Here is a 70798-nt window from a genome sequence, read left to right on the forward strand (position 1 = left end):
TTGATCCCCAAACCCAGAACCTGAGAAGAGATCTTATAATCGTCCGTCACTGCGTTGCGTTTTATATCCAGTTTGGGATAAGTGGGCATGGAGAAGTGTGTCGGCTCCGCGTCCTTCTTGTCAGCGGCTGGAGGCGCGCACTGCTGCGGCTGTGCGGGGTTGACAGCCGTCGGCGAGTCCGTCTCTTCCTCCTCAGCCTTTGGCGCTTTCTCCTTTCCGTTTCCATTTTGTAGCATGATCACACCGACTTGTTGTCAGCAGCTCAGGAGGGGAAAGCGTGAGTAAGTCACCGAAATTAACCGCGATGACTCCTGCTGCCCTCCGGTCACTGCGTAAAGCGGAGAGGTTGGAGACCACCCCGCCTGTCCTGGACACCACACCTTCTGTCAGGACTCAAATGACAAGAGTACTTAAACTAAACAATCTACTTAAAATATTGCTTCTTTTTCAAAAAATTCTCTGTCAACTTTTCTGGCCAGGACTTCAGAAAAAAGAAATCCAAATAATTTAGCGTGTAAAAATAAAAACATAAAAACATAAAATAAAATCCAGTCAGACGTCTCTCAGCCGGTTCTCTGTTGACTCCGGTGATCTCTGTGAGTCCTTTAGTTGCGTTCACATGTCCAGTCTCTGTCGGTGTTTGTTTAAGCACCACCCTCCTTCAGTCAAGTCACACGGAGCCGGTCCTTAAAGGAGCAGGGCGGAGATTCAAGCTCCTGTGGAGGGCAAGTGGAGCCCAGACAGCCGAGGCAAATGCTCATAATCGTATTATTTTCTGTGCAGAAAATAAGTAAAGCTCTTGAGAGGTTACAGGGTAGGCCAGGGTAAGAAGTCCACCTCCCATAATACCCCTCCTGACCACTAGATACACGCAGCTTTCAATCCAGGTCTTTCCTTTGGATGATAGTGACCATATAAACAACATTAAATCAGTTTATTGGTGGGAGGAAATCTAAAGAAGAGGTACTGAGGCAAGTTGGTGTAACATTTTGACAGAACCAAATTATTTTTTTCTTTACAAAACCCCCCAAAAATTCCCTTTTGAGAAATTGTCCAAAACAAATGACCTTTTTTTGTAATATTGAAAGTGTAAGAGTAGGACTTTTGACTGAGAGGGTGGGGGAATGGAAAAAAAAAATTACAATATATGATGAAAACCTTCCCACTTGTGGATCTATAAATACACAGGCTATAAATTGTTATTATAATTTGTTAAGAGCCAATAATAAATCAGCTCAAATAAGACAAATGTTGAAATCCTAAATTTATAAAGAAAAAATATATAAATAGATAAATATTTTAAAATTTCAAATCAAAAATTACAAAAAAATATTACAAAACAAAAACACACACACAAAAAATTCACGCTGGACGAAGTTGGATAATAGACACAAAAATGTCAGGACCAACTCACAGCACCAGAACCAACATAACTAACATTTAATACACTAAAGCAGTTAAAAGAACATACTTGAGGAAACACTGCTAAGAATTAAAATAAGATAAAATATGAACAGATGTAGCTTAGATGTTTATGGTTTTTAACACTGAGCCTTGCTAATGTTAGATTTCCAATAAATATAGTACGCTAATATCTAATACAACAACACGGCAAACAATGGAATATTTGGGGAACATTCTGCAAACATGAAATGACTGTTCGGAAATGTTTGCTACCCTTTTTCAATTTCACTTTCAAATCGTCATTTGTCTTCTTAACTTCTCAACATCTGCTTTAGGAAAAAATATGGTTCCACTCACTTCAAGGTTCTTGATTGTTCCCCAAATGTTCACTGAATGTTCCCTGAACCTACAGTCTTAGACTTATGGTCCCCTCACCCCATCCAGTTTCAAGAACCTATGGGACCTGTCTACTGTATGTTCCTGAACATTCCCTGAAGGTCCTCTAATGGTTTTAAAACATAATTTTTGAGTGTTTTGTGAAATTTCTGAAAAGTGTCACCTTAAGGCAACCTTTGAAGGTTCCACAATAGACATTCAAGGGAACATTCCCACAAGATTCCTTGAAAGTTTCAGAAATGGACCTTCAAATAACCTTCAGGTAACCTTCAGGGGATGTTATTTAAATAGCGAGCAGTATCGGTTTGCTACAAGCTACCCAGCTGGCTTGAATTCCTGACTACTGTTGGTGATTTTCCAGTATTTTTATATCAAGAATTCAAATTCAGTGATGATAAAGTTGTAGTAAAGTTAAAGTTATATCCATCAACTGTAAATTAATTGATACAAATCAAACTGTTGAAAAATATCTTGGGAGGTGTCTTACCCTGGTGTACCTTACTGTCTGTTCCTAACCAAACCAAGTGATTTAGTCAAAGCAAATCATTTTGAAAAACCCATTTTAGTAATATTTCATTGTAGAAAAACAATTTATTCCACAGACGAAGGCAGAGTTTCAGAGGACTGATCTGTAGTGTGATGGGATGCAGACAGAAATCTGACTTTGATTTGATTTCGTTTCACAACTGCAGTCATCAGCGCTGTAGGCTGTGAGTGGTTTCGCGTGTAAATGGAAAACTGTGTTCAATAGTTTAGCACACTGACGACGGGAACTTTGCATTTGATCCATTCAGATTCTGATCTGTGTGCAGCTCCACTGCAGTTGGTCGGAAGTAGAGTCCCCGCATAAGCATACAGAGCAGTTCAGTGACATAAAGCATACATTAAACTGGTATTTTTCAACCCCTGCGCCGAGTTCGGCGTGTGTGAGAAGTGTAGCGTGCCAGCACAACGTGTTGGCATCGTGCTGTGGGTGGAAAATACAGAGCTGCACTTTCAGACGCTTCGTGAAACAGGACACTAACTGGAGTCTATTTTTGGTGAGTAATAAAACCACCAGGAGATACACAAACACTTGAGAGAGAGAGAGAACACCTCAGCACCTATAGTCACAACACCTTGTGGCAGATTTCATAACAGCTTTAGGCATGGGGCAAGTCAACTGAGTTTCAAAAACTGAATTTTAACAAAGCACCAACCAACTAAAATTGTTGTGCTACATAGAAAAGCCGTCCCACCCAAAGAGTGTATGTGCTGACCAGCTCATGTCTTGTAAATCCGGCCCATGAAGACCCTGGAGGTTTGCAGTTATGTTTGGGGATCAGCCAGACGACGGCCATGTAGAGTTCTTTGACCTGCCTTGTTATCACAGCAAGCTCTTATGCTGACTTCACTGTCACCTGAGAATCAAGGCATAATAATAAAGTTAAAAGAGTCAGAAAGTGGAAACCCTTAAAACCCTATGTTTCAAAGCCCATTAAAGGACAGCATACAGAGTTAATCAATCCTCTGCTGGTACGCTAAAGGAATAAAAATTAAAATGTTTTGAGTAAGTGAGGCAGAAATAGTCACAGGGTCATTCCGCCTCATTTCACCAAATGCCCGTGACATTCTTCAATTTGATTTTTTTTTGGTTAAAAGTGGTTAATATTGATTGAGTTGACCACGTGTAAAATCCAGATCCAGAGGTAGCGGCGTCACATCGATATTTGCGTCAGTTTCTGTGAAAGCAGTTTTTGAAGTGCCGTAACTTAAGAAGAAATGTAGCTAGAGTCTTGAGGCTCATTGATATGTGCATACACTGCTTTGATAGAACAAGACAAACCAGTTATAAATCGTCATGACCGCACCCTCTGTGGGATTTTTTTAAACTCAAAAAGTAGTCTGAACCCAGAGTTTACACGTTTTACTGAATAACATACATATGAAAAAAAAACAAAGGTGAGTTCAGGTGGAATGACCTTATAGTGACACAGTCTGTCTGACTTCAAAATCCAATCCAGTTGTGTTGTAATTCTGCAGAGGTCCAGTGAGAAAAGCCTGTGAGACAAAGAACAGCTAATCCAGAGGACAGGTGGAATGGCATTAGAGATCCATCTATGCAGGGAATTGATCCCCTGAGGCCGATCTGACACCAAAGAGGCCCGAGGCTTGCAGAAAGATATTTTATTTATTTTATGCATTTATTGGAGACAGAAGCGTCACTAAAAGTCTGATTTGATGTCCTGAAATTCATTGAACACCTTCTGCTCACTGTCCACAATTCAGCTACTTTGAATTGCTGACATGTTTTTAAAAATGATTCAGTGATTGCTTAAAAGTGTCACATTTAGTTTTTTAAAATCAAAATCAGGCGATAATGGATGCCAACATGCATCTCATTCAAATCAGGCAATAATTAAAAATAAAACTAGGGAGGTTTGTGCAACATGTGGTGCAGCTTCATGAATAAACAAACCGTGTGTGTGTTGCCTTTGCTTTCCACGTATCAGGCGAGCCATAAACTCCAGTTCTGATGAGATCACTGCTAAACCCGTCTGAGCCTTCACATTATCACCGAGACCCTGACAGACGACCACCAGCAAAAGGTACAATTACTGGTTATTTAAGCACTAATAGGTGTGCGGTAACAGTTTGAGTACTACTCAGTCTGTTGTCACTCATGAGGCCTTGTGTTTTCCTTGCATTAAATAACCACAAGGACACATGCGATGATCGTGTTTATTCGCTTGACCAAGCTGTGCAAAGACAAATACAGTTCATAAGCAATCAGTGAAGAATTTTAGTGATAACTGAGGGCGATGAAATCATTTTTGCTTCAGCCAGAGATCCCATATATATGGTTATCTTGGTTTTGATTTAGGAAACCACTAATTAATGACAAGAAGATGGTAAATGTATGACATATACTTAATGCATCTTTCCAAAGTTATTGCTGGCAGATGCATGAACCAAACAAAGAAGGGTTAATATAATGATTCTGTATGTTTCATTTCTCCTTCCTGGTCTTGTACATAACATTAACATTCCTTATTAGCCCATAGTGGGGGGAAAAGTAACATCCAATATTTGCAGGAGGCTGATAGGACTGTTTAACAACACCAATGACTCAACAAATGCTGTGTCAGATTCTGAGATTTCTGGCCTCCAAAGTCACTAAACCCTCAAGTTACATCAGTTCACACAAATGAAAAAGCTGTTAGTACTGTATGATTTCAAAGCCTTATAATTATGGTTAGTGGCTGTGACTTTTGAAGGCTGCAATTTCACATCATACTCTTAAATAGAGATATTACATTAGTGGTTAGCCGTTTAAATATTATTTTTAGTTTTGTTATATTTATTCCGAGCAGAATCATTGATCCATTCTGGCAACAAAGCTTCGCTGTGGATGCTGGTGTAAACATTGTGAGTTTCTTTTTATGATTTCTCTTGCTAGAGGAGTGTTTCACTTACTAGACTAAGAAATTCAGAAGGTAAAAGCTCATCATTTGGTGCATATATGATATACATAAGATGTAAATAATTTCAGAACAAAAAACACATTTTTACAATAAATGATAATTATTTGAATTTGCTTCCTTGTGGTCATATCTTTACAGCAGCAGCAGAATGGGATGACATTATTATTATTACTATTGTTATTATTACAGCAAGCAGACCTGTAGTGTGGTTTATTACTATGTACTTTCTACATCTCAACCTCCTCCTGACTCTTGCCCCCAGCAGATGCAGCTCTGAGACGACCCACAGCTCCCAACAGGGCGAAGGTCTCATTCTGGGCAAAGCTGATGCTGCCGTTGCCATGGAGACCAACGATCTCAGGTGTATCCTTGATGGGCAAACTGCAGAGTATGCCGAATAACCCCTGGGTCAGAGTTGCCATGACAACAGGCCACTTAGGTTCAGAGTTTGATCTGATTTTAAAATTAAAGAACATGTTGGCAAGTATCACGACTGGACTGGATTTTAAAGTGGCGAGTTTTTACACACACATCGTGGCTCAGCATGTACAGTGTCTACACCTGTGAAAATGACAATCTCAACTCTTACGTTTCTTCATTCGTGAAAGACAGCAAGAACATAGAAAACAAAAATGGCAGAAAGTCTTGTAATAGATATGCTAACTACTCTGATCTCTGGCAGCTTTGCATCACATTGCAGTTTATTTATATTTGAATGATAGTGATGCTGTGTTTCAGCAAATGTTTTGTCACTCAGTCTTGTTGAATTGGCCATTAAATGCAATGAAAAAATATTGTATATGAAATTAACGATACTGTGATGTTTCTTAGGTACCTCTCTTACAACGGATCGACTATTACAGACTCATTCTTATGTACTGAACAGCAAGATATCCTTTTATTCCCATCTCTAGAAAACATATGCAGTTTTGCATAGCGACGGATACAGACAAGGTCAAGGCTCATGCCCACAGCCTCCTAAATGATCCTGTGTTTATCTAACCTTGATATCCTGATTTATGTCTATTTGCTGGCAGACTGCAGATGAAGACTCGACATGATCACCAATAAGAACAGCAGGACAATAGAAGTCCTTCAGCACACCGAGCAGACATCATCTGTCCCAGTCATCTGTCACATGGCCTCCATGATGAATCTTCCCTGCAGTGTATTTTAGAACTTGGACAGGTGGAGGACAAAACTGGGAGACAGATAAACAAGCTCAACACACATATACATATATTTCCTGTCTGAGAGCAAAAGTTAGGTTTGCTCAGTAAAGATGCTACTTTTTTGCTTTTAGTTGTACCTCAACCAACCACAATGATAAGAACCGTCTCACAATAGCGGTAGCCTGTGCACAATGGAGATGTGTAATGTTAGGAGTAGACTGTTCTTATGACAGGTAATTAACTACAGACAGAAGCCTTCGCTCCACCACCTCGTACAAGATGTCCTGGTTCTCGTCCAGGAACATTTTTAAGTTGGCTGATGCAGATGTTCAGGTCGCCATGAACCTACAGGGAATGTTGAAACCCAACAAGCCAAAGTTTCTTCGCTCCAAAGAAATTCCAGACAGAGAGGTAGACTTAAAGTCTTTTCAAGAGAGGAAAGAAGAGGATGAGATGTTAGACCAACAATAACAACAGCAGAAATTCTGGGCAACTGATATGGGTTGGTTTTTGTTGTTTGTTTTTTAGGGTCAATACCGATGGTAAATATTGGTAATCAAGATAGGCTGATAACCAATGTTTGGAACTGATATGTATTAAATGCACTGTAATAACATCATGTGATAGCAAAGAACCTGCCATTAAACAAAATACAAATAGGAGTGATTAAATTAGGACTGTCTCCTCTGTTTACACATGCTCGACTGAGATTAATCCGTTTGTCTGCTGCAGTTACAGCCGCTGGTCTTCACTGTTTTCCTAATCTTCCACTGTTCTATCACTTTTATTGCCCACTTAGGTCCATATTTTAAAGCATTATTCTTTTCCAGACTCTGTTTCAAGGTAATCTGTGACTGCCTTCTAACTTGGCCACTAGCTGTTAGCATAGCTGTTAGCATAGCCTTAGCCACTGTGAGAGTTGCGAATTTCCTGGTTTGTGACAACGGCTTGTGTATCTTGTTCAGCTTTTGCAGTCTCTGCTTGAGAAACATTTCTGAGATCACAGCGTGACTACAGACGAAGAAGCGTGGCTGCATCAGACCTAAACTAGCACATTTAATTTATCAATAATCAGTCAATAGAAATACAGATGCTGACAATCTACGATAATCGGCCAGGCCAATAATCAGTCTATCCCCAGTAGAAACTACACAACAGTACTTCTAGGTGTCCATAAGAGTAGTTATCCAAAGATGTGCATTTTTTAATGTAAATCTAAGTGATAAGGAGGTAAATATAAGGAGCACAGGTGACTTATTGGGAGGGTCACTGAGGTAGAGGTCGGCCTTTGTGAAAGAATAAAATCCCTGGTGATCCTGAGGCAGGTCTTTTTTTTATATTGGCCTTGATGCCCCTTCAAAGCATAATGGTCACCTTGGAACCATTTTGTAGAATGGACACTGGGAATGTTTTACTGGAAAGAACTTGTGAGCCACAGGCAGAAGTCCTTATCCACATGTGGTTCCAATGGACAGTAAAGGAAGTATTTAACATTGTAAAAGTGACTCCAAAGCTCCCTCGTCTGTTTTTCATACACAGTGTAAGTCAACTTTGTTTTTTGTACCTGCAGTTGTTGTGTATCTGTTCTCTTTTGTATATGCATACACTTTTACTTGTACTGGCCTGATGTTTTCAGCGGTAAACATCCAGCTGGGTGCCAGGTGGCATTTCTGTTAAAAGACCCACTGATCACTTTGCATCATCCCGACGGCCCTGAATCACACAACGGCAGGAGAAAAGCAGATGCGAAGACAACAACAGCTGTGCCCCAAACAGTAAGCCAGACGTTTAAATAAAAGATATCCACATTTCCAATTTTTTAAAATTTCATTCAAGGAGTATAGGGAATATTTGACTATGGGACTTGGCACATCTTCCAACAGCAAATTCAATCCTTCATTAAGGTTTAGGAGCCTTCAGTTGAATGCAGACAGATATGGAGAACTGGGAGATACAGGAGCCCATCATGAGCCAGGACTCTACCTCACAAAATTGCAAGTAATGCAATAAACACATGCTAACGCCTATTGAACAGCCATTGGGAAAGTGTGTTCATGGAAAATGTTGCCAGCAAGGTTTTGAATCAGCATTTATCTCAAAACCTGCACAAGGGTTTTATGGCTTAAAAAAAAAAAACTCATTTATGGCCTCTGGATTCCAGCATCTGTTCAAGTAGAATGGCACATTATCCAGGCTGTTGGTCGGAAATAGAGAAAACAATTAGAGTCTAGGTGCCCATTCTTAACTAGACAAATGAAAATAGCCTGGTTCAGTGACACAGTGATTTACAGTTTTGTGTCCCTCTGAGTCAGAGAGTGTGTAGGACAGAGGGGGAGAGAGTTCCCAGGCTTCCCCCATGACACTGACCTGGTCTCGGCACACAGAAATTTAGTGACACATTTAGTGAGCGAACTGCATGACATCAGCAAACATGGAGGTCAACAGCAGGGTCAGTGACTGAGGAAAAAATAAATATCAGGGGAGTGGAGGGTGACACCGAGATCACAAACAGATCTGGTGTCTGTAGAAATGTGGAAAAAAGAAAAACAAGTCGTAATTATTGCTGCGATTTAATGCCCAAAAAACATTTTTAGATATAGTTAACAGAGGTGCTTCTGCAACACAATCATCAGCCAATACCAGCACTTCTGCAGACCCAGCTGAAACAAAACAAACCATTTTTAGCCTGTGAATATTACCGCAGTGAAACTAACTTTTTATATCAGCAGTAACTTTGGTTTTAACATGATCTTGAAAGCAGAGCAGGGAGGAGAGGGGCTCTATCCGAAGGCTCTTTGAACGCTGGGGAAAAAGTCCTGCAGATCTTGGATTAGTCAGTAATCAGGACCAACAGCTTCTGGAATAAGTCCAGCATGGCGTCCCACTCTCTTGGGAGTTGCTCCCTGTAGGCAAACAAGGACACACAAAAACACACCCTGTAAGATATCGGCAGCTTCAGCAAAGTACAAATGAAAGAAAGATGTATGTGTTGCCATAGTGGTTATCAACTCTCTTTTCTCTCATTTGTTCCATCTCTACTGCTGCTCACTGTGTCATTTTAAATATTATGATGCTGACACACAAAGTAAGACAAGGATGAGTTTTTGTTTCTCTAACAAAAAACAGACTGCAGTATACGTTGCTGGAGAGGCTAAAGATGACAAACGCAGCAATGTTGTTGATTCTCTTCTCCAGTGTGTCACTGTGAAACATGTTGATATGTTTTTTCATTTGGTTTTATTACATGCACATCATAAATCAGTTCGTGTGGGGTTTTTCTCTCCATCTACAGACACATAATTCTTTGATATTTCTTTCTACCTGCTCTCCTTTAGACTTGGCAGTGGCAGTCATCAGGATGCCAAGGAGCTATCCTAGAAGGTACATTGGATCAGTGCTGGTCCAGTCTGATACACAGAAGAAGAGGATCTGTGTGTTTGCAGCCACAAGCACAAACTGAAGACATGGGATATGAATGTCCTGCCCTGGACGTTACTTTTTTCTGCCGCTACCACCTCAGTGGTAGGCTATGAGTTCAATATATCACCAAAGTATCGTGTATGAGGTTGTGGAAGGAGTACGAGCACACATACCATATATTGTATCTGCTATGTTGTCACTTTTTCATCATTTGTTTGGATATACGTTTCATGTAAGCACAGTTGTTCATCGTTTCTATCTGTAATTTACCTGCTATCTATATATTTTTTCTACTTATTTGTTCAGCTACTTTGCTTGTGTGCTGCAGCTGTAACGCAACATTTTCTTCCTGGAGGTCAATGACGTTTTGTCTTATATAATCTTGTGTCTCTTTTTGACCTTGTCTACTTGGAGGAAGCAGATATTTCTTGTCCAGCTCATCGTTCTTAGCCAGACAGTCCCGATACTTGGCATGAAAAGTGGCAATGGCACCCTCTACTGTTGCCATGTTTTTCCTTGGCATAATCCAAGATGATTATGAATGAGGCCACTAACTGCCCATCAGAAACATTTAGCTCTGCAGCCACGGATTCCTGCAGAGAAAACAAAAAGCAAACTACAGGAGAGAGAAGACACACAGTTAATAACATGAAGTGGTGACATATAAAGGTATGTAGAGAGAAGGACAGGGGAGGACGGGAAGGGTCCTCAGTGCATCATAGGAATTACCCTAAAGCAGTGTGAGCCTAGAGCAGTACAACTGGGAGCAGTTTTCACAGGAGAAGAGTCTGATAGCTGAAAGGTGCATCTCCTATTTTACTTTTTGAAACTCTAGGTAATACTAGTAAGCCTGCAGTCAGACAGCAAATAGTTCTGTTGATTGATTGTGGTAAGAAACTGTAGCTACAGGCCTTTGTGCCTACAAAGACAAAAATAATCTACTGGTCCTGAAGCCAACCTTGAGCATAATGCTTTTAAATATCCATCCTGTTTGACTGTATTTTTTTAGACAGTGAGAAATATAATAGAAAACTGTGGTTAAAAAGTGATGGCTATTTAAGTGTAAAGTCATCCAGCACACTAAAGAAGAAAAAACAGATTAGTGAGGGGTGCAGGAAAATGAAAAACTGTCGATAGGATGTGAGCTGTTTGCTTTACAAAAACCTGCCTTGACATGCCTAAAATACTTAAAGTATATCAGGACAGGATGGCAGGGTACAACCTCTTCAAAACAGCAGTCAAGCATGTGAATGCAATCCTTCAGGAGCCTGTTGAATCAGTTTCTATCCACAGCACACTCCACATAATCCTGAAAAACGTGGCAGCTTTCATGGCACCACAGCTGCAGCAGCTGTAATTTATCCTAAGAACAACCAAAGCAATGCTGCGTTTACTCCGCGGATTTTAAGATGTACAAACACACTTTTAATCTTGTCCCTTCAGTTTGAATTCCTTCATGCAATATTAGTCTAGAGACCCAAGAATATCCCTCGCACCTGTTTTGGTTTTGCATACCTATGCCGTATAGTACACTGTTTATATTGGTCGCCCCTAAAGGCCTTTACAGGGAACTTCAATGTCACTCCATGTGGGACACAGTTTAAGTCTGTAATGGATCAAGTCAGTAGCCTGATTTGAGGATTTTACTGTGATCCACTTCATATTAGTGACGTAAATATTCTTTAATATTTTGCTTATATTGGATCTGACTACCTGAATCACTGTTTGAATCACTTTTCGCCTGAAGCCTGTGACAATGTTCCATCCAAATGTGTTTTTGACACTTAACATCACAATTTTATGAACCAACTCTTACATTGTCAAGTGTTTTCATTACTTATTCATCTTTTCTATACTTATGCACCAAATAAAGGTTTTTGCATTGGCTTAATTTCTAAATAAAAGTGTGTTCCACTAGTTTCAGCCTCAACAGCTCAAAACATATAAAAGCTTGGCTTGAACATTGAACAACAAAGTGCAGCCTGTGAGATTCATAAATTACCATCAGACCACTTAAAACTGTGCTGCTGACCTCTGGTGGCTGAAGTCGCTTTGACACAGCTATCACATTTAATATGCTGAATGTTCTAAATAATACATCGGGTCATATTTTGACATTATTAATGTAAGCTCTGGTGAAACATGGGGGAATAGTAGAACACATTTTTAGCATTTTAGCCATTAAACTGACAAATGAATTGTTGGGGAGGAAAAAAACAGCTGGAATAGTATATGGTCAGTAGATCCTCCTAAAGCTTATTCCCTCTATCATAAAGTTCTTGAAAACTGGGATTTTTTTTTTCTTAGAGGAAATGTTTTGCCTTAGCATGTAAACAAAAATCCTGTAAAATTGTTAAAGACAAATAAGCTTGTAGCTGAGGTTGATTTTTTATAAATTTTTTTTCTTTTTTCATCTCAGGTGAAACCCCTACATGGGTCATTTGATCTCAAATCATCAAATTTCTACAACAATTCTTGCTCGACCATCTCTGGTTTACCTTTTTTTTGTGTGTGTGTTATAAATCATAAACTATGGATATGTTTAATAATATTTGTGAAATTTAGTCTCTACAACTTCCCCACGGACCACTATGACAATAAGGGCTGACAGCACAGCTTGTTGCATCTTAGATAGACGTCCTCTCAGCAGCTGCACCGAGTCACCAGCTTTACAAACGAAAGGCAAAATGTCAGTATATAATCAGAATCAGAATCCTTTTTATTGTCATTATGCGTCCGCTTCCATACACACAATGAAATTACAGTTGGACATCTCGGCTTTCAGCAAAAAGAAAAATGGAATAAATAAACCATCCATCCATCCATCCATCCATCCATCCATCCATCATCTATACACCGCTTAATCCTCACTAGGGTCACGTGGGGCTGGAGTCCATCCCAGCTGACTCAGGGCGAAGGCAGGGGACACCCTGGACAGGTCACCAGTCTATCACAGGGCCACACTTAGAGACAGACAACTAAGCACACTCACATTCACAGCCACGTACAGTCCAGAATCACCAGTGAGCCTCAGCATGTTTTTGGACTGTGTGGGAGGAAGCCGGAGAACCCGGAGAGAACCCACGCTACACGGGGAGAACATGCAAACTCCACACAGAAAGATTCTGGTGCCCCCACCAGGACGCGAACCGGAAACCTTCTTGCTGCGAGGCAACAGTGCTACCAACTGCACCACCCTGCAGCCCCATAAATAAACCTTCGAGAAAATAGAAACACAAATATGCTGGATTATAACTTTAAGTCCACAAAGTAACACTATGAACATAAACAAACACATAAAAAGACAGAAAGAAAGCCGAGAGCTCCGAGCCACCGCCATCTTAACAAAGACTCAGTACCTTGCAGTGTGCACAATGTTCAGTACAAATGTGGGCAATTAATAATAGAATATGTACATTTTTGCACATAATTAAAGAGTCATTTAGTTTGCGTATGAGTCATCCAATACCAAATCTCCCTGAAAGGTCAAGAGGGCACACAAGCATCTTACTAAAATGCCTCGACTTGATATTGTAAAAGAAAGTTTCCCAGGAGTATAAAACATATTAAAAACATTAAAAGTCAGGCTCACTTACCTAAGAGTCAATGTCAATGAGTGAGCAGTCAATGTTAGGCCTCAAAGTGGCTTTAATAGATTCTCCACATCCCTCAAAGTACATTTGTGTGATCTATAGGTCTGACTGAAATTGAAGCTAAGAATCAGCAGACGTCTCAGTCATGCGATATGCGCGTCCTGTAATATATAGGTAGCATAATAAAAAAACAAACAAACAAGCAGCCAAAGCAAACCTGTGCAATGTTCTTGAAGGATTTACGCAGGTGTTGTTGAACAGCGGTGGGATCTGTTGTCTGGAACAGAATCTCCAGGAGCTTATCATCTGAAAACAAACTGAAACCACAAACAAATATTAACCTTGTAGAGCATTATACACAGTGTGTGTGTGTCTGTTTCAAGATTTGGATTTGCTTTGTCTCTTGGTATCAAAGCTATGTCCATTTGTTGCAGCCAAAGGCCATGTGCTTGGTCACTCGCTTTATAAGTCATGTGAAAAAGTAAAAGTGAAATTGACACGGAATCAAAAGATTAAAAAAAAAAAAAAAAAACAAGCTGAATGCAAAACATGTTTTTGGGAAACTTTCAGTTTGTTGTATCTGAAGAAGAAGCCTTGTTTATTTTTCTATTCTTCCCTGAAACCATTCTGCTAGTTTTCTGTTTAAGAGATATGTTGCACCTCTTGAGCTTGTCTGGTAGGCAAGCATCAGGACACAGCTCAACTCAACCACCTAGAAATAAACACACATTCACGGTGTTCAAGAAGCACATGAGCATCATCAAGTCCTAAGATAGTAGACAATTGTCTAAATTATTAGTCTAATCCATAACATGCTGAGATAACTGAACGTCTGGCTGTTAAGGGCACTTTTCATGATGCTCCTCCACATTTTGGTTGATATCATCAGACCTTCAGGTATAGTCACATCAGCCACTCCTCCAGCACGTACTGCATGTACCAGAAGAGGGCAGTAGTACAATATAAGACACTACACAACGTTACTACAAGACTTTTGGTGTGTGTATGTGTGTGTCTATGTGTGTGTGCCTGAGTCCTCCTGATCTTACTCTCCCAGGTGTTCATGCAGGCCTCAAAAGCCTTTTTTAAAGGGTAAGAAAGACACACTCTGCAGTCTAACAATGTGCTCATTCAGCCATTGGGACACTTTACATATGTTTATATACAACTACACCTCTTACATCCTATTGAACTACCTTAAGCCACACTTATTTGTATGTGTTCAGCAATGTGCGATATTCAAAAGTGCAATATCAGCTAATCTACCGTTCTTGTAGTTCTTTATATACCAAATAAGCTATCTTCAAAAGAATACGCTGTCCCATTGTTTTCATACATACACTTGCACATGCTATTTTTTTGTACTAGATGTTTGTATTTTATATTTGTACAATTCTACTACACTTCTAAAAATGTTGTGCGATTGTGTGTATTCACGGACAGGACTGCTGCTTAATTTTGTTGTATACTGCAATACCAAAAAAGTAATTCTATTTTATTCATCTGGGCTCTGGTCCCTTTGTAGGGTAACACATCAAGGACTGTTGACCACTCTTGTTCCATCTTTTCTGAGAAGGTGTGAAAAAAAACAAACGAGCACTAGTTTTAGTGAAGATATTCGCACGCTGACATTATGTAAACAAAGCAAACAAAGTGAGTGCGGTTGCTGTTGCTTTTCTTCTAACAGGAACTTAATGCCCTGTAACCTGTAGCGTCTGTTGCGGAGGCTACAACATAATAAACACACTCGGTCAGGATTGTTGCTTCTTGGTCTTCCTTTATTGTGCCCAAGAGAAATCACTTTACAGGAGAACTGCAGGGTGAGGTCTGATGTGCAGTCCTATGTAGGCATAGATGGGATAACATAGCATGAGGGAGTGTGTAGAGATATCTGACTGACACAAACAAAGACCGTTATTCGATCCTAGAAAAGGGAGGAAGAGGAGAAGTCAAGGTGCAATACATCCTGCAGCTGCCAGTTATCAGAAATACCTTACTGCCGAGCAGGGAAGTAGAAGGTCACAGCACCTTCACTGTTGGGAACCTTGTGGCCTAAGAATGACCTCTTGAGCTAAAACATCAGGTTACACAAGGACACTATAGGCACATGTATAAGTTCTTGCAAAACAAGTCAATACAATAAATTCCCGTGACACATCCCACAGCCTGAACCTCTGAGTATATTTCATCATCAGTTTGTCGGAGTGACACATCCCTCATGTGCTCCTCATGTATTTGAACTGACATGACTGTCTATGAATCCCTAAGAAACAAGTTTATCTGGAAGAAAAGGGAAAAGGTTTATGCTTATTTATTAATGTGAAACCCTGATTACTTCTTTGTCAGCATGGTTTGTGTTTCTGGTCACTCTCAATGCAGTTAAATTCAAATTAAGTCAGATGTGTACAGGCCTTTCCTCAGTACCATTAAAAATAAAAGAAAAGTTGTTGCTGTCAATCTTCTGGAATGAGTTTGACCACAAATAAGCCAAATATGCCCCAAATGACGTTTCATTATGATGACAATGGCAAACTATGCATTCATTCTTATTTAAAGAAATGAATGGTTATTTTTAATATTTCAAAAATATATAAAGCAGTTACCTCTGTGCCACAATGTTTTTGTTTTTTCTCTGTAAAAAGAAACTATTTCTCAGTTTCTTATATTGGTTTTAGAATAATCAAATGCCCACTCTTATCTGACATGATTACAACATGTGTGCCTGTTTGGTCCCTTAAATCATCTAATTACGTTTCTAAAGTCAGAACTAAAAACGACAGAGATGCAGCACTCGTTAATTAAACACTAAACTCTAAATCGGCTGACACTGGTTATCAAAATATTTGCTTACATCTAACAGTTATTTAATCTCGTCTTATCCTGTGTTTTTAATTACATTTGATTTTATTGTGTTTATCTTTGGGGTTTTTTTCTATTGTACATTCATGAGTGAGTGACCTAAGCTATCAAAGTGAAATTTATTATTATTAGTGTTACTTCATTAGCAAAACAAAAGGTACTTAATTACTGTGACACTGCTCCTGTACCTGAGAATGAATTTGAGACTGGATGTTTTCAAAGTCGTCCAGTCGAAGTGGTTTGACTGAGGTGACATTGAGCAGCCTCGTGGCTACTACTTTGTTGCAAAGTTCACGATGTTTTGCCTCACATTAAAGTTGCTGTAGCAGTCAGTGTTGAAGAGAAACAACTGCGTGATACGATAAGAAGGTACAATATAAGCCTAATGGTAAGAGAGGATCCTCAGAATTGATGCTGGCGCTGTTTGCATGAACTGCTATGCTGTTGGTGTCACTTCTCCTGATATCAGTAAACCTTATCACAACATAAGTCATCTGAGTCTCCAGCATGTCTCTCTGTGTCCGCCTCCTCTTCCTCCAACAACCTCTCTGATTTCCACCACATTCGGCTCTTCTTGTCGTCAAAGTGAGGAGCTGGAAGACAGCCTGCACAGGTACATCAAACCACAGTTTAGATTCTGTAAATTCACACCACATACTGGATGACAGTTCTTTAATCTTGGGACAAATATAAACAATTGTTTACAGGGAGAACAGTCCTCCCAGTTTGTGGCACATACGCAGGGTTCTATGGCAGGGTGATGTGTGGAAACTCCTCAGAGTGACTCACTACCACTTTATCACAGATCATGCCATTTATAGTACAATCATATCTCAGTTTGATTTCCTTCAAGTCCTCAACTAACCTGTCCTAACTGCACACATACTATTCCTTTCATTTACCCAATTAAATAACATTTCATCCCAGAAGGCCCGATCATAAAAGCTGATTATTCCAAAGAAGGAGAAAATTACAGCTGTAATAAGACATTAATAAGATGTGAATTAAAATTCATGAGTAAAATGTGAGTCATCGCCTGTAGAGACTGACTGTTTCCCCCGCTGAGTGGACCATTTGTCATTCAAAGCTTTTATCCCAATCTCAAAATCCTGCTCTAAACGGCTGATCTGCCGTATTCTATAAATACTGGATAAAAGCAGTTGAATCTAAAAGCAGTAGCAGAAACAGAGAGTCGAAATTCAAAAAAATTATACAAGAAAAGTTAAGACACCTACCTCTCAAGGGTGAACCTTACCTTATGAGTCACTTTGATGTGTGCAGACCGGTTACTCATGTGGAAGATAGACTTTGTTTTGAAATGATGATGTTGCTCTGACGTCAACTGCAACATACATGTTATTTAACACAGACAGAAATTACTTATTGATTCTTTTAATATGGTTTGATTATTGCCGGTTAGAGCTGCAGCAGTAAATCAATTCCCTGATTCGCTGTCAGCTAATAAATTAATTGGGAACTATTTTCTTAATTGATTAATTGGTTTAAGCAATTCTTCAACTAGTTTAAATTCTCTGATTCCAACTTCTAAAATGAGAATATTTCCTGTTTTCCTCACTCGTTTTGACAGTACCCTGAGCGTTACTGGGTTGTGGACCAGACATTTGACAACAAGACATTTGAGGGCTTTGGGAAGTTCTACCGGAAAGCTTTGTGTCTGTCTGTGGTATAGATTACGTGATCTACGTTACTGTACTCAGCTTTGACAGGTGGTAACGAACAAAAGGCTTTATCCTCGGGCCAAAGAGCAGCACCTCAATATGTATTCGGATCTCTGCGTGGGCCTGAGGAGCAGCACGTTTTGAAAGGAGGAGGAGCCACGCTGCCATTTAAATTGACACGCATGCGTATTGATGAACATTTGGGACTTCGAATATCGCTTACACAACCGAGTCTTTTCTTCATTCTGCCTGCATCTGTTCGCCGGTGTGTGGTCACCTACACGCTTCTCATTTTTGATTTCACAGTCCAACAACGCTTAGGAAATGAGTGGGGACCATTCCCACAGCGAGGACCAGGTGACGTTAAATGTATTTTGTAATGTCATCCCTGGTGGGTACCGGGTGCCGTTTCTTGCTGCCGTTTGATTTGCTTGGTCTGGTAGGGTAACTCAGCTAACAGTCAATACTACCTGCTAGCGCGCGTTAGCCGACTGTGTTTGAAAGCCAACTCATTTTGTTTGTTACCAGCGTCTTGACAAGTTTCGTGACATTATCAGTTGGGAGACTGAGAAAACTTGCTTCCTGGTTGGTATTTAGGTTTATGTAGGTTGACATGAACTCACAGGCAAAGTGGGGCAACGCTACATTTGTGTTAGCATTAGCTGTAACCTACGTTAGCAGTAGCGGCTTCGGACGTAGCCGCTAAGCCATATTACCAGCCAGCGTAGCAGGCTAGTCTAGCTAGCGGGGAAGCTAACAAACTGTCGCTTTGCCATCAAGCAAGTTCAAAGTTAGTTAGCCGGCTAGTTAGCTAACCTACTACGAAATTTAACACTGATTTGTGTTTGGTTTTTCAGATTGACTGTGGCTCTCGGGTCAATGGTAAGTTTATTACCTTAAGCCAACAAATAAAAACGAGGATTTTCCTGTAATTCTGACATGTCTTAACTGATCAAATGCAAATGCTACGTTAGTTGTCAGTAGAGGACAGAAATGGCGTCCAGAGACTAAGTCCTCTGTCTCACTCACAAGCGCCTATTGTTCAAAAGGGAGGTCTTGTTAAAGCTTTTCCTTACATTATTTTCGCGATTGGAGTCATTATTGCCACACAGCTCGAGGTGTTTTGTCAGTTTATCGTATTAGAATTTCTTGTTGGTGCGCTTTTAATAGCACATTTCCCACCTGAAAGTGAGGGTTTGGGGGTTGAGGACTTAGTCTCTGCGCCATTTTCTTTTTCGGTGTAGCGGCCTGACTGTACTGCAAGCTGAACCCAGGCTGTGAAGTGGAGATGGCTGTATGAAGGAGAAATGCGAAGGCACAGTGCTTCATTAATATCTCAAGTGGGGACCAGGAAGGCTATAGTTTTTCATACGCAGTGTTATTAGCTTAAGTTATTTTTTTATTGTGGCTACAGAGACTTCTCATTCCCACATGCTGGGAGAAAGTAGATCGTTTTAAGTTGGATTCAAATTTCAGCAGTCAACACATCAAGTCAGTAACTTTGATTGAATATGCAATTGCAATGTAAAAAACGTATTCGGTATTAGGTGGTTTTTATAATGTCTTAGAGTAAAAAAGTGAGTTTTAGACCCTTTTTAAAATGTTAGAACTTGTTTAGGTTTTAGGAAGACTGCAGCAGATTCAATGGAAAACATACTGATAATTAGGAACAGGCTTTTTTTTTTTTTTTTTAAATTAAGTTTTTTTTGTGACACTGATTAAAACCCTGAATAATCTCACTCTCTAGATTGTTTTGCTTGTTTACATTAGAGTCTAGCTTGGAGCATTATTGGTCTTATCTAGAATTTTATTACTTTTAAATGCTGTTTGGCCTGTTGTGACACTCCACGTTTTAGGTTTTGATTAAACCACTGTAAGAATATATTTGTCTGTGGTAGCTTAAGGGCCATACCTTTTGCTTTTAATTGTCCGTGCTGGATGCCTTCCTCTCAGGTTGGGCTATATTGTCTGAACTACATAACATTTCAAACAAGGTTAATTTTTAAGCATTTAGCTATTGACTTGGTAAAAAAAAAAAAAATCATTTAGATTTTTAAAGATTAAATGCTTATCTGTTTACTGGCACATTATGTACTTTATTACGTTATTTTTTTTGTCAGTGCCAACAAGCACCTACATTAGATGGAATCACACAGTAATTTGGCATGAATCTGTCTAGATGCAAGTCTGTTTGGGATTTAATGATTCCTTTGAGACTAAATCAGTCCTCAAAGTTTTCGGCTTGGTACACGTGAGCTGTTTGTCCTATACTGGCATACCAGAGGAACATAAACAACTTCCACCAGGCTGTAGCTGTCAGCTCTTCCCCTGTCTGGGTCTGAAGCTTTGAGTCCCCTAAAATATGTAGGCTTGATTTTGTGTTTGTTGGTGGCAATGTTAGGGTGTCAGCTCTTTAATTTTGACAATTGCCTCTTTTCATTACACTAGGGTGAGTTTCCCCCCCCCCCCTGCCTCGGCATAGACATTAAAGATAGGTGAAAGCCTATTTTGTTCTCCTGCATGTTTCAACTTGTCAACCTGTTTCATATTGTCTAAAAACATAAGGCTTATTCAGGCAGTAGGAGGTGCTGTGCTATTGTCTAATAAACGTTCTGATTGCAGCCTGTGTGACATACAGATTATGGTGCACATACAGACCTTTATGTGTAATTATTTAATTAATGTTTTGAAGACTTACATGTGTGGACTTTAAAGTGCTTTGTAGGCTGTCAGTTGATAAGAGTATTTTCTTTCTTGATTTGTCTACCTTAGCCCCGGGTTGAGGGGAATGCTTTCTTTGCCACTTGTGTATACAGTCTTAATGTAGGTTGACAAGTTAAATCTTTTTTCAGCTAATTGTTGATTCATTGTCGTGTTCAGTTTTCAATAAATCCCTATTTTCTTCTCAGACTCTCACAAGCATAGAGACAAGTATAAGGAGAAGGAACACAAACATAAGGACCACAAGAAGGATAAGGAACGGGAGAAATCTAAGCATGGCAACAGGTATTGTGTGGGTGCTTCCAGACTCTTTGTAAATGCATGTTTCTGGAGAATTCTGTTTAGAGTAGACAAGACATGGTTGATTACTGCAGTATTTTCAGGATTGAATAGTGGATGCTGAAACCACCCAAATTAATAGTTGTGCATTTCTCCAACTCTAGCGATCACAAGGACTCCTCTGACAAAAAACACAGAGACAAGGAGAAGGAAAAGATGAAGCACAAAGATGGCACAGACAAATACAAAGATAAGCACAAGGAGAAGAGGAAAGAGGAGAAGGTGAATTACCATGCAAATAACTCATGGAAGAATGGATGAGTGTGTGTGTGTTTGTATGTAATGTTTATGACTTCTACAGCATTAAGCTCTGTCATATATAGGAGTCATGTTCATGGACTCAGCATTTCAAATCACAATCAGTGTTTGGATCTGTGACATTATGCTAGATTTGACACGTGTCAAATTCTAAATCAGGACATGGAAATCACTGTTTGTGGATGTTTTTGTAGGAATATTGGTTTGGTTGTGTCGTACAAAAATCAACATATTGGTTGGGCAATACAATTTGCATATTTTTGGAAAAAAAATACAGAAATGTGCTGACATTAAGACCAAAGAAGCATAGCATTAAACTGTGGTGACTGAGAACTGACTACAGTATCTAAATGGTTCAGATGTTGTACTTGCTACCATGTTTTATGCAGGAAGTTCAGAAAAGTTAGTTCACAAGTTCTGTGTTTTTAAAAACAGACAATTGATCAGCAGGCCTAAATACAAGTTCCAGTTTGTAGTATAGCTTTTATGTGGACAAGCTTTTCACTTCCGGTTACACGTCAAGGTTTTCCCTGTAAACAACATTGTGTAAACATTTCAGATGAAGTCCCTCGATGGTAAAGTCAAAAAGGAAAAAGAGAACGGCTTTGCCAGGTATCTCGCAACTTCACATCGCTCTTGAGTGCTATATCGAGGCTACAGCATTTTCAGATGAAGCTGTGCCTGAATTTTATCCATTTTCTTTTACAGCCCTCCATATGTGAAGTCTGAGCCTGAGGAAGATTTTTACCACTCTCCTAAACACGAGAAGTCTCTAAAACGGGAACGAGATAATGACAATGAGTAAGCGGTTTATGTCATTAGACTTGAGTCTGTTTCCTAGAGTTGAAGCATCTGAGTAGTCACCTGTAGCCAAAGTTTAATCTGTCAGACTTGTAACATCAGGTGTTTCTTTCAGCTTTGATTTCAAGCCTAAGAAAATAAAGACTGAAAATGACAAGAAGGCCAAGAAAAGGAAACAGGATGATGAGGTAAGCTAAGGCCGTAAGCGGAGAGCAAGTTCGGACTTGGATTTCTAATTTTCGCTAAACAATTGGCAACATTTTTTTATTTTTTTATTCGTGCTCCTCTCCTGTGTATTTGTAAAGTTAAAAATGAGGGAGCACCTGAATAACTGGGAGTTTCATCCTGATGTAGATACTGAACATTATTCTCCTGCCAGTGTGGGTGTAAAAGAACTTAAATACTTTCTCTTCCTTTTTTAGGACATTAAGTCCAAAAAGACAAAAAACAAAAAAGGAGAAGTCACTGATGGAAAAAAGAAAGGAAAGAAAGAGCCAGAGGAGAAGTGGAAATGGTGAGTGAATCATGTCAGGCAGCTGTACCATACCTACAGTACATAGTGTTCACAGTGTGGGGATGAGACTAGTGTCAATAAATAGCACGTTGTTAGTGGATCTTAAGATGTTTCTTCTGGTATGTTCAGTCTCTTAATGGAATTGCATTATTTGCTTGATTCCAGGTGGGAAGAAGAGAGATACACAGATGGTGTCAAATGGAAGTTCCTGGAACACAAAGGACCTGTGTTTGCACCACCATATGAGCCTGTTCCTAGCAATGTCAAATTTTACTATGATGGTAAGATGGTATTTTGCACAGAAATGCTCACCTTTTACATTGTCATAGGCTCTGTCATGGCAGGTGTAAATGTAAGTGGCTGACATTGTGTATTTTGGTTCTTCCCCCCTCCCCCATATTTCAGGTAAACATATGAAACTCAGCCCAGAAGCAGAAGAGGTGGCCACGTTCTTTGCCAAAATGCTGGAGCATGAATACACAACCAAGGATATCTTCCGTAAAAATTTCTTTAAAGATTGGAGGAAGGTAAGAAAAATGTCGTCTGAATGAAACATAAGTTTCCTATTTTTTGAAAATAACTAAGATTTATGTATGTGAATGTACTTTATTTTGTTAATACAGGAAATGACTTCTGAGGAAAAGTCTAAGATCACAGACCTGAAGAAGTGTGACTTCACTGAGATGGCCGAATACTTCAAGGCACAGTCTGAAGCCAGGAAAGCCATGACAAAAGAGGAGAAACTGGTCAGTGGACCACACAGTGTACTAATCTTAATGAGGGCTTCACTGCTCAGACATGACCATTTCAGAAGCACTTGGCTACATAAGGCTTAACAGTAGGCCCTTGTCTTTCAAGAGCATTGGCAATTGTAGATAATGATTGTGACCAGTATCACAATTTTAAATTTTTCATGTTTGAGTGACAGTGAATGCATTTGGGTGTTTTTGACACTATTTAAATTATTGACGCCAACAAGATGGACTGATGTATTCTTTCTTACCCTTTGCAGAAAATAAAGGAAGAGAACGAGCGCATCTTGCAGGAGTACGGTTTCTGTATCATGGACAACCACAGGGAGCGTATTGCTAACTTCCGCATTGAGCCTCCAGGCCTGTTCCGTGGTCGTGGAGACCACCCTAAGATGGGCATGCTCAAACGTCGCATCAGGCCTCAAGACATCATCGTCAACTGCAGCAAGTGAGTGACTTTTGTTTTTTGTTTTTTTGCCAGTGCTAATTAACTTGTACCTGAGTTAAATGAGTGAATCTGCTCCTCACAGGGACTCAAAGCACCCCCCGCCTCCTCCAGGCACCAAATGGAAAGAAGTTCGTCATGACAACAAGGTGACTTGGCTGGTGTCATGGACGGAGAACATTCAAGGCTCCATCAAGTACATTATGCTGAACCCCAGCTCTCGAATCAAGGTAGGCTGATGGGTGTGAATGTTTGGACATTGTTTAAATTGGGTCTGTGGGTTTTGTTAGCACCTTTTTATAGTGTGATTGTTTGCTTCACTAGAATGTAAAATCTGAGACATTGCAACAGCGTGCTTCGTCATTTCCCAATGCTTCTATAAAAAGTTACCTACAGCATGCTGCTCTTTTGTGCAACATCCGTCTGATTACATGTGACTTCACAAAACTCAAATTGTGCCATGTTTGTGTATGTTTGACACACAAATATGGGCCCCTCTAATTCATTAGTTACTCCTGCCTCATTTGTCGACGCTGTTTGTCTGCAGGGAGAGAAGGATTGGCAGAAGTATGAAACAGCCCGTCGACTGAAGAAATGCGTGGACCGTATCAGAGCCCAGTATCGTGAAGACTGGAAGTCCAAAGAGATGAGAATCAGACAGAGGGCTGTTGCACTCTATTTCATTGACAAGGTGCGGATCCATGATTACTATTGACATTGCCCTCAGTGTGGGTAGAGCTTGAGGGACTTTAATGTAGTGTAACTGCTTTTTAATGACTGTAACTTGGATGTTGGGTTTAGCGGGTGCTTAAACACTGGCTTCAGTGGTGGTAATGTCTTTATAAGCCGTCTTTAATCCAACTGTTCTGATGTGCTCTAGCTGGCTCTGAGAGCGGGTAATGAGAAGGAAGAAGGAGAAACTGCGGACACAGTGGGCTGCTGCTCCCTGAGAGTTGAACACATCAAACTCTATCCAGAGAATGATGGTCAAGAGTACGTGGTGGAGTTTGACTTCCTGGGTAAAGACTCGATTCGCTACTACAACAAAGTCCCTGTGGAGAAAAGGGTAAGGACAGTCATCTTCCTGCAATGTGGTATTTAAGTGTGTAAGGTCTGCCTTTGTATTCATGTGATCTTTCTTTTCCAGGTATTTAAAAATCTTCAGTTATTCATGGAGAACAAAGAGCCTGATGATGACCTGTTTGATCGCCTGAATGTAAGCAGAATATAACCTTTGAAAGGAAGCTAGAAAATCCTGATGTAGTTTAGACATTTATTTTGGCAGAAAGTTCAGTATTAAGTAGAGGCTTATTTGAAATAATGGTTTTTAGAACGATGGCCTTAGCACAGCGTCTACTTTTTGATACTTGACTATATTTTTTTGGTGTACTAATTACACCCTGTGCTCCTTCAGACTTCTATCCTGAACAAGCACCTTCAGGAGCTGATGGACGGTCTGACAGCCAAAGTTTTCCGTACATACAACGCCTCAATCACCCTGCAGCAGCAGTTGAAGGAGCTCACAAACTGTACGTCTCTACCCAAGTTCACCATTTGCTGTAGAAACCCCTAAAACCAAATTTTACACTGAAATCCTCATTGATTATTCCGATCTTAAAAAAACAGGCAGGCTAACCTGTGCTGCCTCTGATACGGTTGTTTTGAATTGCTAATAAGCTTTTCATGTGGGTTTTGTCTTGACTACTGTTTGGAGTTTTTCTGCATACAGAAAACTGATTATGTTCACTGTCTGTTTAGCGGAGGAGAACATTCCAGCCAAGATCTTGTCCTATAACAGGGCCAACAGGGCTGTGGCCATCCTGTGCAACCATCAGAGGGCTCCACCGAAGACATTTGAGAAGTCTATGCAGAACCTGCAGACTAAGGTGAAGATTTGTTTTTGTTTTTTTTAATGCTCTGGGCAGAAGTTAGTCTTACTTTTTGGCTCATCCTGACTTTGACCTTAGCTTATATCCCACACTTTGTTTGTAGGTTTTATTACAATTCCGTCTTCTAGTGAAACGTGTATCCTTGACCTTGAACTGGTCGGATTTTATTCCTCCAAATGCCTGAGTCATGTACATTATGACACTGTGCAGCAAAAGAGCTTGTCAATAACCTGATTAACAACAAAGTATAGAAGGTGTGCTACAATGTGTTACTGAAATAACACTCAAACACAAAATATGCTGTGTTATGGAAATGTGGGAAGAGGATGGATAGTGTTTTTGTTGCGTAAGGATTTGATGGATTGATGTAGCTGCAGTTTGGCATGAATTGTACAGACTCCTCTAAATTTGTAGCTGTCATCTCCTGCCTTGTCATTTTTCATTTCTTAAATTTGACTAGAAATGCTATTGGCATAATTGAAAAATGGGGGGAAAAAGAACATCACTTCACATAAACGAATGAATGAATGAATGCACACTTCTCTTCAGAGCTGCTCGTACGTCACAGCCTGCAAACTGCGACCATCTACACTGCAGCACATTGTGACATCACTTCACCCAGTTCTGATCACTTTGTCCATCGTCTATTTTGTTTCACGTCGGATTTCCCCTATGCGGTTTACATCATTTTTTACCATTACAGTATTTATCAAAACAAAACACCACCTGTTGTGGTTTGAAGTGCAGTTTTTTTTTTTCCCATCCCACCATATCCATTCGAATATGTGCGTTTGGCTACTTCACAAAATTTCTGTTGTGTTGGACGTCTGTTTCTCAGTGGGTGTAGTCACTAGCCAGCTGACTGATTTTTACTGTAGCGAGTTGGTTCCTCTCACTCTCATTCCTCTCTGGGAATCATTTTTTGTGATATTTAGTATTTGCCATCTCGTCCAACACTCTGCACAAGACACTGTTAGACTGGTGCTGTCTCCTTTCAAGATTATCTTGCGTCGTGACTTTTCTAGAACTGTTGGGTCCCAAACTGAGAGGACTCTAATTTTCTTTTTCTTTTTTTTTTAAACCTAATTTCCAGTTAAAAATGTGTCATTATCATATATTCTGGACAATCTCTGAAACTATCGCCTGTCATTCTTAGATTGATGCTAAAAGGGACCAGCTTTCTGATGCCAAGAGAGAGCTGAAGAGCGCCAAGGCTGATGCCAAAGTACGGAAAGATGAAAAATCCAAAAAGTAAGTATTTAGAAGTTTAGCACAGGTGTGTTGTTTCTCCACTGGTCTGTTCACCACACGTTTAACCATTTGCATTCCTTGTTTCCTTGGTAGGGCAGTAGAGACGAAGAAGAAGGCTGTTCAGAGAATAGAGGAGCAACTGATGAAGCTGGAAGTGCAAGCAACTGATCGTGAAGAGAACAAGCAGATCGCCCTCGGCACATCCAAACTCAACTATCTGGACCCTCGCATTTCTGTGGCTTGGTAAGATGAAATTCTGTGTTTTTAAAAATAGTGGTGCTGCTTAAGAATCACTCCCCTGTTTTTTTTTTTTCTTTCTAGCTGGACATAATGAAGGAGTATTGTGCTGCACTAAAACTTTGTCCTCCGTCTGGTTTTGTCTTGTAGGTGTAAGAAGTGGGGCATTCCCGTTGAGAAGATCTACAACAAAACCCAGCGTGAGAAGTTTGCCTGGGCCATCGACATGGCAGACGACGACTTTGAATTTTAAATCCCAGTTTGTGGTTTTAACTATGATACACATTTTTTATTGGATACTTGTTTTTTTAGCTTAACTGAATTTTGCGCGATGGCCAGACGTGGCAAAGGAATTTTAAAAAAAAGGTTTGAGATGGAAAACAGCGGCAACACGGTAAGACAAGATGAGGCCATTATGAAGTGACAGGAGAGGGGGTTGTGGATAGTCTAAACATCTGATCCGAGATCAGGAAAAAGGCTGAACTATACCCACAACCGAGAATCAAGGCATAGTCCCTGTAATTTGAAGACCCTTTTACCTTTTATCTCTGTCCCTCCTCAGGGACACAAACCTTGACAATGCCTGAACTTTGAACTCTGTGGTCCTATAGCTACTGTATTAAGCAAAAACAAAAAATGCTTTGTATCATTTTATTTTCTTTGTTCACTCACTCTGTATTTTAGCCCTCTCATGTATTATTAATGAATTCTATATTTTGATAGACAGAGTAAAATCAAATGAATTCCTTAACTACACCCACGCGCCTTTCGGGGAAATGGAAATGTGAGCGTTTGTGTGTATGCGCGTGCATGTGTGTGTGAGGGGCTCGACCACGATAGCTGTCTGTTTGGGGAATATTTTAAACTGGACTATGTTGAATTGTTGAGCATGAAAGAGGATGTCTGGGCAGGCAAAGGGGGGAAAATACTGCAACCATGTCAATATTTACTTAAGCAAGCAGAATGTGAATATTTTGTTTTACATCCTCTATCAGGGACTTCTTTTTCAGTGTAAATGTGAACCAATCATTTTTATCCTCTTGAGTTGCTAAGCATCCTCTGAATCTCTCTGCATAGCCCTGTCTACATCTGATTTTAACTTAATTTAAGAATTGTTTCAAGGACAAAAAATAATAATAAAACAACTCCCATATCTGTTACTTGAAGATAATGCTATGATAATGTATTTAAAGTCAGTAAATGGATGGTGTTTTTCCTCCCAGTGGGGTGTGAGGGATATCAACTTTGCCAAAAAAAAATTCACCAAACTGTTACAATTTAGGCAGGTTTTTAATTGTGTATTGATTGAGGATAAAGTAATGTAACATTTAATGTGAATTATCAGCTCATTTTATTCCACTCTGTTCCACTTTTATGATAGGAAAGTTGATGTAAGTAGCTGTAAAGTCAACATCCTATTCCTGTTTTACCTTTTTGTCATAGCCTTTGATCATGTTTTTGAGTTTTAAGCTCATTGTAGGTTGGAAAAATGAATAAAACCCTACAGGTAAATATACAGTGTACGTGTCATTTATTTTTTTTTGCCCAGTCATGTCAATTTCTCTTTAACATTTTCAGGAATGGTATTCTAAACACCAGGGTTCCTTTTGGCTGAACTGTCCAAACAGACGTTCTCCCTGAGCCGAGGGCCCCCAAGTGGCACAGCTGCCTGTTGGTTTTGGATGAGGATTGGTGTTGGAGGTTTTGCCAGAGTTACACTCCTCATATGTGCATCATCAAACACATATTTGATCTCTTGTAATGACAAGATGGGCTTGGACCTGCTGTAAAAACAAATCATCCTGTGGCGCATTATCCGCAAGGTTTAACAAAATGCAAAGACAAACGGACGCTTCCAAGAACTGAATAATCCTTAAAATTAAACCGCTCTCCAAGAAACACTTTGTCTTAAGTTGGAAAAACAAACTGTGGTGTGACTGGACATAATGCAGCCAAGTGCATTCCTGAGAAGTAGCGCTCCTTTCTTTGGAAACATCTGGAAGGCCCCTGACTTTGCCCACAGTGCACATCCTTCATTAAATCCACCATCTGCATACCTAAGTCTGCATACTCCTCACACACAAAATGAATAGGTTGCTCTGCCTTTGCAACAGTTGCCTGCCATGGAAACACCGGCGTGTTTTTACATCCCTTCTAACTGCACTGTCATTTTCTCACCAGCAGGTGAGGCTGTGTGCTTTCCTCCAGTTGCCGGCATTGTTTTGCATGCTGCTTACACATTCATCACACTGAATAATTTGACTGGTAGAATTCACATTCAATCCTCGTGTGAGGTGCAGAACAAATAATGAGATTTGACTGCTTGGTGAGTATTCAGTTTATTCTGTAAAGATTCAGAAGTGTAGAAAGGATGATACAACAGTGCTTTATGATCAGACTATTTCATAAAAGTTTTTAAGTGATCATAACACCGTAAGTCCAGATTCCATTTATCTCAAACCAAAATAAATTTGTAACATTCGACACAAGTGCATACACTGCTGGTAGGAGATCAACCTCCAATTTCACTTTGGATGGTATAGCACCGTTCTTAGCTATTAGCAGCTTAACAAAGATGCAGCTTAGTAGGATTCATGTAGTGACTGTATGTTTATATAAACACAAGAAAATTCAGAGGAGAGCAAAGATCTCCTCATTTGGCTCTCTAGCTAGCACAATATCTCACTCTGTCAGTGTCTAGGGATCAAATTGATAATTTTGCTTTTATCAACATTTTGCCAGTAACAATATTTCATACAATTACAGCTTAAAGTTAAACATCTCCAAGTGTACAGAAAGCAGCACAAGATTTTTTTTTTTTTCACAGATATAGACCAACAGTGACCATCAATGCACTGGCGTGTTTTTTGTTTTTTTTGTCTTTCCTTTTTTTTTTTTTCGTCTTTTTTTTTTCTGGACAGCACGGTAGCTGGAAAGCAAGGTGATGGACAGACAGGTCATATAAACACATGGACAGAGCTGAGTAAGGCAACGTTAGCGTGACAGGCTTCTCTCTGTTCAGTTTGCAGGGCAGTGTAGTGTATTGATCTTGACAGAGCTGTCAATACCTTTAACTGTGGAGCAGTGTGATTTTTTTTTTTTAGCATTGCTGTCTTCATTAGTGCATTGTATATAGTCTCTTGCGTGTAGCTGAACTGCAAAGTGATCACCAACATTTATACAGATCTAAATAAAAACATGTTTGATTGCATCTGGACTTACAGTGACTATAGAAGAGTAAGTAGAATTGAAAAAACCGAATAACGGAAAAAGTAAAATTCAAGGCAGTGCTGAAGTACTGGTTGCTAAAAAAGTAAAAAATATCACAAAGCCAACAATAACATTTCCTTGACACATCTTTTTGTTTGTCCCAGTCAGTACAAACCCTCTTTTATAGTGCAGTTTCAATCATATATATATATTTCTCCCTCTGACCCAAAAACAATATCTCTCGGCCCATATCCTACCCTATCTTCGCTCATTCAAGTCAGTTTTCCAGTCAGTGTGCGTCTTTTCTCTTTCTTTTCTTTGATCCCTCGTACTGACCTCATTGTGCACCCTCCCCACACAACCACAAAGAAGCATGAAAGGCTTAAACATCACAGGACTCAAAGGTGAGAAGTTCTTTTCTTTTGACGATGGCAGGAAGTGATGGCAGATGGAAGAAGAGGAGGAGGCGGCGGAGGAGGAGGAGGAGGAGGAGGAGGAGGAGGGGTGGGGGGTATTCACAGTTACAGTCAGAGTCCAACGGTCCAGCTACAATCACATCTGCTGTCATTATGAACACTCTTTTTTTTTTTTTTTTTTTCTTTTTTTTCTGTATTTTCAGACTACGGCAAGGGGAGCAAGCCAGCCTTTAAACATCATGTTCCTCTGGTGAGACTGGGGCCTGCTTCGTCACACCTCCAGCAGCTCCATCCTCAGGCGATCCCTATCAGCGACACACGCACACAAACAGGCAAACACAACATGCACAAATTTGTGAGGACGCCATTGGAAAGTTCCAGTTGTACTGCATTTAACTGTTGTATTGCAAGCAAGGTCCGTTTTTTTTTTTTTTTGGTAATAAAAAGGGGCCCGTGTACGGGTTAACTTGCCTCTCGGAAATCCATCTCACCAAAGACAATTGTCATGATTTATTCACATATATTAGCATGCGCTCTCAATCTATAATTCAGCAACCGGGACTCCTACTTATCTAAAAATAGCTTCTTAAACACAGACCTTTGATTGCCTGAATAAGCTACTCAGCATGAGTACCTGTACACACTTCTCCTGCTTCCTTTCTACTGTACATCACGCAGCAGCCGCTACAAACAACAAGCTGTCATGCTTTCATCATTCCATCTGTCTTACATTGTTTTCACTTTCTTGACTGATAAATAGCACTAAGCTGGTAAAATATCACAAGGCACCGTGAAAGAAAAGTCTATCTGACTTCAGTAGTTTGTAAATGGATTGTTATGATTCAAGTACCTTGCCTGACTGGCATCAGTCTGTTGTTCAATGAGTGACTGACTGGCCACTGGCTGCTGGTGGTCCTCTGCTCTCTCTGACCAGGGATCCTGCAGGTCTCCCGGCTGCGCTGACTCCTCAGCTTGGCCTTGCTCGTTGCTCCCCTCGGATCCCATCAGACCCAGCAGCGGTGAGTATGAATCCTGCCACACAACCCGCTGCCCTGAGTTCAGTCCTGCTTCTCCTTCAAGGTGCTTGTTCATGTCTTGCTCAACAAGTTTCTTTTGGGTCACTGGAGGCTCCTTCGGTGACTCGGCCCCTGCGTCTCCGGGGCCCCTCGCATCCTCTGACTCTGCGGGTGGTCGCTGGTAGGTTTCCAACCACTTCAGCTGCCCGTTCTTGTGGCTGTACCGGCTGTCGCTGAACCAGCGCACCACCTCTGATTTAGGAAGGCCTGTCTGGACGCTCAAGTCCTCGTACTGCTGACTGCTGGGCCAGCGGGTGTTGGAGAAAACCTGCCGGAGGATGTGCAGCTGCTGCGGGGTCTTGTTGCCCCACGGGGGTGAGAAAGACGGCTGACAAGCCGACACCTCGGCAATCTCAGACCTGTGTTCGTGATGTACAATCTCAGATGTAGTCTCTGCTTCATTCATCTTCAGCCTCTTGAAGTTGATCTTGATAGGGTCAACTCTGAGCTCTGGGCAGCTTCTGTCCCCGGCAAACGGGTCCTCCTCCTTAATGAGCTGCTGTAGGATTGACATGCCTTTTATGGGAAAGTCTTTGTTGCATTTACCCTCATCTAAAATGGATGAGCCGCTTTTTGTAATGACAGTGGTGCTGGTGCTTTCAGTTGGGGATTTGCTGGCATGATTCAGGTTAGGGACACTGTCATTACAGGTAGTACTGGGGTATTCACTGCTAATACTGCTGTCATTGGTCTTGTGAACGTAACTGTTGTGTTCATTGTCGGGCTTCGCGGTGTGGGCCGGCTCTTGTGCACTGATGATGCTGCTGTTGTGATTGTTACAGGTGATGTTGGATTTGCTGGTGTTGTCGATGATGACTTGACTGTTGGTACTGTTGGAACCTTCCAATCCGATTGGTGAACTGTTGCTTTCGACATTTGGTTTGTCGTTGGTGTCAGTAACACAGTGCTCATCATTATTGCTAATGTTGGTAGAGCATGCAGCAATGCTGTTGATGCTGTTGGTTGGGCTGCTGCTGTGCACCGACTTCCTGGTGACAGTCTCAACACCATTACTGCTGCTGGAATAGCTGCTGATGCTGCTGCTACTACTGCAACTGCTGCTGCTACTGCTGCTATGACTGCTGCTGGTGCTACTGACACAACCGCTGCTTCCAGCCATGTCCAGGCCATTGCTCTTGTCTGGCTCCACAGTGGGTTCAGTATTCTTGGTCAGTACCTGTGTTGTTCTGACTACAGATGGAAACTTTGGGGGGACGATTGGAGTCGAATACGAGACCCTGGTGACATGAGGGTTGGTTGACATGTTGGCCTGTGTGGCTATGACTCCGAGAGGCCTGGACTTTATACTGCCGTATGGAACTTTGGCCATGTGAAAGTTTGGTCCTTTTGAGCCTGGATGGGCAGTGACAGTGTGGTGGGTTACAAAGTGATTGACATGCCGTGGTGTAGTTGGTTGCTTTTGGGGTGCTCCGCCTTGGAACACGGTGTTGAACATTTTCCTTCTGGCCTCTTCGATCTCTTCAGGAGACCAGCTGATGCCCTGCTTGAGCCTTTGGGCAGTAAACCACAGTTTAATCTGCTCTTCGGGGAACTCTGACACCACCGTTAGGTAGCAGAGCTCGGCTTTGGTCGGGTAGGGGAACTTGCCAAAGGATGTCTTGAGAAAGCTGCTGGTGTCCATGGCGGCATCGTAGGTGGGGATGCTGCTGAGGGGGATCATCACCTTTGGAAGGTCTTTATTGGAATCGGAGGAAGGGGGGGAGTAAAGGGAGGGAGTGTGCTGGTGAAAGACTTGGTTGGACACTGTCGTCGTAATCACATGAGTGACAGTGGTCCTCGGCATAGCTGGGGCAGCAGAAACACTGAGAGCCCCGTTTTGGAGTTCAGGCACATTTGTCAGCATGCTGGGGTCTATATCCTTTCCAGTGTCTATCTTACGTACCTCCACGGTGTGAGAAACCACAATCTTTTTGTGCTCCCCCTTGGCTTTCATCATCTTTGCGATCGGTGTTTTGGTGAGGGAGATCCCAGATTCCCTGGAGTCTTCTCTGCTGTCCGTGAAGAGGCTTTGCTCCACAGTTGTTACTCCATCCCTCTTGTTGACGGCTAGAGAGGCAGTAGCCAAGCCCTCCATTATCTTCGGGTGGGCCTTGGCGTTATGCAGTGCGAGAGCCTCGAAGCGGACGACAGACACCCCACAGTTCAGGCAGTAGAAGGTGGGCTGGGCCCTGAAGTCTAAGTGGCAGTTGTGCATGTGATCCAAAAAGTAGTTGAGATCTCTGGACTCGAAACAGCAAGTCAGACAGCTGTACGTGCCTCCTTTCTGCATCTCGCTGCCACTTTCAGATTTGGAGGAGCTGTGAGAGAAATGGCCAGACTCCTCTCCAGAGATGCTGAGTATGCTATCTTCTGGGATTGTTGGTAGGAGTTCTGGTAGCGAGCCCAGTATGATTTCCTCACGCACATGTTTGGATTTGGATGGTATCATGCAGGGTACAGTGGATTTCCTCTTGCTGGCCATAGTGCAGCTTTGTGTAAATGGGAGAGTGAGTGATTGGTTGTCCGGTGTGATGAGAACAGAGGGCGGGTGGATAGTGGAGAGGGTTGAATGGAGTTTAGTGTCATGGACCAGCCACTATAATATCACAGTGTTGCTTCATGCCTTCTGCCACTTTAGGACTGCTGTCACATGGACAAGTTTAACAGCTCCCCGGGAACCTGCGAGGAAAGAGGACAAAAGAGAGAGAGACATGTGACTCTTTCAGCCCGTCTTTAATATAGCAGTTACAGAAAAAGAAATGGCAGTCAGGCACAGCGAGAAGATAGGAAACAGAGGAGTGTAATGTGAGAACGGGGAATTTGATCATTCGCTGTGAACACGATGCAAATGAGAAATAAAAACCTGACAAACATGAAAAGTAGATTTGTAGCCTGAAATATTTATACATGACATATTACAGTGAGCTGGATGCAGAGGAAGCTGGTAGCTCCACGCAGGGTAATACGTGTAGGTGGAAATACAGTGTGATTAGTGTAGGTAGTATTTATCAACAATTACAGCACCAAAGTAAAAAGAGACGGGCTTTCTTTAAAAATGCTATCTCGCATTATGCTCATAATCAAAAGGGAAGGTCACATTAAATGACAGTACAGAAAGAGGCAGCGCGAATCTCGCTCACTTGACATTGTGCAAAAAAAAATAAAAAATAAAAAACGGCATCAGAGTTGGTGCACAAGATAATTTAGTCACATTTTAAAATTACAATCGGGCTGATTTCCGAAATACCGAGAAAAATGTTTACTATTAAGTATATCAAGGGAATCTAAATAGGAAAAGGCTTTGTAATGATAAAAATAATTTAGCGCTCAACTTGCGCACACACACACACACACACACTCCTTCGAACAATGCAGCCTGTCAGTGTGTTCTGGTTATTTACTTGGATTTACAGACTTCTGTCTAGCTGTCACTTTTTATGAATTCAGAAAAAAGGCCGTAACAATCGACAAAGCCAGAAATGACAGTCTAATCTCACTGATATTTGTTGTTTTTTTCTTTTTTTTTCTCCCCCTGCTGCCATAGGATTGGCTCCTTTAGTTACTGATGCTATGTGACCTCAGAATTATCTTCAGCGGAGCTTTATGATATTAACAAAACATGTCGTAAAAAAATGCAGCTCGGCACTAAATACCGAAGCTAATATCATGTACATGAATATGATGAGCTGGATTTGCCAGGGAAGGGTTAATCTCAGTGAATAAATATCGTCCACAGACCACCCTGGGGATTTTGCACCTATTGAGTGGGATGCACTTCACTACAAATTGATAGTGTCGAATGTGTCTAACCTTAGCAACAGTTTCACATTGTCTCAGCCATCGCAAATATGCAAAATATGCACACAGGCTTGTATCTGCCAGTTTGCATTGTGTAAGTATAAATATGATTATTTTAAATGAAGGGGGATTTTTTTAATTTTATTTCCTATGTTCCACATTTGTCACATGCACGCGGTCGTCCTTTGCTTTGAAATTGTAAAGGAGACATGTGAAGGTTAAATGACTTTAGCTGTGAGCATTTCACTGCCACACTTGGAGATGAGCCATATGTTTTACACTGCATCTTGCAATGTACCTTAGAGGCATAATGTAGTGTCAAGATGGAAAAAAGGTGACTAGCGTGTCTGATGTGTGTGTGTGTGTCGCAGCAGCCAGCCAACAGCAGCACAGTTGAGCACTTGGAATATTTTCCTAAGGTTACTACAAATACATCTGGAGCCACGTTACAAGCTGCCGGCTCGATCGGTCTCACCCTACATTTGTTGTTCAGCCGGCAGCGTGGCGACGCACGCACACAATACAAACACAATACACACATCACCGCGTGCACGGACCCATTAGCAAACCACTTCCACAGACCTTCCCTTCCTGTAATGCTCCGGTCATAAGGATGGATATGGATTGTCAATGCAGTCTTCAACATTGCTCCTCTGCGTTATTGTAAAAACATTCCTCTGTTCCGTCACAAATATTCAACAGCATGTGTCGGACAAGACAATGGATACGTCAGTGTTTCATCAGTGGTGCGGGCTGGATATAGCAGTCATTTTGACACCGTTAAGTACAAAGCATGCGAGATAAATGAGAGAAAATATCAAAGTAGAGACGCAGCTCTGCAGCCTCTGCCCTCTGCGTGAACTTTTGACACACACACACACACACACAGTGTCTGTATACACTCTCATCTTCATATCCGACGCCGGAGAGGTGTTGATGTGTGACATGCTGCTGAAAAACTGGTCTCATCCTATCATCATCTATCCATATCACTCAGGCTTTACCGTCTCCTGCAAGCTCATTACTCTGGGAGAAAAACAAAAACTCAAGAACCGCACCGCCCAAAAATCTGCTTTCTGTCCAAACCCAGCATACCTCAACACCTTGCACTGCAGCTTGCTGGTTACAAAGAAAATCATTTCACATACTTTGAGCAGATTTTTGTGTCGCACCGTGTTTGTACACAGTCAAAAGCACTTTCACAGACTTTCATTTCACTGCATCCGCGCGCGCGTTCACCGTGGCCGGCTGGATGGTAAATAAAAGATGAACCTGTTCCAGAATTAAAACCCTCAAATGACTGCTCAACAGTACACACTGATCCCAGACAGGCTGTGACGTCCTCCTTCTAACTACCTCTTTTTCATTTCTACCGACGGCTGCTGCTTTCTGACAGAATATTAAAAAAAAAAAAACTAAAACAAAACAAAACAAACAAACAACAAAAAAAAAACTAGGTCACCAGCATCTTATGCAGTAATCCCGGTTCACTGCATCCAGACGCGGGCATGTGCTGTATGTTTTGCCGCCAGAGAGGTCATGATATCCTCTGACGGCACACTCGATTAACCCCTGGTGAGGACACGGCGTTCATTGAGTTTGTTCCACTGAATGAGGGATTTAGAAGTCAGCTTTCACGCAACAGAGGGATGTAGTCAAGCACATCCCAAACATCTGTGTGAGAGATGTCACCACGCTATAGAAGTTTGGGAAAAATCAGTGCTGGCAGATCAGAGTTGATTGTTTTTGTTTGTCCGACAGCTATATGTTTCAGAAAATAAACCGACGGAGGAGGTAGTTTGGTCACGGCTGTGGGCTGTGGCCGGCGTGGCGGCCCCCGCAGGGGGACGGCGGTCTGTGACGAGACAAGACGCCGGCCTAGCACAGAAGCCTCCCCTCCCCGAAACAGAAAAAAAAAAAAAAACACTTCCTGCATGAGAAAACCTAAGACGAGGCAAAAGTTGAGAAAGGTTACATAAAGAATCAGGTCACCTATCAAAAGAATGGGCTGCTTTATCTGGCGAGCGAGACGTGCGATCAGACACAAGACAAGGGCTTCCCAGACAGGGAGCCATTGAATGGTTCCCTCTGAAAAGCCCGGCCTTGTGTTTCAGCGGCGAGGTAGACAACGCTCAGACGATCACTGTCCCCGGTGTGTCGTATGTCCTCGCACTGGCACTGGCTCTGTGGCGCAGGGGGAGGAAACTCTTTTCATCTCAGCGGACCAGGGGAGTTGTATCTGAAGTGAGGGAAAGTGGCAGAGCTCTCTCAGACTTGCTTTTCTGAACACCCACGAGAGAGGCCTTGTTCGCTGGACTAAAACCACGTTTGAACCATTCAAGTTTTCGAAAATAAGCGTTTCAAAACAAATGGGATTAGGCTAGGTTTAAATTCTGATGGGGGGTTTATACGTTCCGCCTGATTTAATAGCAGCCGTACGATTTACAGGAGGGCCTCCCTTATGCGCTCCTACGCTGTCATTTCCATAACAATATTATATTTACATCTCATTAATATTTAATTATATCCTCTATACTTTTAAATGGCAAACAGCTGAGTGCGCTGCTCCCATTTCGGCAAACCAGTTGAAAGAAAGCAGCATGTATTCCCTTTCATCACCTCATAAACTGCTGCAGTAATTACAATATTACAACACGAAAAACATGCCCAATCTACAGCGAGCTGCTACCAGCGGAAAAGGGAGGCGAGGCTGCAAAGTGGTTGCTAGACATTAAAATTTAATTCAAAACAGTCCACTGATTCAGACACTCCCAGATCGTCGGGTCACCTACAGTTGACATTAACAAACAAGAGATTGGTGTTTTCGTTGTGCCGCCTGTCACATGAATGAGAATGTGAAGGCTGGAGGAGGAAGAAGGACAAAGGAAGACAAAACTCAGACATTTGGGAGTGAAGTGAGAGGATGACTGATGATGATGACAGGCTGTGCTGTTTCAATATTCCTCCCCGCTGACACCTCGTAGGCACACATCTCCACACGCGCTCCTCACACACTCCCTCCTCACCTCCACAACATTTAGCACCTGCACCGTTCTGAAAATCTTTCTCTTTGAACTGAATAACTGGCAAGGAGTCTCTCGGTGTGACAGTCGCAGAAGAGCTAAGAGGGAGGAGGGGGGGTGGAGAAAAAAAATAAAAAAGCATAAATTCTCTCACTTATGACAACATTTGTTTTGTGTGTAATTTGCTGTGACAGTGATCCGCCGCTGTCTTGAGAGTCTGCTTTAAAAATCAGTTCCCCCCCTCAACCAACCACCCAAAAAAAAATAAAAAAATGACCTGCAGTCCGCTGAGGGTTGGGTTCAGAGAGGGGGGAACTCCTGACAGATACATCTGAACGATCAAAAAATCTGTTTAGTGGGAAGATTTTCTGCCAAATGTCCATTAAATAGATTAACGTCATGTGAGTGGATCAGCTGGACACCCAAATATAAGCCAGAGACAGAGAGCAATTACTGTCTTGCACAGAGAAGAGATTGGGAACAATGGCGCCTCATTTATAAGGGAAACGTGATCCAGTGCTGGGAGCCTTTAGACGGCTGACTGTCGAATTGCGATTGTTTTGTTTCCTGCGTGTCTGAGTGTCTCCTGTGTCCATCACGCTGCCGGTGTGGACCAATGTGAGGTGCTTCCTGACAGTAAGGGTGGACAGCTTTCAGTTTGGGGGGGGGGGGAACATATTTGCGTGTGAATGCCACTGTACGCTTGCCGGCATGAATAAGAGTCGAGCTACAGTGTTACGTGTGCTGAAAAACAATTCAGAGTCATCAGGGTCATTAGCACGGCGCTAATACGGCGCTCAGCGTCTTCGCCCGCCTGTCCAGGCTGAAGATATATGTGCAGGGGTTTCAGTCTGTGGTCTCCATTGTGGGCTCCTGTTTTTTTTTTTTTCTTCTTTCCTTTACATGGGTGTGTTTGTACGCGTATTAGTGTCTGAATGTCTGAGACGCAGGTGTTGTCAGCCAGCTCGTCCGCGTCCTTCTCCTACGCCTCGCACACTCGCTCTCCCCCCCTTTACCTCCATGACTGCAGCCTCGTCCACTGGGAGACCGGTCGGTGGTGCCACTCATGTGTTAACATCGCCATGGCAACCCCTCTCTTCCCCTTGCCCACCACGCCACACACACACACACACACACACACACACAGCAGAGTCACTCGCCCACACCCACCAACCTCAAGACGCACACATCCACACTGAATTCCTGGGACTGCATCCGGTGCAGGACAAACTTAATCCACATTGCCCTGCCAGCCATCTTTGAAAAGTCCATTCATGGTTTAAGTCTCTTTCAGATAACTTTGGGTGAGGTCTTGCGACAACGACTTCGCCCTTTTCTTCCTCAATCGGGGTGTGTGTGTAGACACAAAAATCTCTGCTGCGCTGTTCTCCTGCGTATGACAAGGACTGATGAAAGAAATATCGCAGCTGAACGGGCTACAAATGACCTGCTGTCAGTGTTATTGTCTTGCTAAATGAGTGCCGAGGCCTGCAGACTGAGGCGGTGCAGTACATACCTACTGCACTCTGCCCGTCTGAGCATCTTTGTTGGATGGCCCTGTTTTGTGTTAATATGAGCGCTCACTGTTGAAATCTCACATTGTTCTCCCAACCCTTCTATCTGTGGCCCAGATGAATGACAGACAAATAAACCATGGTGCGCAGAGAAAAAAAAATCTGAGTCATGCATCCTTTTACATCACTTTTGATGAATAACTTCTTCAGTTCTGTAGCCAAGACTACAGGCATTCATTTGGCAACTTAAGAAGAAAAGGAAGAAAGATGGCGGCATACCGCACATTGTACTGTCCGTCCTAAAATGGCTGACATCACAGCCTCTTCTAACTGCCAAAGCCTGGCAAATGCCAGCTCCTGCTGACCAAACCTTTCTTGCATGGGACAGAGAAAGTGGCAGGGGCTCTTTCCCCCCACTAGCCCCAAGGTTTTTTCCCCCCATCACTGCATGGACGTTTCTTTTGGTTGGAACTGTGCAAACATGCTGTTTTAGTGGGGCTTTTGAGCGGTCTGGGCTTCGATTCGGCATTGGTCCGATGACAAAAGCAATACCAAAAAGGATGAAAGACCCAAATAAAAGTGAACCTGTATAGAACGCCGTCCTTTCTGGAGGGAAAAATACGAGTCAGCATTGTGTTTCGGAGACTTTTCTGTGAGGATCATGAGGTATGCCGCTATCATGAATGCTTGTTTGTATAAAAACGGCTGCAAAATAGATCTGGTTGGCATTAGATAGTTGATTTTCTTCTCTGAACTCAAGGAATGTTATACACTCCATGTCTGCTAAATCTGCAAATCATGACCATATGACCTTCCTTGGTATTCTCTGGCACGGGATTCATTTTGAGCTGTGGGAGGCACACACAAACATAACATCCACAGTGACTGCAGCTAGAAATCAGAGCACCAAATCCTGAAAAGTACAGTATTGCAGGTATACGGGGCGGGGGTGGGGGGGCGGCATGTGCAGAGATGCTGTTTTTCAGAGGGGAGTGGGCACTCTTGGCCCACTACATTGTGTCTGTGTATACAAACACTCCGCTGTGGCCATAACGAAAACTATGAGCTGTGCCTAATTGCAGGGAGTGCGGGATGAAAGGCAATATGCCTGGCCTCATTAGAGCAGTTCCGAGAAGGGAGATGGAAGACCGTTCCCAGGGATCCACAAAAGGGAATTGACATTCCCCCAGTGTAAGCGTCCTGCTGGAGTGAAAACCTCCACACACTGTGAACTCACCGGGCCAAGCTGAACCCAGTCTGCCGGAGCCGCACAGCAAGAGCTCATTTACCTTTGTTTTTGCCGGTCATCACAGACGCCTCCAAATGAACTACGGGAGTGCAGCAATGTCCATGGACTCGGAGTCACTCCCCACAGAAACACCTACACTGTCAGGAAAACCTCAACGGCAAAAGAGTTGCGCAGTCATTTCCATGACCTACATTATATGTAACCAGCTTACATGGATAAATAATTAAAAATACATTCCAAAAATTACTGGTGAATCATGCTTGTCTAGCTGTCTGCTCGAATAATTTGGGGTTGTCTCTTGTGTTATGGACACCGGACCCACACATGATTCACAGAGGCAACATTAGTCAGTGCAGAGGTCCCTCCCCTAAAGGCAGAGGGAGACACATGGCATTCAAAGCTGGGTCAATATTTATGTACAGATAGAAAATGTGACTTACAGGAACTGCTATTTTTCTAACACAACGCCTCACTGATAATCCACAAAATATCTCCTGAAACGAGCAGCTCTGCTTTCTCTACTCCATATATTTTCGGTGTGTGGGAACTTGCCCGTACGGCTTTATAAGAACCAGTTTGAGTTTTAACACCATCGGAGTGAGGACAATTTGGCCTGGCGCTCACTGTTTTCACGCCTCTCTCGGAGCGCTGTTTGAGGGGTTTTTAGGGGTTAAGGTTAGAATTAGATTTAGGTGAAGCGAAGGGTTGGGGTTTGGCAGTCGGACGCGATGGTTAGGCGAAGGGGTTAGAGAAATGTATTATGTCAATGAATATGTCCTCACAAATGTTGCCATACAAACGTGTGTGTGTGTGTGTGTGTGTGTGTGTGTGTGTGTGTGTTGGGCAGCAGCACATGTTGGTAGGAGGAAGAGAAGGAAATGAAAGAAAAAGAGTCCTATGCATAGAGACACAGGCCTACGTTTCTGCTCTGGCAAGAGAAGGAAATTTGTAGAGAGTGAGCGATCAATAGATGTAAATTGATACTTGGCGTACAGTTTGAACATCTATGAACTCGGAGGCTTTTTTTTTCTTCTTCTTCTTCCCCCCTCACCAACACCACCACCAATAAAACCAGTCGATAAGCCTGCTATAGCGCTGCGTTCAGAAGTCTTTCACAACTAAGAGCACTCACACTCGCAGCACAGTGGGGGAAATACAGCGCGTTGTGCAATAAAATAAGCAGATACGCCACATTGTATAGCGCGAGAAGGAGCGCAAATGCAGCCAGACGTTGTTGTAACTGTAACAAACTGACGAGTTAACCCGTTTAGCTCCATTCACAAGGCTGTGGGGCAACACACCGCCGCGGAGCCGACTTGCCAAAGGCGATCTGGCACTCTATATAACCTTATGAATATTCCCAAAAAATCCTCCACCCCCCTCCTCCACCTACTGTCGCCATTTTATACATTGGCGACTTCATATAAACTGCCTTCACTACAGCACCAGATGAAAATTCAATATTCAATAGCGAGACATAATTTCAGTAAACAACTTTGGAGATCGCACCTCGTCCGTAATGAGACGTATTCGTGTTTTTGTAAGAGTAGATGTGTCCTTACCTCAGCAGTCGCTGGGAAAAAATGGAATCCGACATTAATATATAAATGAATAATATTGGATTAGCTCCGATCGTTGCGCTTTGAGAAGAAGAGGAGGCGAGCAGGGGGTGGGAGCTCTCCTCAAGTGAACCCGGTGAACTGGCGTGAACCCGTCAGTGACCACGGCAAGGTACATTACATTACATTACCTTTCCACCTCTCCGCTACACTGTATGAAGACGGCAAAACAACTATGGTCGGCGGTGCAGGACGAGGCAGCTCCAAAAAAATTATAGCGAGTGTATTTCCTATGAACACGTGATACGGAGCGTCATCCAAAATCCAAAAGCCCTTTCATCTAAAATTTTGGAGAGGGGCGGGGAGGAGATGGGGATGTGTGTGTGCGTGTGTGTGTGTGTGTGTGTGCTTGTAGAAGGGGGAGGAGGGTACGTATACTGAGCCCGGTGCACATTTGGGTATATCGTTATAGGGTACGCACCGGGTTATACATAGCTACAATGGCGGAGCAGGCCGAACAGATGGACTGTATTGTGTAAATTTGGAATTTGACAGGAGTTCAGTGATTTGCAGTTTCACTGAGCTTCATCACCCAAAAGGTCCTTTTAATTAGGTCACATGCTTTTTCCAATAGATGGCTGTCGTCTTCAGAAAAAAAAAAAAATCTCTTGATGGGCTACTATGAATATTAATCGTGTTGGGAATTGTCATTTAAAGCACAAGCCTATTAGCCTACCGGCTCAAAATAGACATTTACGCACACGCGTAATAGTGCTAGACCAATTTACGCACATGCACCGTAACTGCAGCCTAGTTGTTGGTGTCCTTTTTTTTTTTCTTTTTACACAAAAACACATGAGGACATTTTCTCTGAATCAGATTACAGGTGCTAGTCGTGCGTCGTTGTGTAAAGTAAGGTTTGTGCGGCTGCGACCCTCATGACCTTGTTGGCCTTCTGTGCGTAAAAGCGCACAGAGGAAAGCGCACAGGCCCAATACAGCCTGAGGCAAGCTCAAAATAAAAGTCTAATAGAAAAAAAACGATAAACAGAGAATAGCTATAGGTTACAAACATGTAGAATCATATATATTTTTAAAAAACACATAAAGAAGTCAAAGCTATATAATATGAATCTTATATATAGTAAGAATATAGAATTTGCATTATGTGTGATAAGGTCACTCTAATGCCACTGAGTGTTATGGACACACTATATTTCCACTTGAAATTCTTGTAGTAATATAACGGATTCAGATATGTGTACATTAGGCTCTGTGTGTGTAACAGGTAGGGAGACTGTAGCTGGAGGCTACACTGAAGATCACACTGCTAAATGTAATTTAAATGTAATGTCAATGTCTGTTCTAATGCAGGGTGTAGCGTGAATACATGCCTGTAGTATTTACAGAACATGGATTTGCTCTTCCCTCCCAGTTTGTCCTGACTGGGTTCAGACGTTGCCTGTAGCAGTGTACAGTCAGGAAAAGCAAAGATTATCTATCAGGAAGATGAATCACCCAACAGCAAAGCAAAAACCCACCCCGTGGTTCCGTTCTGCAGGAGGGAGACGTGTAGCTGTGCATGTTCTGGAGATTCAAGAACATACGCTGAGTTCTGATGACTGGGTGCAGTGTTAGAATCTAGACTTGTATAGTATTTGTATGCTTTGTGATTTACTGGGTAGTTGTGGGGTATGTGGTGGAGGGAACTGGGGACCCGCTGTTCTAGAACCTTCTGGCCTTGTGCAAAAATGTGTTTCCTTGTACTTTGACCTCAGAACTGACATGTGCTAAACTATTAACTGAGCCTTTCCAGGTATGAACATGTAAATCCGCACTTTTCTGTGCCTTAAATAAATAATTAAATGCTTTAAGTTGACTTGTGTGAAAGCCACCTCAGAGCATTTTAAAAAAGCTGAACCTCAACAATTACGCTACACTATTCTGTAAACCAACAGCACCACTGATGAGCTGCCAGTGTGTGTACAGCACTTGGAGGCATAAAAAAAAGTGTTGCTCCTTTTTGACCAGAGAGGCAAGTGAGCAGAAGGAGACCACTGTTTTCTATGTGAGTATTTTCACCCTGAAGTGTCAGAAAGCAGCAGCTCAGATTGTATGGATCCACTCACAGGAGATCAGGAAAAAGCGTCAGAGTGGGAGCTCCTGCTTTGCCTTGCTCTGTGGTGTAACCGGATCAGGGCAGAGCAGAGGGACGAAGAGCAGTTTGTTTGCCTCCAAACGAGCCAATGAGACAGGCTTTACATTAGACTGACAGCGCGGCTCGACGAGCCCGGAGACGCCATTCTGGTTTGACGAGCGTCCAACAGCCAATACGGATCCACGACAGACAAAAACGGAGGGAAATAACAAAATACAAATTTTCCTCCTGCAGGTTAAAACGTTACCTGCCCGCTCCGGTGCAGCCAAGTCTGTCAGAGGCGAAGTAAAGCGCAGCCATGTCCCTGTCGCAGTGCCTGGAGGACTCACCTCTGAGGCTGTGTCCCACACCAGGGGCCGGAGAGCTAAATCTGCAGGAAGTGTACAACGAGAGGCACCGGCTAGCTCTGGAGGAGCTGCTGTCCGGGGGGCTGGATAACTTTCTGGACTTCCTCAGGAGAGAGAGGATCTCTAACTTTCTGTCGGACGATGAGATCCAGCGGATCAGGAGCGCCGCGGTGTCTCCGCGCTGCGCGTCCATCCACGGGGAGGACCAGACGCTGGAGCAGTCGCTCAGCAGCTCCGTGGACTGCTCCTCCGTAACGTATTTCCCCGAAGTGTCAGACGTGGAGCCGCCGCTGCTGGAGATGGGGTGGCCCGCCTTCACCGCGGGGTCCTACCGGGGAGTGACCCGGGCCGTGGCGCACTTCCAGCCCAGCTACGGGGAGTGCATCTACAGCTGCAAGGAGGCTGCCAGGCGCATGATTAAGAATGCCAGAGAGGTATACTTACAGGAAAAACACCTCCAATAATGATCTGATGTATGATCTACCAACTTATTCTAAATCTAACATCCTGCAAACACTGCTCCAGTAGTGTTTCCATTTTTTTAACATCAATTCTTCACATTGCATTTATTTATTTGTATTCCAGTTTTATTCCACCATTACTTCACATTGTTGCATTACTTCTGTGTGACAGTCCTACAGCTCTTGTGGAACTTTCCCCACTTAAAGGTGATTCAACAACAGAAGGGAACTGTCTTAAACCAGGAATATTCTTTTGGTTGGTTGGTTTTGGCAGCAAAAATATTTGACATTTTATCATCCCCCCCCCAAAATGAGTCAGTGTGTGTTTGAAGTCACTTTTTTTTTTGAAACGCTCCTGCAGGGAAAACTCAAAACTCTAAATCTTCTTTGAATACACAGCTCATTGTCCCAGTGGAATTTCTTTGATCACTGTGAATTTCAGAAGTTCGGGCTTGATTAGAATAAATCACTGACCACACAGATTAAAAGAAAACAACAACAAAAAAAACAACCTAAAAGCAGCGCATGAATATTTATTGCGATGCTCCTGATGGGAGCTGTCAGTCCAGTCTCTGGTTTTGAAAAGAGACATTCCAGTATGAAGGGAATCTGCGGCTTCAGCAGCACCTCGGGCCTGAGTAGAACCTGCGTACCAGATGTGCCTCAACTTGCTTTGTTCCCCCTCCGTGTACATTTGCATTCTCACTTTCATTAGAAACCTTTAAACGCTGGATTTCCTCTCTGGCTTACAGCTAAAAAAAAAAAAAAAAAGGTGGTGCTGTGTATATATAATGTGTTGGCAAGTAGTTGAAACCTTAGAAAAATAGCCTAATCCAAATGTAACTGTGGGATCGTTTGTTCTTTTGTAATGTTACACCGTCACTGTGCACACGGTCTTTATTGTACAAAGGAGCCACTGACTGTAACAACACAACAGCTCAGAAGGAACAGCCTGTCCTGTATTTCTGTGAATTTTAACTGTTTTACTTACAAAAAAAAAAAAAAAAAAGCATCCACACACTGTCATCCAAATAAGGCGGGGTGCTCATGACAAAGCAGCATGTGGATAGCACCAGTTTGAGGCAATAAATCAAAGATATGTAAACATCCGTGTCTAATCCTCGACACGCAACCTTCACCGCAGCATGTGAAATTCTATTCCTCCTCGCAAAAAAAAAAAAAGAAAGAAAGAAAGAGAGAATTCTTGGTGCAAGACAAAGCTCAGGAAAAGGGAGGCAAACCCTACAGTGCACCTACTTATCTCCTGTATAAAAGTCATTTGTTTGCTGACCAAGCGTTACCGCCGATTGCCATGGTAACAGACCACAGTCAATAGAAAGCTCATCAGCACACACATTACAGGGAGTGTGTCTGACAGAGATTCGCAGCTCTGTTTGAATAAGGCCTTGTATTTGATAATAATGAAAACACAATCGTGTGCTACATCTGGAAGAGCACGGCTGCAGCCCTAAAAGGAATTCTATTATATTACCTCTGTAATTTTCCACTGCAGGTGATTGCCATAGTTACTGACTCCCTCACAGACCTGGATATCTTTAAGGATCTCCAGGAGGCATGCTCCCACCGCAGAGTCCCCGTCTACATTCTGCTGGACCAATCATGTGCTCCCGCTTTCCTCAAGATGTGCAGAAATGCCAACGTTCGCCTTGATGACCTTCAGGTATGTGGTCGGTTAAGCTGGGTGTGGCTCCGTGTGCGCAACATGAACATGTGATGGCATCATATTAAAACGTGCCCTTAATTTCTACAGCAAATGAGGGTGCGAACCATAACTGGGACGACTTATTACATGCGATCCGGAGCGAGGATTACGGGGGAGGTTCATGAGAGGTTCATGCTGATTGATGGAAACAGAGTGGCTACAGGCTCCTACAGGTTAGAGCCCGCTCACCACTCCATCTAATGTCAGATGCCTTTACTGGGTATTATGCAGCCTGTAGCTTCTAAAGATCTATCAGAATGTAAAGTGATTCTGTTTTTCTGCTGGGTTTGGGCAACTGTAGCTGCTTACTTTCAGTCATGCGTGTTGTTCCGGTTCTTTCAGGTTCAACTGGACTGATGGTAAACTGAACAGCAGCAACCTGGTTGAGCTTTCTGGTCAGATAACAGAGAAATTCGACGAGGAGTTCCGCATCCTCTACGCACAATCTCTTCCTCTAAACACTCGCGGACCCCCCAGCGTGCGCAACAGTGGCATCTACGAGCACCTCCTCATCAAACACTCCTCGTCCTCTCACCTGGCCAGAGAGAGGCCCGTGGAGCCGGTGTGTCTGACCAGCACGCCCAACCGTAAGCCTCAAACTCTGACGGTGCAGCCTCCTCCTGAACCCTCATCTCCAGATCACCACATAACCAGTCCGCTGTCCGACTCCTCCACCGTTAGAGGGGACTGGATGGAGCAGCAGGAGGAGATCCTGGCCGGGAGCACGACTCGACATTTCCCTGCAGAGCAGCAAGCGGAGGAGCAGGCAGTGACCTCCGGAGCCATCTCCTGCCACGCCTCGACTCAGACCAGCCGCTCGGTGGCAGACAGCGACACCCAGACTGACCTCCAGCTCACGCAACGTCTCGGCCCCATTGCACCGACGAGCTCGGGGCCAAACCAGGACACGTCACCCTCCTTTGCGTCCTCCGGGCAGATCTCGCCCACCCAGGCAGTTCCAGACACCACTTTAAAGGACTGCTTCCATAAGCTGACCAAAGAGCGCCAGTACCACTACTCAACCATCCGCTCCAAGCTGGAACACATGGTGACCGCCCTGTCCGAGAGGCGCGAGCTAGCCGACGTCACCAACATGACTCAGGGGCTTGGCGCTCGCAGCAGGCAGAGGATACACAAAGACTCTGAGCAGGAACCAAATCCCAGACTGCCTGTTGAAAGTGCGGGCATGGGCACGTGGCCAAGAGCCAGATGTGTACACTAGCTTGTCTTCTGGGATTTTAGTGATGTAGGGTAGAGGGGGGGGGAAGAGCCGCTTCTCTGCTCTAAATAAATGTTTTTGGCTTAAGCAGTACAATTCCAGCTTTATTCTCTTCGTCTAATTTTCTGCAGCGCCCACTTTTGTCCTTTTCATGTCGTGTCCCGTCCATGTCGAAGCGATTTTTGGTGAGGAGGCAACAGAATCGCAATTGACGTGAACGTCTTGCAGAAATTTTAACCAAAGACACGGTGCAATAATCATGTTTTGACCATGTCAGTGTAATGAATATCATTAGCTGAGGTGGTTAAGACTGGATAATACCTGCTGAAGTGTGAGTGAAAATGCATTGAAGTGCTGTTTTGGTGATTTAAATCAAATTTGGCTGCTGTAGCTACGGGGGGACCATCATTCTGGAGAGCAGCTGGCTCTCGCTGTGCCTCGCAAATAAATAAAGTAGTATTTTGCTATATTACTGCCTTGTTTTCACATTTCCTAATTATGCACCCTTTGTTTGCCCGTTTATCCTCATTGTATTTCAAATTGCTGTCAAAAATCTCGCGAAGGAGAGCTCCGAAAATATTTGCTCAGAAGTCACGCAAGGAAAACCAACCACAGCAAAAGTGACTTCACAAAGAGAACGAGCACCTGCGCTTTCGGCACTGCAGCGCCTTCGTGCAATTAGTTGAGAGGCAGCATCTGTGATACTGGCACCTTTACTGATTGCGCCGCCAATCACAGTCGCTGTCCAGGGTGAATTTGGAGAAGGAGCTCTGTCACAGATTACAAGCATAGATTAGTATGAATGCTAAATACACACTTCTTTGCCCACACACACACACAGATGGGATTTTGTAACCGCTGACTCTTTGCTGTTATATTACTATTTATATTCGTTTTCCGCAGAGATTCAACAAGTAATAGCTTAAGTGAGAAAAATGGCTTTTTCATACATCTGTCAAACAGGATTTGGCATTTGTGCAACCGTCCATATTAGCAACAGTTAACAAAGTTATTCTGTTATAAATCGAATCATGGCTGCACATGAGCGAAATGTGCCGCTGAGCCGGCCACAAACAGTGTCTCAGTCTTCATATCTCTCACTTAAGCACAAAGGTCCCACAGTAAATATCACAACATGTCGGTGTCTTGGCTCCGGTGTGAAGAACGCCCTCAGTTATAAATGTATTACTCACTCGCAGCTTTATGTGACTAAAGTTTAACTGCAACGGAGAGATGAGGTGTGACTATTCCGTCGCCAAATGCACAGATCGCTTCACTGGCAGAGGCAGAGGACATGATGCACAGCAGGAATCAGTAAGTATTTGTGTTATCAGAACAACAACACTTCAATTTGGGCTTCAGTGAATTCCTTTCTTACAGTCTTGTTGTTTTAAATGAAGAAAACCAACTTTCTGGTATCGTGCTTTAAATCAAACCTCATGATCTTCACTATTTATGGTACAGAGATGCAGTTATTTTAATAAAATAACCACATAAAGGGTTATGTTATAAATGTTCTTTCTCTAATTTAGCCAACTGATAAAACCTCCACAGAGAGCAGGTGACATATGTATTAAATTACATTTAGTATAAGTAATATTTCCTGAACATTTATCAAAGGTTTATTTATGTTATACAGTATAACAGTAATTCTCAAAATCAAGTCAACCTTTTGTGATCGTGTATTAATAATTGATTAGTGATGAAATATTACTCCAGTACATTTACCTACTTATAGTTACTTTACAAATTATGATTTTACGTACATATTAATCTGCTGATCATGTATTGAATCAATAGATTTTAATTGTTTGATCTACATAACACCCCAAATCAAGGTGAAAAGTGCCGTTTCCTTGAGTCCAATGTGACGTTTTTAAATAACTTCCTTTGTCTGACCAGCCGTCCAAAACACAAATAATTAATGTAGAATCTTTGAAATTTGAAATTAAGGGGAAACAAAGCTCAAATCACGTATTCAGTTCTTAAAAAAAAAAAAAAAAAATCCTTCATAGTTAATGTTCTGCTAAAAAACAAGCTAAAATTCTATTATTATAAATTCTATCTCATGCAGCTACAACATTAAAATGCTCTTAATGCATAAGTATACATATGTATAAATATAAAATGACACTGATAACAGATTTTCCTTAAATGATTATTGGAGCCAAAAGAATTAATAATAATATTATTGCGATATCTTTGTAAAATTCAAAAAAACTAACTGAATTATAAAAGGTGTATATAAACAAAGACATAGCATGTGTGCATAATATGTCATAATAAATATATATTTAAAATACATGTAGATCATAATGTTTTTCTCAAGGGTAGAGTGTTTTTTCATTGTATGGTGCAATCAAGGTGCAATCTACGTTGGAGTGTGCACCGGAAAGTTAATGATATTACCACATATGCATTATTAACATGACATCAGTGTTTAATTTTTAAAATGCCGTGTTGCCATTATCAATATACTGTGACATCCCCACTCCATACATTTGGCTATGTGGGTTTACTAAACACGTGTACTGAGCACGTACCTCAACATTGATATTTTACATTAAATAATTTATTTGTTCCTCACAGAGATGGCTCGCCTAATATTAATCAATTTATTGATTGTATGTTAAAAGCAGCTGTCTGAGATTGTGTGAGAAAAGCTACCTTTAGGCTTAATTTACACAGAAATCTTTCACTCATGTCACAAAGGATAATAATTACACTTACATACAATTTTGCCAGCGAATTACAAAGTAAACAATCAGCGCTACAAATGTTTTCCATGCACAACAAGCCACACCATTACCATTCCCACTAAATGCAGTCTTCAAACTATTACAGTGCAATAAGGTGAGAACAGCAGGCCCTCCAGCGGCTCCTCCTGCGGCGCCTTCGTCTCCTACCAGGCAAACACATCAAAAGCCCCTGCATTCATTATGTAAAATGGCGCAGCTGAAGGGAATTGATCTACAACTAAATACAATGGTGGTAATATGTGAGAGAATGGTATTTGATTTTAACTGTCTGCTGCAAAGCAACCACTGGCTGTAATCAAGGAAGCAGTGGGGGATCCTCAGCACAACAGTCTGCACCCACAGCATTAGGCTCGGCTCGCTGGGAAACGGAGGAGCTAGCGTATTCCGCCTCGCACGGGACAATTAAAAAACTATAGCTATGATTTACTTTTTAATTGTTTTGTTTTTTATCCCTCCTCTTAATTAAAGTGCTTTTTTTTTTTTACCACCAGATCCCAACTCGTGATGAGCCGTAACACTAACAGGACTCCGCCACCAGAGAGAGCCCTGTCCTCAGTTTAAAGCTCGCTTCATTGTGTGTCCTCCTTTATTCCTCTCACAGAGATGTGCTGGCACTCTGGAAACACCAGTGGTTTACAATGAAACAGATCAAAGTCTTTCCTGCCAGAAACACCTTGATGAGTTATCGCGATTAGATCCAAATTCTAGATGTTTTTTTGGCAGATTAAATCCTGGTCTCAGCTCTCTCACACTGTCACAATGTTCATTTTCAAATTAAGGTGGACGTCGCATAAATAGACAAACAGCCACAGTCTGATGTCCTCATCAGGTCACTTATGATCCCTGGAGAACTGTAGTGGCAGAACCTCCACTGCTGCATGCCGGGTAAAATCCTTGTGGATGTCAGCATGTCTGACAGAGGGTGTAACACTATATCCTACCAAATATTGTGTTAAGCTCTAATCCAGTTAGTCAGCACGCGCATGCTATTGTGCATCATCACAAATCACAGCCGTCCACATGTAAAATATCTTTCATACTGCAGGTGTGCGGAAACATTTTTAGAAGGTTATAATTCCTGCTGAATGCCAAAAGCATGCAAATGTGCAGCTCTGTGTGTAATAACGTGTGTTTGCTTCTTTGGAAAATCCTGTGATTTCTAGTGCGGAACAAAATACAGATTTGGAGGCCAGGGCATGTGTAGTATGACAGCAGCTTTTATTTATTTATTTACTTTAGCAGCCCTCCCTGCTGTCCTCCTCCCAGAGTCCCACAGGACGGAATAGATCAGGATGATGCAGGCAGACAGAACTCGTCACACAATTGATTATTGGATTTATATCCATCATTGTGTACATCTTTGTAGGCCCAACGCCCGACTATGAATGCACCGACTGGACCTCTGACTGTAACCCGCCGTCTTTATTGTGGCTTTTTATTATTATATACACTGAATGAACAATTAAGATCGGTGGAATTTGTGTCAAATGTTTACACTTTGGCTCCGGCTCCTGGAAGTAACAAACAGCAGATCTGGCTTGTGACACTGACGGACGAAGGCGAACGGCTCTCCTGATGCTGAACATAAACCTTTTAATTACTGCAAACATGGTTGATGAGTTTGAAGCTTGATTACTTGGCCTTCATTAGTCAGATTGTGAGCTATAGTGACTCCCAGAGGCCCAATTTGGCATCTCTAAACACTGCCAGCCTCTGCGTTAAGCAATTACATTGACCCTACAGTACACCCAAACAGGTGTGCACACACACAAACAGTGTCATGTACAAGCACTCCTGCTCTTTATCGGGCTGAACGCAGGAATTTCAGTCTGTTCTTTAATTTGGAGAAAGATCCTGACTAAAAGAAAACACTGATAAAATGTGCTTACTGTGCTGAGTCCTACTTTGTTGAACTCAATGCCTGTCATAGTGATTTCATGTTTGCTGTGCCATCTCAGTTTTTTGTTTTCCATCAGGGCGGCCGGCGGTTGTCACTGCACCGAGGAGGGAGCGTTCTGCCTCAGGCCACGACACACTGATAATGAATGTTCAGCTCATTGGAAAATGAAGTGTGTCTGAATTATGTGGTCAGGTTCTGGCCGTTGTTTGGGTGTGTGAGTCAGACACAGCGGCATGCGCGGACGTTCAGTTTGCACAACACTCAGTCACTTCCCGTGTAGTAATGCTGATGCGAGGCCGCACTCAGGCTTATGCAGGTGGAAGGTATTGTTGATAAGCTCTTTGTGCTAAACTGCATGTTGAGCTTTAGCGTTGCTGTCCGGCAGCAGCCTTGCTGCTATTTTTAGCCGGGTACAGCTGCTCCTTAGCACCCACCCTTAAACCAGCCATTCACCGGTGATTTATGACACAAGCCCATGAGAAACAGCTGTAGTGTTTTTGCCACTTGGGTGTCCAAGAAAGTGCAACGGCTGAGGTCTATCAAGAATTATGTGTAGTTTTTTTTTGTTAAATATGATGCCCTTTGACAACAGCTGACATCAGTGCTAAGTGCAGTTATCAGTACGTGGGATGGCGCACGCTGTTGGACGTTAAAACCGCAAGTGTAGAGCGTCCGGTGCTGCAGCGATGAGTCAGAGTACAGTCACAGCGCCACCTGAGTCCAACACAAGTTCAACACTTGTGGCGAGCAGCTCCCCCACAACACCATGTGTCCCGACACGTTAACTCAGCATGCGTACCGTCTTATATCTGAACAGCAACAAAATAGTTTATCAGAGAGAAAAAATACTTCCTGTTCTGACTCACAGTGTTCTGTGAAAATACAAAAAATGATTCTTGGAACTTTGTGTTTTGTACAAAAATTACAAAACGTGTTGTTTTGTTAGTTGCTCTTCACTTGACGCTGTGTCTAAGATTATCACATGTTTATAGTCACAGAAATTGCCGTAAGCTGTCCTGGCGTTGGCTGCCTCTGTATGTGTGTGTGTGTGTGTGTGTGTGTGTGTGTGTGTGTGTGTGTGTGTTGGGGAGTGGGCACTAAACACACGCCTCCCTCAGCCCCACTGTAGCAGCTGAGCTTAAGTTTAGCTTATCACTGTCAGTTTGTTGTCTGCATTATTCAAAAGGACACCTTATCAGCCGGGGGCGACTCGTATTAGCCTCCTCCACTGTGTGCGCAACACAATGATGTTCTACGCTGTTCCACATTAACCGCGGTGTCTATTTCAGCAGCTCTCTATCCATTTATTGATGTATGTCCTCCATTGATCCCGCCATTGATTTGCCATGCAATCCATTACCCATCTGTCTGTTTCAGCGGGCTTTTAAATGATCCATCAGATTGAGCTATTAAGAGGAGTAGTGGTGAAGTCCAAAGGTTGGTGATACATTCAGGGAGAGAGAGAGGGGCGCTCTCTGAGTGTGTTTGGGGGGGTTGGGTACAGGTGTTGTCACACATTTGGAAGCTACACAATGCTGTGAGATTTACACAACTGTAGTACTGAGTGCTGATTATCAATCAAAAACGTCTAAGTGCAGGATGGAGTCCAAAATCTGTACTGCTTGCTATCAGTCCTTAATACTTTTTTTTTTTGGCACCAACCAAGACGGAGCATCAAAAACTGTTAATTTGTGAGTTACTTGAATTGTGCTCATGTTTTCATCTGTTCTGTTGTCCTTGCATAGTTGTGTTTAGTTAAATAGATATGTACCAAACATATCAAAAGCCAACAATAGATATCTGCTCAGATTTGTATTGTTTCTAGTTTCTGATTTAAATACAATCTGTGCCATTTTTTAAAATATTTGCAACTTCTTTTGTGAAATGGAAAAAAGATTTCTTAAGAAAATTATTCTAAAGCACTGAAAAAAAAAAGCTTTGGACTGTGGAATTGGTGGAACTATAACATAAATGATATGTAGCTTGCCCCAGTTAGAAGGCAAATGAGTTTTACCAAATTTTATTAGATGAACTAATATTTGACAACAGTATTTGTTTTTAATGCTGAGATGAGAAGTTAGAAGCACTCTCATATAAGTCTGTTCAGTATGAAGCTTTAGCTCGAAGGTGAATAGTTGTGCTCAGGGTAAAAACAGGCAGCTACACATCATTTATTTTAACAAACTTGCATATAAAATCGAGTTGGGAAAGAGGATTCCAATGTGCTTCCTTGTTTTAATCAAAGGTTAAATGTGCTTTGGAGTGTCCAGATGTTTATTACATCACAAATGACCTTGTAATTTATTTTATTTTTTTAGGTTTTCCTCTTTTAAATTCATTTTCTTATGTTTGTTTCAAAGATAATTGGCTCCATAATTATTTGTCAGTCAGTGTTATTCATACATAATCGTTCTACTCTGTCTGAATTGTGTAAAACTAATTAAAAGGTTTCAGTAAAAACTGTTCACAACCAAAAAAAAGAAAAAGAAAAAGAGTAAACTTAAAAATGCTTGGTCATCAAGCTAAAATGAGGTTATGTTTCTTCTGACATTTTGGAGGTTTTCACCTGACAACAGCAAATATTTAGGAAAAACACATCCCTCACACACACACAGCGCTCTACTTTACAGTTCTGGCAATCTATTTAACAGGAATCTCTCTTTTTTTCTCTACATCAAAAAAGATATGCTGAGATTTTTGATGTTTCTTCTCTTTTTTTTTCTCTTTTTTTAATTATGGTCTGAGTTTTTCGGGGCAACACTAATCTTCCCGTAAGAACACACTTTGAAGAAACAAAGAAAATGCCACCAGCCAAACAGAGATGTGAAAAAGCTGGGACGGGAAGAGGGGGATTCAGATTGAGATGCAAGATGGATTCATATATATTCATGAATTCAGTCAGAAAAGTCAAACGGAAGCAGTATGATAATCTTGCAGTAATTGCATTTTTCCCTCCAACTGTTTTTGGCAGAGCTGAGAGCCACATCCTGAGACGTGCGACGGGGGAATGAGAGCGGCGAGGAGTGTCACAGCGGCGAACAGTGGATACACTCTGACCCTGTAACTGAGGCCAGTCAATCCACACCGGGGTCAAGTGGTGGTTATGCCAAATCCACTGGATTCATGGGTAATGGGATGGCTATCATTAGTTCTTGGATGGTCAATTATATGTTTAATTAAGCAAGACAGACAGGAGATAATTGAACTATTGACTGGCCTCTCCGAGTCCCATTTGTCTTGCGATCCAGCGAGGGCACCGAGGAAGTCATACCAGATTTGTTTAGGGGCATGATTTCAGCTGAGAGTGGAAATAGACGGCGATCATCTCCTTTCATTTACCTGACAGCTTCGTTTGATGTCCTGACCTCTGACTGAAGACTTAAAATTTTCTGACTGTGCACACTTTCTCTTCCAGGCCTCAGGAAAACACCACATTAAGCTTACCCCCAAAAAAAGGGGCCATATTTCAAACTATCAAGCCTTTTTTTTTTCATACATGTCAGTCTGCTGGATACATGTCAGCAGCCGTCTGAAAAGTGCTGACACCGCTGCCCTCCTGTCCGGCCGCCCGCTCCCTCTGTGTGAACTTGGATTTAGCTCAAGGGTATAGCCACCCTGCTAATGTGATGTAGCTCCAAGAAGGAAACAAATTGGCCTGACGTCTCATACGCTGCCTTGTCTTGATTGTGTGATGGCTTCTACTGCTAATGTGTTACGATGGGCAGACCTGCATGGGGAGGGAGACAGATGTGTGTGTGTGTGTGTGTGTGTGTGTGTGTGTGAGAGAGAGAGAGAGAAAGTAAAAGAGAGGGAGGCAGGCAGGGAGGGAGGATGGGGGAGGATGGGGGAAGGGCCTCAGTCTGCAAGATCAGCACAAGTGGAATTGCATTGATTCAGTTAACTGCAGAGTTGGAGCGTGATGTGGAATTCTGTTTATCAAGGGTGGAGTTTACACGATAGGCTCCATTTTGATCTTATTTTCTACATTGTATTCATAATCAGCCGCTGCTCTCTCACTTCCAGCGGCGAAATACGAGAACGGTCTCACGTGCACGGCTCCACCAGGAGTTACATGTTAATGCAAACGGGCATTTTCTCGCTTAATTTCACGTCTCGAATCGAACCCTCTGCTTTACACGAAACAACACCGAATGGGAATGCCGCTCAGACGAGACGGTTGCTGGCAGATGCACGCTGTGAACATTGTCATAATCTGTATTAATCTGCAAGATCAGATGCAAACAACTGACATCATGTTCTGTAAATCACCAGGAAATGAGCAGCACATTCGCAGTAAATACATGATGCTTGTTTCGTATTGAAACTGAAGCCGCCGGCCCAGAAACGACATCTGCTGAATCTTAACAAAGTGCAAAGTAAATCTCAGACATTGTATTAATTAAAGGGAAAAAACAGGCTGTTTTTTTTTTTAGTTTTTATATGTATAAATGAGGAGTATTTAGTAGCTGAAAACATGCAGGAAAAAGATGTGCTGTATTCATGTAATCAATCTGTTTCGGGTCAGAATTAAACAAAAATCCTACTTATGTTTTTATGTGCAGTCTGTGTGCGTTTGGCACTCAGAGGATGGATGTATTTTAAATTAATGAGGCTCTCCTTTAAACATCTATTTAAAACGGGCATGTTGGAGATGTATATTTTCTTTTCTCCGTCTCCTCTCTGCCCCGCTCTTTCCTCTCCTCATTTCTCCGTCTAGCTGTAGGGAATTTGTCTCTAAGGGTTTATCATGACTGCCTCATATTTCCCCCCCTGGTTTGTCATTTTGCTGATCCAGACGCTTTTTCATATTTCAGTAGTCTTATCATCCACAGGCAGTAAGATGATCCATTTCACTTATTTCTTAGAAGTGTGACTGTAGCCTAAGTCAATATCTACAGAATGAATTCAGCGAGAGGAGGGCTAGCTGAGGAGGGGCAGCTAGTTAGTGGTGGTGGTGGTGGTGGTGGTGGTACTGGTGGCGCAGGACACTTTTTTATCCAGAGTCAGCAAGGGTAAAATGTCAAGCATTTCTTAGGGAAGCAGCTCCATAGGATTCCATTCGAAGCTTTAATCTTAATTGAGAGCATCGCACATTGATATTCCATAGGCCTCTTTGCCCTTCGCCTCTCAGCTACTTTCATTTAGAGGACAGCCGTACTGCACTAGAGCATGGGGATTGCTTTGTCAGACAGCCAAGAGGCCAAAGGCAAGGTCAACCTCTCTTTGTAATAGTGACTCACTATGGAGTGAAGGCATCACCTCTTTGATGCTGTCAATGCTTTTGTGAAACATTTCTGAGTCTTCCTGAAGTAAAACTGAATGAAATGTACGACATTCCGGCTTTAAGTGGCCGTGAAATATCACGGAGGACTCGTATTTTGGTTGATTATAAGAGAAAAGTTCAACATTTTAATGGCTTTTTTTTTTTTTACTTGTGGATCTAACAAGCTGCTTCTTTCCCTCACAGCTAGAGGCCAAACAGTAAGATGATTTAATGCAGCGTGGAGTAAAAGAGGATATTTGCATATTTAGCAGTCAGAGAGAGTTCATCACAGCAGTCAAAGAGGTGATTCAATTAACAGAATTTGCTTTATATTCCTGCACGGAGGAAGAGATCTGTGCCACGTCTGTGTCGGGAAAAGCTCCCAATTTAGTGCTGTGTGCCTCTACAATGGATGCAGAAGCTTCCCTTAATCCTTAAACAAAGGAGAAGGACTAACTGGCCCTGCAGATGCAGCGATAAGGCCCATGTCATCGAGTGAGGTGAGGATAGGACGGAGGTGCGGGATGGCAACGCTCTGCTGTTGCCACTCCTGTGGGAAGACTCGTCATGCCACCTTTCCAGAGGTGATGAAAACAGATGGAAATAAAGACTCACAACACACACACACACACACAGAGACACACATACACAGAAACTGTTTACAGCTGAGTGCACAGCCCCTATCTGTGGGACTGAGGACCGAGCTCGCCTCCATTTCTCATGGCCCTGCCTCAGCCCACTGCTGACACAGATATACTGTAGAGAGATAACAGCACAGATAGGTATGCATGTGCATGTCAAAGTAGCCGCGGGTGTGAGCCGGTCTGACAACACAAAGACTGAAAGGATAACGTGCCACATTTTTCTCATTAATCTCCCACATATATGTGACAATTTAACCAGATTTGGGGAAGCTTCTCCTTGAGATAGCAACTTGAGGTCTTTGCAGCAAACACAAGTGTTCCTTCTTCTCCTGCTGCTGATGAAACACTGAATCAGGATTAAAGGATTAGTCCTTCAAAGATTTGTTTTACTAGCACATACTATGAATAACAGGTTCCAATAGAGAGACCGCAGCTTCTGACAGATTTATCAGGTAATCGGGGTTTGACAAAGCTTCTCCTATTTCAAAGTCTTCTCCCCGTGGTTCTGTGGGAAAGCCCAACGCTCACGCTTTCCACTCCTTCTACCAATCAACCACAGCCGTCTTTACCAAACACCTCAGCCGCCGCTGACAAATCAACAACGTCAGCCTCCAGATCCATGCAGACAACAAAGCTACTGAAGGACATTACGAAATAATCTTTAAAGAAAGACTTCAGTTTATCTCACGGATCAATGAAATCTATTCACCAGACAGCGACACTTTGCTCTTTCCAACAACCTCTTTTGTCACATACTGTATCAGTGGAAATGAGAACATTGTGCAAAATATGACTCTCCTTTCTGTTTCTTTTTATAACAAATGGTCACATTTAGTTTCCCTTTTTGTAGGTGCATCTTACTTCAGATGCAACTGCTTGCTAATTCAGCAAACAATTACACAATTGGCATCTTAAAATAATTATTGTTCCTAGGTCAGAAGGATGCTGACGGTTTCATTTAAGCCGACCTTACAAAAAAATATGAGCAGTTTGAATTTTTTCTGTGGAAAAAGGATGCGTAGGGTCCACACATGAGTCAAGGCTGTTCCTCTCCTCGGGATTTAAATATAGCAACACTCACCATTACTGCTGTCACTCACAGACTTATGGTGACCTTTTGCCCTCGCCTGTACAAAAGAGACTTGAAGCTGACATATTCACTCCAAATGCTGTGCACTACTGCGGCAAACACACGCAGAGACCAGTTTTAAGATAACATTTTTGGGGTTTTTATGCTACCAGTCTGATTGTTTGTCACGGCGTCTTTTATGTCTGATTTAGTCTGAGGTTTCATCTGCGTTTCAAGAGACAGCACGGGGGGAGTCGACAGAAGCGACATTCCCACAACAATCAGACGGTTGAACGTTTCTGAGAACCTGATGCACTTTGTCGGGTTACAAAGTCAGAGGCCACCAGCTCCTGTTGTCGTACAGCTTGTTGGTGCTGCAGGCCACTCCTCAGCCACGTGTGGGCGATGTGTTCCTTTACACAATTCACTTTCTCTTCTCTTTCATTGGGCTGCTGCTTTTTTTTTTTTTCTTTTGCTTTTTTTTAAAGTCATCTGTAGTTTTACACCAGTGTGTCCATATAATTTTTTTTATTGCCCTGTAAAGTCAGTTAACAATCAGCAGCAATGCATGATAGTTGATAATGAGAGACAAGATATACTGCAGTCCAGCTCATCTCTTGGGTCCAAACGGAAATATCTCTTTAATTATTAGATAGATTACAATTCTGCATAGATATCAGTTTATTGATGATCTATCCAGAGTGCCCCACCTCTTGTCCAATGTCAGCTGAGCCCCCCGTGACCCTTTACAGTATAAAGCCAAGAAACCTACTGTCTCTACTGAAGCCCTGATTCTTCCTCTAGTGCCACCATGATGTTTGCTTTTATTGTTTTTAATGAAATGTCCCACCTGGAGGTTGTGGGATTACCTCCTCAGGATGAACTGTACATTCACATCTAGCACCATCATCAGATCAGATGTGTAATTCATCCCTAAGTTAAAATAAACATGCTCTATGTAGATATTCTTGCAAAAATGTTTAGCGTATTAACCTTGTTGCTGTGAGCATGTTAGCACCCTGACATAACTGGACGTCATGACATCAGATGCTTAAGGAGTAGTAAACCTAACTTTTGCAATTGTGCAACTTGATTAAAGTGGAAAAAAATTACTTTCAAGATGAGAGAATCCATAGAAGAGAACTGTCATCAACAAAACAGAAAGGTAAAGGAGATTCAACAGAAACAGTACTTCACTTCAACTACAGCTCAAATACACTGTTTACAGTATAGCAGCTAAACGGTTTATCTGCTCAAAAAGGTTTGAATATAAAGTTTAATTATAAGCTTGGTGGCACAACCATGCCTAAAAAAATACTACTGTTACTCAATATTTCCTGAATCTTGAGCTAAATAGGCAACTGGTAAGTAACAAGTCTGATGCACTCATATAACGGTAATGTGTCAGTGTTGTGTTCCCGGATTGTTTCTGCTTCCCCTGAGCGCCCAAAAAAATCACTTTATAGAGGCTTATCTTCACATATTATCGTTAAATTTACTGCATATGTCTCAGTTCATTACGTGCCAGTAGCTACGGGATTTTTATTCCTGCTTGCAGTGATCAAGGTGAAAGACTCAGATTTATGTGACTGCTGGCAGTCTCTCACGACAGTTTGTCTTGCAAGTGAACTCCACCTTAAATTCAGTGGGAATTCTTATCACACCCTCAATAAACCCTGTTGTTTACTTGTAACCTTTCATTTAATTTTTTTGAGAAGCTAGGGTTTGTTTTTTTCTGCCATTAAAGAAGCCAGAACAAAGCACTTCCTGTATCTTGGCCGCAAAAAGAGCAAACAAGTACATGGGTTCACTGTAGGATAAAGGCCTGCATCCCCTTAAATAGATCCCTTATAAGCGCCGTGTTGGCCAATCACAAGCTTGTCTCTCCAACTGTCCGACCACAGCGCACAGTCGGTTGTTCCTCAGTTATTTTAGCGAACGCCTAACATCGAACATGAATCAAAGAATCAAAGAATGGGTGTGTGAACCGTCTTCTGCCAAGTCCTCCAGCTGCATATAGGGCAGAGAGTGGTGCTAAAGTCAGCTGGAAGGAAAAATAATATGGCTTTAAGTTCAGCCCAGGGCTTCTGAGAAACATGGAGGAAGAGTTATGACACAAGGGAGATGTTAACATGACACATTAGTGGGAGAGTGACACACCCAATTCCAAGGAGGCCTGTTAGACTTCACCAAAACGTATGACACGGCTGCCATATTCTCATGTCAGCAGCACCCGCAGAAGCTCATGAAGACGGGTATTGAATGGTACATGTGCAGTGACAGCTGGAGTTTCAATTTCAAAAACCCATCACCAGCTCATATACTACTGTTTTTACATTGTGCTCGGAAATTCTATTCTGGATTTCTCGGCTAAAACCGATCCAGAAAGTTGTTTTTCCAGGACATATTTTGCTGCATTCACTTTTTTGAGCCATCATTTATTTAAACTCACGGCGACACTGACTCAAAAGCACGAGACCGTCTCTCTCTCTCCAACATTCACACAGATTTAAAACCGATAAAAATGTGCTGTCTTGTCTCTCATTTCCCAACAGCAGCCACATCTGTTTATTTTCCTCATCTGCAGCGCTCTTCCCAAGAACCAGACCCTCATGTTACTTTTCCCGGATGCAAGTATGTTATAGACCAGAGACCCAGTATTGTCACCCGGGACCGGACCTGCTTTCCAGGTTGTGGTAAACTCGCCGGGGCACACACACTGGTGTCTGAGCAGGAGTTGACCCTTAATCAGCGAAGCTTTGTCAACAGCAACTGAGAGCCACAATTATCTTTCCTATAGATAGGTAGGTTGTGTAAAGGGGTCCGGGGGCTGTGGAAAGGGAAGAGGCTGTCAAGGGGGGGAAGAGCCTGACTTAACCTCTGTGGCTCGTGTTTCTACTGTGCACTAATGGACGCCTGTCATCATTATGGACAGAAACAGGAGGGCGCCTGCCAGCTGCATGACCCCCATAAAACAGAACAGGAAATCCTAGCAGGGAATGAAAGGGAAAGACTCTCTTCTCTTCTCTTCTCTTCTCTTCTCTTCTCTTCTCTTCTCTTCTCTTCTCTTCTCTTCTCTTCTCTTCTCTTCTCTTCACTCTTAGGTATTTTATTTACACTGAAATCTTGCAGAGTCACACTGAAGAGAGTAGAGATGTTAAGGTGTTGAGACCATTGGAATGTATGTGCTGATAAATTTCCAATCAGTTGCACAGTTCATTTACCCTCGCCGTGCCTTCCAGTGAACTCTGTTTTTCACCTTTGTTAACACGCTCGGCCTGTTTTATAATGGTTCTGTCACGCTGAGAGGAACCTGTATAATTATTACATACAGTGGATCGCCCTTTGCTCCGTAACCAAAGTCCAGGGTCTGTAATGTGACAGGACTTTGTCACACCTCTCTCAGTGGTGCCTACTGAAACGTGACAAGCACTTTATCAGAAGGTCTTCCTATCAGATCCCCACGAGTTCATGCACAAACACGCTGAACACGACGTCCCCAGGAAGCCAGATTCCTTGTTACGGCCAATAAGACAGCAGCACAAGCTTTATTGTCGTTCTGTAGCTACACATTAATCCACTCCGTTGGATCCTGCACAGCCCATCATGTGATAACTTCAGTCATTACCAGTAGTACAATCATAATTACTGTGAAATCTTTCAGGATGTGGCAACAGAGAAAAAGCATGCTGTCATAATCCAGACAGGAGAATCAGTGGAGAAAAAGATTCATTTGTGACCACAAAAAAATCATTTGTCACATCACATGATTTTATAAAAATATGTGTGTGTGTGTAAGAGTCTGGATTTGCATACGCATGTCTGTGTGTGTGTGTCTGTGTGTGTGTGTGTGAGTGCCATGGCCATGGAGACGTCTGTGTGCGTGTGTGATCACTGCATGATTCACAGTGTCACAACTGTGCGCAGAAACGACTGGACATCCTGAGCGGAAACCACAGCCATCGAAGCTGCGTTTTCCTGCGACATACAACATAACACTCTCACAAAGAGTCACTTGACTGGACCCTCATATAGGAACTGAAAGAGGAAGCCCATCGTCCATCCTGTCCTCCATCCCAATCTCTGCCCTGCGCTTCACGTGAAGTTGCTCTTAGAGACAATCACCCAGTATGAAACTTTAGTGTTGCAAAACAGCGGTGAGAGAACTGGCTGGGGCTGGAAATGGTTTGCTGTTGGGGGTCAAATGTCTGGTCAGCTGACATTTAGCCACAGAAGATTAGAGACAATCAATGCTGTGAATGTGGAATTCACTGAGTGATTAATGGTGCTTGTTTGAAACAAAAGAACATTAACTCAGCTGATCTAATAATTACTATTTGATTGACTAAAACATCCATTTCATTTGTGGTCTCAACAGTTTTGGTGACACGCAGTCAGGAGCTCTTCAGCAAGACACTCAGAGTTTGGACAGTCAAGCTAGTCCAAACCAACACTATCAAGGGGAGATGGGTATGATATCACAGATGGAAGTGGTAATTGATGTTTGACTGTGGGGTCTTTTGGCCTGGCCTTCCCTCATGGCTCGAGGCCTCTGGCTGTGTTCATTGGTGTTAGTGTACGTAGCCTGGCAGCCCGCATTCCTCTGCCTCTCCCCACACAATGGTGAGTATCTGCAGCATTCCTCTGTCTGTGTCCGCTGTCTGAGAAGCAGCCAGGCCTTGGCAAACCCCAGCACTCAGCCAAGAGGTTGGCACCACGTTCAACTGATTCTGATGAACACGTCTGCATGTTTTCACTGAGCGCCGGCCATTCAGAGGCATAATTCGGCGCATGAGTAGTTAAATTCAGAGTGTATCTTGCCTTATTAGTCTCTGTAAAACAAAAAGCCCTCTGCAGAAGAGGTTTTGAAATAACACAAGAGATGATGATGCTTCCTCTTTAACCTGCTTCATCATCTTGTTCTGATTTTATTCGTGCCATCGTTCCTTCTCGCTGTCTGTTTTTAAAAAATGCAAGCGTGTCTATTCTAAACCGTTTCCACCGCTCTTTATCCTTCTCCAGCTATTTTGCTTTCTCTCTTGTTCTGATGCCACAGCCGTGCAGACACCTTTCCCTCCTGCTGACTCAGTAGCCAGCCTCAGGCGCTGTGGGCTCGGGGTGTTGGTGGCGGGGAGGGGGGAAGTGCGAGGCTCCCACATCAGGCCCACCAGCCTATCACATGCGAGGGAAAAGAGCTGGCTAATCGTTTCTACAATGGCACCCTGCACACTGTCACACAGTACCACAAACCGCTCTCCTCGCCAACACTTCTACTGTATTATTCCGCTGTTGCTTAGAAATCCACATGTGATGTGTGCAAGTGCGCAAACACACAACCGTACATACAGAAACGCTCTGTCTGAAAAAACCACACCCAATAAAACACAAGTGTGCGCAATGTAAAGTACGAGCAAGTGAACGTTTACAAGCAAACCTTGCGCTACATTTTGCATGTGCAACTACACACCTATACAAGATAATTCAATCGAAATGTTATATCAATACGTTAAACACTAATTTCACCTGATTATGTAATATACAATTGATATCATGATATTTAAAAATTTTGTGACAATAACCTAAAAAATAATACAATTAAAGCAATTTAATGAAATAAACACTGATAGTAAATTCTACTTTTTGGACAACAGCACTTTAAGTAGGACTGCTGTTTACACACACTTTAAAAAGGGAAACCTGGACCTCTAATTGTAGTCATGTGCCACACGTGACAGCTACTGATTAACACACCCTTGTCAGCAGCATTAAACTACACAAGTGCAATACTCAGTGCCATAACCATCTGGATATTTTCTGCTACATCCTCGATGTTCGCAGACGCAGTCATCTACGTCACACGCTCCCAGCACAGTGGTCACCTTCAGGGATTAAGCCTGTTCTCAGAAGGAAAGTGCTTTTGCACCTGTGGTGTGACTGAGAGCCGCTTTCCCTCAACAGAGGCCGAGGTCAAAACTGCCAAGGGTCACACATGAAAAGAGAACCTGGTTTCCAGGCTAAAGCGAGGTGCCATTAACCGAACCACCTGCCCGGCTAAACTCTCACATATGTGTGAACTGTGACAAAGTCTCCTCTGACAGTGAAATGTTCTCTAAGATGTTCTGTGCAGAGGCCGTCGCAGAGGTTATAAACTCAATTTACAACGTAACCACTTATCACACATTATCACGCTGGCCTTGGAACTCATGTGGTCATCCAAATATTATTGTAGTCTTGAACTGAGAATGATCTGTGTTCAGGAAATTTGCTCGAGGATCTCAAAAAAACATATCGAGTGAAAAAAAATTCCTTCGGAGCCGGCCAAAGCAGCACGGTGCAGTGTGCTGTGGTTGTTGTTTCTCTCTTCCTCTGTTAATGAATGCAGAGGTGATCTGTTTGTCTGAGGAAGAGAGCAGAGGGGAAGCCTGATTTCCACTCCATTTTATCTGAGCCTCACAGCCTCTGCCAGTCGGCCCCCTGTGCTTTCACATGCTGGGGTCCCACAGGAAGCAGCACTCCATGAAGGGCAAAGGTCAGGGAAGGAGAGAGAGCCACTCGTCCTTTCAGTCACCACTAAACTAACTAATACACAACACTCGGATCGTTTCTAAGCCCTCTTTTTTTTTTTTTTTTGGCTGACTAACAAAGTATTTTGAACACAATAATGAAGTACTGTGGACTTCTTGAAAGTGACACTGTGAATTTGAGTATCTTTAAATTGCTATTAGAACAATTTGAAACTTAATTTATAGTGGAAATGATGTTTTTCTGATTGTAGTCTTTATAGCTACATATTTATGTCTTCATATTTCCACTAAGTGACACGCTGCAATACTGCAATACTCAAGTTTTATGTAGTGTGTATAAATAATATAATGAATGCATCCTTTCTAATGGATTTAGGGATTTAAAAACACATTTTTCCTTTATGTTTTAAAAAATAAATGTTGGAATAGCTCCCATAGCTACAATTAAACTACACTACCATGACAGAATTGTGCATTTGAGATAAATGTTTCACTGTAGGGACAGTTTTTTGTTTTGTTTTTTTGCAGAATAGGAATTTGTCAGCAGATGAGACACAATTTTAAAAAGTCACAATAGGTTTATTGATCCATAGTAAATGAAAAACATTGTAGATGAAAAACAATTTGCATATTTTTTTTGCATAATTATCTTAAAAAGAAAAGCAAATAAGGAACACGTCTGTCCAGCAGAATCAGCTTCATAAAAATAATGTCATTTCTAGCATTCAATTTCAGTGTGTTTTCTAATAAAAAGAAAGCATGAACACAAAATATAATTTGAGCTACAAAAACCTAAGCGAAAGCAAAATCACCAAAATGAAGACTGAGCAGTAACTGAAGCAGGAAGATTAAAGTTGTATATTAATAAAAGCAAATATCCTCTGATTTCAAGTATCTCCTGTCAGACAAAATACAGATATGCCTGTATAAAATAAAAACATCTCATACATGTCCTGCATGCATGCTTCATTGCAAAAAATTCCATTCATATGTTGCTGCCTAGATGTATCTATTACAATTATTTGAGTCATGTCCTTATGCCCGAGATGATTCAAAACTGGATGAATCCGTGGGGTCGTTTGCTCAACAGCAAGGCGAGCTGTCAACACGAATGCCTCCGTATGGAAAAGAATCAGTTCTGCAGGAAATCAACAAACTCACATTAAATACTCGGGTGAGGAAGGGTTGTCACTGGTGGACCCAGTTTCGTGGTAACAGTTTGCACCGGACAGTTTCTCGCATTTAAGTTTGTATGCATCTCTCTCCCGGACCAGTCTGTTGAGTTCATGTTTGAGCTGCTCGACCTGTGACACCAGGCTCGTCTTTTCGTGCTCCAAAATGTGTTTCTGCTGGACGCGCTTGTAGCGGCAGGACTGTGCGTAACCTCTGTTTTTCAGGGTCCGGCGCTTCTGCTTCAGACGCATCACCTCGTCCTTGCTCAGGCCCCTGAGGAGCCGGTTGAGCTCCCTGACGGACATGGACACCAGCTGGTCGTCTGAGAAGTGCATGTCGGCGTTGGATCGCCTGTCGTGGCGGCTGTGCTGCTGCTGGAGGTGGTGGTGCGCACCGAGGACCTGCTGGGCCTCTGGCGACTCCGGAGACGCGCTGTCATCTTTCAGATAGGGGTCCTGGCAGTGGCCGTTGGGGATACCCTGCATGTCGGGGTGAAGGTAATGCTGGACAGGCTCGTTCAGGTGGCCGTAGCCCTCGTAGTCAGCCTGGAAGGGTGGCGGGTGGTGGCCGTGGGGCGCAGAGGGGTGTCCCTGCTGCGCCGTGGCTCCAATGAGGGCCTCCACTGCGTCTTCGGGTGTCAGGCCGAAAGCTTGAGGGTACATCTGCTGAGGGTAACCCCCGTTGTTGGGTATCCAGAACTGGTCGCTTCCGGGATTATTTCTCTGCTCGTTTGGATTCAGATTTGGCGATGAGGGTACCGAGTTGCAAGGTGTGCTGCCAGGGGTGGAGGAGACGGAGTCTGGTCTCTGGAGCTGGCTGCACGGCCCGATGAAGGAGCGATCCAGCCCCTGCATCGTCTCCTTCTTCACGCCGAACTTCATCAAGTCAAAGTCGCTGACGAAATCCATGGGGGGTTTCTGCAGTCCCAAATGTGAATGCGCCTCAGCGGTCATCTTTAACGGCAAAACTGGTCTCTTCAAAGAGCTCCAAATGTCCACTGATATTTCATGCAGTCAGTGCGCTCGGACTCAGTAGTAGAAAAACAAAACAAAGATACTTCCAAACTTTGATTTCAGCTCACAAAAACAATAAAAAAAACAATCGTATGGGGAGGGGGAAAAAATCCCTGCAAAAGAAGCTCCCAGCTTCTGAAACTCTGCACAGAGTTGTGACTCTGCACCGCGCCGCTTGTTTGGCTTCAGGAGCCACAAACTAAAAGTCCGCTGCTGCCAAAGGACTGGACGCACCTCTGCCTGCTCAGGAGGAGCGCACTTTCTTCATAGAGCTGCATTGGCATGATGTCACGCTTTCCAGACTACACCTCCACGCTGCTCTCCAATGAAAACACGCTGAGGAGGACGATTTGCATAAAAGCTGCTCTGAGTCTGTCCCCACGAGCTGTTCGTGATTATTATTTGACCAAAACCTATAGACTTCCCTGTTTGTCTGCACAGCGCTTCTTACTCTTTTCTGCAATGTGTTTTTTTTTCTTGTCTTTTTTTCTTTTTCTTGTTTAACTGGTCCTCTGTTTTATATTTAAGCCGATTTATCCCACAGGATTGTTAGATGTGTTATAAAGCCCAGAAAAAAAGTATGCATTAATGCAGATTTGTGTGGCCATTACTGGTGTTATTTTTGAAGCAAATCCAAGAAATATATGGAATTAAACGTATATATTTAAATAACTGAACAATATTTGATCTACTTTTTTTTCTTTCAGCCTTCACTTGCTGAATATTTGCTTATCATAAGTTCAGAATTGGTGGTCGTTTTTACATCATAACTGCTTGATTTCACATAAACAACAAAAAGGAAGCTGGAAGGCAGTTTCTTTCCAACTACAGTGGCCGCTCTGTGAAATGCAAGTACATACTGATATCTTGTGGACAAAAGTGTGAACTGCAGGAGTCCCAATATAATAAGCTTTGCAGAATAATGTGTAAAAACTTGTATCAACACAAATAAGAACACATCTAGTTCTGTTGAGGTCAGAGGTTTATACATTAAATGTAAATTTACTGTCATGAAATGTTAATTTCTTAAGCACAGCAGCAGTCTAAAGCTTCTTCTCTAGTGTACGGATTTGTTTTTGGGATACTTTAACTTACTTTACTGTGAGCAATAGGTTGATTTCACAGTCTGGGTTGTGCACATGTGTAAAAATGTTTGCAGGAAAGCCCACAGAGGTTAACTTTACAACAGGGATGCATGGCACCGGGACTGGGTTACAGATGCAAGGCCCTTCACAGAGAAGTTCCTGAAGGTTTCAGCTAAACATCCCACCAGAAACTACCAGACCCTGTGGCAACAAACAGCTCTGACACCCCTGGGTCTCTAGAGCAAAGGCTATCAAAGGGTTAAATGATGTTCCAGCCCTGAGGTGACCCTCTCATGCAGTGCTTACTCTAAAGATAGTGAAAGCCTCACTGACAAGATAAAAGGACTCAAGCCAAAACCAATAGAAATTGCTGTCCAAGAAGGGCCAGGCATTGTTTCAGTCAGTTTTATTTGCTGGGAAGA

The 70798-nt window shown here is 42.4% G+C and overlaps 5 protein-coding genes across 7 annotated transcripts in view; 2 read left to right on the forward strand and 3 right to left on the reverse strand.

Moving 5' to 3' along the window:
- Nucleotides 1–607, reverse strand: part of mapkapk3 (MAPK activated protein kinase 3) — a 20843-nt gene extending 20236 nt beyond the window's left edge. Inside the window, exon 1 of the mRNA XM_008293454.1 lies at nucleotides 1–607. This exon is cut by the window's left edge and continues 55 nt beyond it. Within this exon, the coding sequence (XP_008291676.1) occupies nucleotides 1–236 (236 nt within the window). The 5' untranslated portion in view covers nucleotides 237–607.
- Nucleotides 608–18194: 17587 nt separating this feature from the next.
- On the forward strand, nucleotides 18195–28708 carry top1a (DNA topoisomerase Ia). Of its 2 annotated transcripts, none has more exons than XM_008293455.1 (21): nucleotides 18195–18344; nucleotides 18845–18869; nucleotides 20897–20993; nucleotides 21152–21269; nucleotides 21865–21917; nucleotides 22014–22106; nucleotides 22222–22294; nucleotides 22529–22620; nucleotides 22786–22901; nucleotides 23026–23147; nucleotides 23244–23366; nucleotides 23633–23820; nucleotides 23903–24047; nucleotides 24365–24508; nucleotides 24698–24883; nucleotides 24965–25033; nucleotides 25232–25346; nucleotides 25576–25703; nucleotides 26863–26957; nucleotides 27051–27200; nucleotides 27345–28708. In XM_008293455.1, the coding sequence occupies exons 1-21, from the start codon at nucleotides 18312–18314 to the stop codon at nucleotides 27445–27447; spliced, it is 2268 nt and encodes a 755-aa protein (XP_008291677.1). In that variant the 5' UTR covers nucleotides 18195–18311; the 3' UTR covers nucleotides 27448–28708. The 2 variants fall into 2 exon arrangements, with proteins under 2 accessions (XP_008291677.1, XP_008291678.1); XM_008293456.1 differs by lacking the exon at nucleotides 18195–18344 and adding an exon at nucleotides 20760–20810 and having other exon boundaries at nucleotides 18847–18869.
- Nucleotides 28709–29514: 806 nt separating this feature from the next.
- Nucleotides 29515–43367, reverse strand: zhx3a (zinc fingers and homeoboxes 3a). 2 transcript variants are annotated; one of them, XM_008293458.1, is made up of 3 exons: nucleotides 43231–43367; nucleotides 31671–34575; nucleotides 29515–31125 (listed from the first exon to the last, which is right to left on the reverse strand). In XM_008293458.1, the coding sequence occupies exons 2-3, from the start codon at nucleotides 34376–34378 to the stop codon at nucleotides 31092–31094; spliced, it is 2742 nt and encodes a 913-aa protein (XP_008291680.1). In that variant the 5' UTR covers nucleotides 34379–34575; nucleotides 43231–43367; the 3' UTR covers nucleotides 29515–31091. The 2 variants fall into 2 exon arrangements, with proteins under 2 accessions (XP_008291680.1, XP_008291679.1); XM_008293457.1 differs by having other exon boundaries at nucleotides 43043–43367.
- A 2020-nt stretch (nucleotides 43368–45387) lies between these two features.
- Nucleotides 45388–49418, forward strand: fam83d (family with sequence similarity 83 member D). The gene is made up of 4 exons (XM_008293459.1): nucleotides 45388–45977; nucleotides 47518–47685; nucleotides 47776–47900; nucleotides 48070–49418. The coding sequence occupies exons 1-4, from the start codon at nucleotides 45495–45497 to the stop codon at nucleotides 48947–48949; spliced, it is 1656 nt and encodes a 551-aa protein (XP_008291681.1). The 5' UTR covers nucleotides 45388–45494; the 3' UTR covers nucleotides 48950–49418.
- An 18503-nt stretch (nucleotides 49419–67921) lies between these two features.
- On the reverse strand, nucleotides 67922–69553 carry mafbb (v-maf avian musculoaponeurotic fibrosarcoma oncogene homolog Bb). The gene has a single exon (XM_008293460.1). The coding sequence runs from the start codon at nucleotides 69229–69231 to the stop codon at nucleotides 68263–68265; it is 969 nt and encodes a 322-aa protein (XP_008291682.1). The 5' UTR covers nucleotides 69232–69553; the 3' UTR covers nucleotides 67922–68262.
- Nucleotides 69554–70798: the final 1245 nt, after the last annotated feature.

The sequence above is a fragment of the Stegastes partitus genome, unplaced genomic scaffold, assembly GCF_000690725.1.
Source record: "Stegastes partitus isolate 25-593 unplaced genomic scaffold, Stegastes_partitus-1.0.2 Scaffold888, whole genome shotgun sequence".
In the NCBI taxonomy this organism is placed as follows: Eukaryota; Metazoa; Chordata; class Actinopteri; family Pomacentridae; genus Stegastes; species Stegastes partitus.

What these genes read in the sequence shown, in the direction of transcription:
- top1a (XM_008293455.1), top strand. Translation starts at nt 18,312, where the DNA reads ATGAGTGGGGACCATTCCCACAGCGAGGACCAG. An exon ending in AAAGAGAACGGCTTTGCCAG is followed by an intron (nt 21,918 to 22,013) that starts GTATCTCGCAAC and finishes TTTCTTTTACAG; the next exon opens with CCCTCCATATGTGAAGTCTG. An exon ending in GTTGAAGGAGCTCACAAACT is followed by an intron (nt 25,347 to 25,575) that starts GTACGTCTCTAC and finishes CTGTCTGTTTAG; the next exon opens with CGGAGGAGAACATTCCAGCC.
- zhx3a (XM_008293458.1), bottom strand. Translation starts at nt 34,378, where the DNA reads ATGGCCAGCAAGAGGAAATCCACTGTACCCTGCATGATACCATCCAAA. An exon ending in ACTGATGCCAGTCAGGCAAG is followed by an intron (nt 31,126 to 31,670) that starts GTACTTGAATCA and finishes TGTCGCTGATAG; the next exon opens with GGATCGCCTGAGGATGGAGC.
- fam83d (XM_008293459.1), top strand. Translation starts at nt 45,495, where the DNA reads ATGTCCCTGTCGCAGTGCCTGGAGGACTCACCTCTGAGGCTGTGTCCC. An exon ending in TGATTAAGAATGCCAGAGAG is followed by an intron (nt 45,978 to 47,517) that starts GTATACTTACAG and finishes TTTCCACTGCAG; the next exon opens with GTGATTGCCATAGTTACTGA. An exon ending in TTCGCCTTGATGACCTTCAG is followed by an intron (nt 47,686 to 47,775) that starts GTATGTGGTCGG and finishes TAATTTCTACAG; the next exon opens with CAAATGAGGGTGCGAACCAT.
- mafbb (XM_008293460.1), bottom strand. Translation starts at nt 69,231, where the DNA reads ATGACCGCTGAGGCGCATTCACATTTGGGACTGCAGAAACCCCCCATG.